This window comes from Cervus elaphus, chromosome 9 (genome assembly GCF_910594005.1).
Source record: "Cervus elaphus chromosome 9, mCerEla1.1, whole genome shotgun sequence".
NCBI classification, from domain to species: Eukaryota; Metazoa; Chordata; class Mammalia; order Artiodactyla; family Cervidae; genus Cervus; species Cervus elaphus.
In genome coordinates, this window is record NC_057823.1 from 31,218,517 (window position 1) to 31,290,605 (window position 72,089).

The 72,089-nt window shown below is 41.1% G+C and overlaps 1 long non-coding RNA gene across 1 annotated transcript; it reads right to left on the minus strand.

Annotated features, from left to right (window-relative positions):
* Nucleotides 1-2,931: 2,931 nt before the first annotated feature.
* LOC122699112 lies at nt 2,932-16,462 on the minus strand. The gene is made up of 2 exons (XR_006342555.1): nt 16,411-16,462; nt 2,932-3,038 (listed from the first exon to the last, which is right to left on the minus strand). It is a non-coding gene; the product is annotated as an uncharacterized LOC122699112 (long non-coding RNA).
* Nucleotides 16,463-72,089: the final 55,627 nt, after the last annotated feature.

Below are 72,089 nucleotides of genomic sequence, written 5' to 3' on the forward strand. Positions count from 1 at the left end.
CTTTTTATTCCAGTAAAAAGGCCATGGCATATGAAAATGCTTAAGTAACTACACATTGCCGCCTGTGATGGCTTTATTTTGATGGATGATGTGGGATTGCGCAGCTCATTGCAAAGTAATGCTTTTAACTTAAATCAAATCAGTTTTAAGTGAATATGTTTTACACATTTATGCTCCAGGGTTAGAAAAAACCTTTTTTTTCCCCCCTAGAAAACAGCTCTTCTTGAGACACTCCCAACGGCTTTCAGTGGTGGGGGGCTGGGACTGCCTCTCTGGCTCAGACAAGGAGAGTGTTTACTTGTATGGACTTCAAACTGCTGCAAGTTTTAGGGCCCACAGGCTGCTGTCTTAATGAAGCAGTTAATGATGTGTGAATTACAGATCCTGACAACCCCTCTAATAAAAACAACAGGACTACATCCGCAGTATTCTGTGGCCGCTAAGTAATGACAGACCGTCTGCTTAACATAATGCAGTGTCTTTAAGTAAAGAACCATTCTTGCATAGCGGCAGAGGAAATTCCTAGCCAACACAGAAAGCAATGAGAGTCATGAACGTGGATGCACAGGACACTTCATTTTTACCCAGCTGGGGTGTGGAGTGGGAAAGCTCAGAGTTTTTAGAGATGTTGCCGGACCCTGAACGGGCGGTTGTTTACACCCGTTGCTTGGACTGCTTTGCATTCCTGGGAGATGCCCGTTGTAGGAAAGGAGGACTGTGTGATGGATGTTTTAACGGGTGAAAAGTTCCCCCACTCCCAGATTCTTTCTCCCCCCACTGGAGGCACAGGAATGCTAGCTTCCAGTGGATTTTCAAAGAGCCGATTGTCTGTTCTGAATGCTGACTGCTGTTTGGAGGGAGAGGGGGTAATACGCCAGGCCTGGCCTGCATTCACCCAGGAGAGCGATGCCGAGCCCAGCTGTGGAGCGAGGCACTCTCTGGTTGCTGACCTGGACGGTCAGAATGCATGAAAACGAGGCTTGTGAGGGCTTGAAAAATAACCCTCAACAAAGCCCTTTTCTCCATGTAATTTGTTGCCCACTTTTAAGGAACAGTGAATTCACTTTCAGTCTCTCAATAGACACTGGATTTGGATTCACAGGCCAAGGTCCAATCTCTTTATCATCAGCCCTCAGGATGAGAAGATCCAGACCTGACTTGTTTGGGCAAGGGTAATTTTCCTTTAACCAGTTGATGGAACTGTTTGTCTAACCCTCCCCATTCGAGGTGACAGATAGCAAAGCAAAGAGAACAGCACGCATTCCCCAGCACTAGTCCCACAGCTAAGGTGAAATCCTGGCGAAGAAAAAGGGCATTGACATGCAAACGAGGCCTGTTTGTGTGCCTTCCCTGCTGGAAAAGGCTGCCTGACGGGGTGAGGTCTAAGTGGGCCAGGGCTACCTTCTCCTGGGAAAACCATCTTCGGAGAAGGGCCAGAATTAGCTGAGGGAAGTTGGGTTTGGCGGGAGAGGAGCCTAGGGTGCATGCTCAGTTGTTCATTCATGTCTGACTCTCTGCGACCCCATGGACTGTAGCCCACCAGGCTGCTCTGTCCATGGGATTCTCCAGACAAGAATAACTGGAGTGGATTGCCATGCCCTTCTCCCACCCAGCGATTGAACTCCATCTCCTGTATTACAGGTGGATTCTTTTACCGCTGAGCCACCGGGGAAGCCTAGGGAGGATCAGGGAAGTTGGCAGAGTTATAGGGTAGCCAGTGGGGGGTGCGAAACCTCAGAGCTTCAGCCAGGATGGGTTGGTCATCCTAATTTAGAAAGATCTGCTTCCCTTAACTTTCTCAGCTAGAAAGCAAACAGAAGCACTGTCAGCGTGGAAACGTTGGAATCTACTAGACGAAAAACTAATCAGTTGACCGAAAAAGAATTGGAAAATTCCATTCAAGCCAAATTTGAGGGTTTATAAATGGGGAAGAGCATTGAAGAAAGAACATCTGAGAACTGTTCCAGCTGTTAGTAGTCAAGACAGTTTATACAGGTTTCTTTTTTAATTGAAGGATAATTGCTTTACAGTATTGTGTTGGTTTCTCCCAAACATCAGCATGAATCAGCCACAGGTTTACCCGTGTCCTCTCCCAGCTGAATCTCCCTCCCCATCCCACCCTTCTAGATTGTTACCGAGCCCTGGTTTGAGTTCCCCGAGTCATACAACAAATTCCCATTGACTATCTATTTACATGTTGTAGTGTATGTTTCCATGTTACTTTCTCCATGCATCCCACCCACCAGCCGAGTCCGTAAGTCTGTTCTCAATGTCTGTGTCTCCATCGCTGCCCCGCAAATCGGTTCATCAGTATCATCTTTCTAGATCCCAAATATATGCTTTAGTATATGACATTTTTTTATCTTTCTGACTTCGCTCTGTAATAGACTCAAGGTTCATCCACCTCATTAGGGCTGACTCACGTGTTCCTCTTTATGGCTGAGTAATGTTTTCCATTGTGTGCATGTACCACAGTTTCTTTATTCAGCTGTGGATGGACATCTAGGTTGCTTCCATGTCCTAGGTATTGTAAATAGAACAGTGAACATTGGGATACATGTGTCCTTTTCAATTCTGGCTTCCTCAGGGTATATGCCTAGTAGTGGGATTGCTGGGTCATAATGGTGGTTTTATTCCTAGTTTTTTAAGCAATCTCCTTACTGTTTTCCTTAGTGACTGTATCAATTTACATTCCCACCAACAGTGCAAGAGGATTCCCTTTTCTCCATATTCTCTCCAGCATTTATAGTTTATAGATTTTTTGATGATGGCCATTCTGACTGGTATCAAGTGATATCTCATTATAGTTTTGATTTACATTTCTCTAATAATGAGCAATGGTGAGCATCTTTTCTTGTTTTATTAGCCATCTGTATGTCTTCTTTGGAGAAATGTCTATTTAGGTCTTTTTCCCACTTTTTGATTGGGTTGTTTTTCTGGTGTTGCGTTGTATGAGCAGCTTGTATATTTAATTAATCCTTTGTCAGTTGTTTCATTTGTTATTATTATTTTTCCCATTCTGAGGGTTGTCTTTTCCCCTTGTTTATAGTTCCCTTTGCTGAAAATTGCATTGAGTTTTATACCATCCAACACAATTTCAAAATCTTTGTTTTCCCCCATCCCAGAAAATACAGTATTAGAAAATGTTCTCATATTGACCAAACTGATAACTTAATAAAATTTCATTGTTTTAATTTGAGCAACAATTTCTTTAATTTCTTCTTGTGAGTATTTGAGTATCTATATTTCTTTATTGGGCAATAAAGTGTGCCTTTATTATTATAATAAAGTGTGTAATAAGTGTGCCTCTGTGACAGGCATGGGGGTAAATGTCAGGAATACAAAGGTGAACCATGCAAGACACCGGTCTTCAAGTACCTCGCAGTCTATCAGGTACATAAACAGAAACTGCAATGAACTATTAGAGGTACCGTGGAAGACGCTCATATAGAATATTGTGTAAGTCCAAAGAGCCATGTGGACAATTCTTCCAGCATGCGTCAGGGCTGTAGGTCAAGGGTGTGGAGGAGCTGATCTTGAATGTGGCCTAGTAGAATAAAAGGAGTTTTGGAGGTAGGCAGACTGGGATCCTGACTCTTTATTTATTTACTTATGGTAAATAAATCTTGGATGATTTCCTCGGCCTCCCTGAGTTTCAGTTTCATCACCTGTATCATGGGTATTTTGCTGCTGCTGTTCTTTCTGCCCCCTCCCTCTCCTCCCCATTACTCTCCTCTTCCCTTCTCCCTTCCTCCTCAGCCACCCTCTCCTCCCCACCCCTTCCTCTTCCTCATCCTTTTCAAGGAAGGGCTACCCTGCAGGGGAAGGAGGAGGAGGAGGTGGAGGAAGCATGGGGCTGTGGGTGAGCATAGCCTTGATCGTCTTGTCACAGATTTATTTCTGGGTGAGGTTGAGATGGGAAGGGTCCACGATGCCGTCTGCAGGTGAAGTGTCAGGTGCAGAGTGGACTCTCTATGGATGTTGTTGTTTTCCAAGAGTTCTGCATTTTCCTACAGTTTGCCCACAGAAATCACGTGCTTCTGGTCAAGAGGGATGCCCTCCTTATTTCGGATTTTGGTTTTCAAATTCTTGATGGCATCCCAGGGCTCAGTCTCAAGGATGATGGTCTCACCTGTCAGGGTATTCACACAGATCTGCATCTCTGTGTCCTTGCTGAGAGAAAAAGAGGAATTATATGGAATCTAGAAAGATGGTACTGAAGAATTTACCTGCAGGACAGCAATGGAGAAACAGATTGGAGAGCAGACTTAGGGATGTGGAGGGAGTGGAGGAGGGAGAGGGTGAGATGGATGGAGAGAGTGACATGGAAATTTACAATGCCATATGTAAAATAGATAGCCAATGACAATTTGCTCTATAACTCAGGGAACTCAAACCAGGGCTCTGTAACAACCTAGAGGAGTGGGATGGGCAGGGAGATGGGAGGCAGGTTCAAAAGGGAGGGGACATATGTATACTGATTATAGCTGATTCATGTTGTTGTTTGACAAAAAACAACAAAATTCTGTAAAGCAATTATCCTTCAATTAAAGAAATAATTTTTTTTGAAAAGACGAATTATGCATCCCTCTTAAATCACATTGTGAGGAGGATTACATGAGGGAATGCTGATGTGCAAGTAACTATTCCATATGAATTTCATGGTTAAGAAAAAAACTTCCTGTTCAATAGTTGGTTTCCCTCGTGTCTGAATTAGAGTACTTCTAAACTCATCCAACTTTGAGTTTTCAAATGTGAAAGTAATGGTGGCTTCAGAGCCTGGCCTTGCTAATTTGTAATAATATCTTCAAATGACTTAATACTTTTATTGTTAAGTGGTATCACTGAGGAACTTTTACACTGTCAAGGACAATAATTTCTGGAAAACCAGTTTATAAAACTCCTGGAAGGAATACTTTCATGCCCGTATGTTGGAAGATACAATAGGACTGAATCACAAATCATGATTTGGAGAGGTGTGTGATTGAAGATAGGTCTGTGCTTTGGCAGCTATGAAATACTACAGCATCTTCAGTGCCCCCAGTGGCCTGGTAGTCTTCACCAGAGATACCAAGTTGACTTCTCAATACCAAGTTAAATGTTCAGATACCCTGAAAACAGACTAAGAATATTCCAAATACCACTACTCTTTGTTTCCATTTAATTTACACACACTTACTGCCCTCTCTGATCAATAGTCACCCCTTGGGGGGACTCCTGGAAGACATCAGGCTGTGAGAATTTTGCTTTTATGACTCTGGAAGGTAATAGATTTAATTCTCACTTGCATAGAAGTTTGTTTATTCTGTTTGCCATGAGAGAGAGCATCTGAACAACTCCCAGTTTGGGTTTTGGTCCTCGGGGAATGTCCACTTGGTCATTTGTTGATATATGTGTTTACAAATGGACTGTTTTCCCACGTGGACTGCTGGAATGATCACGGCTAAGAGCCCATGTCCAGGAGAGTTAGTTCACGTTATACTTCAGGAGGTCAGCTCTGAGGCTGCACATGGGAGGCCAGGGCTACACTTACCACTAGTGTGCCTAAATAAATTGTGTATTCCAGGCACTGGGTGGTTTGCCCTAAATATAGCCAAGTTCTTTTTCATTATGTTTAAGAACAGTTTTAGAAACTGCAGGGAATGTAGGAGCTTTTCTTAGAAGTCAGCTATTCAAAGCTGAGTTCAAAGTAGGCTATAAGTGGCAGAGTAACTTCCCCATAAAGACCAAGACCCAAAGTAATGTCAAGGTTAGAGCATTATACAACTCAACAACTAAAAAACAGACAATGCAATCCATAAATGGGCAGAAGACCTAAAGAGACATTTCTCCAAAGGAGACACAAATGACCAGTGAGCACATGAAAGGATGCTCAACATCACTAGTTGAGAAACGCAAGTCAAAACTACAACGAGGTACCACCTCACACCAGTCAGAATGACCATAATTAAAAAGTCTACAAATAACAAATTCAGGAGAGGGTGTGGAGAAAAGGGAACCCTCCCACACTGTTGGTGGGAATGTAAGTTGGCACAGCCACTATGGAATACCATATGGCAGTTCCTTAAAAAACTAAAAATAGAGTTGCCATATGATCCAGCAGTCCCATTTCTGAAGATACATCTGGACAAAACTCTAATTAACAAAGATATATGCAACTCTCTTTAGTAACTTCTAAAGGTACTCCAGCCTACCTTGAATTATAGGTTGGAAGAATGACTCTCTTTGAGGTCATTTTAATCAAAGTAGAGCCTACATACCATAACCTGCACAAATCTTGAGCATAGATTGATGAATTATTACTTATCTCCCATGTGATTTGCAATAAAAAAATTGAAGGCAAACCTGTCAAACACAGTTCTTACATGCATTCTGAAATTATTAATAAAAGAGCTACTTTTTAGATTTTCTGATTGCTAACTGTGGTGTTGAAGAAGACTCTTGAGAGTCCCTTGGACTGCAAGGAGATCCAACCAGTCCATCCTAAAGGAGATCAGTCCTGGGTTTTCATTGGAAGGACTGATGTTGAAGCTGAAACTCCAGTACTTTGGCCACCTGATGAGAAGGGCTGACTCATTTGAAAAGACCCTGATGCTGGGAAAGATTGAGGGCAGGAGGAGAAGGGGACGACAGAGGATGAGATGTTTGGATGGCATCACCGACTCAATGGACACGAATTTGGGTAAACTCCAGGAGTTGGTGATGGACAGGGAGGCCTGGCGTGCTGCAGTTTATGGGGTCGCAAAGAGTCGGACACAAGCGAGCAACTGAACTGAACTGAACTTTGGATAAAAGAACCAAAACCAAACTTTTCTCTCTGTTTTGCTCTCTCTGTCTTTATGTTTAGTGCTCTTATTTTGCGGTGTTTTGAGCACCTGGTTGGGCAGATTACTGAGAATCCAGCCCTGCCTAACGACGAGAGGGAATATTGTCTTCTGTTAGTGGTGCCAGAGAGTATACTCCGGGACCCAGGGGAGCTCACAGGAGAGAATTGGGCTGAAACATCTCTGAAAATTTCTTCTGTGTGTTGGACATGTTCTTCAGTAGCGCTTACTGGAAGCTACAGAAATTGTGGCTCTGGGCTCTAAAACAATCAATATATCAAAGGTAACAGCTGAGGAAGTTTCAGAGCATTCCCTGGGAAACGGCTTCTTCAGTTCCTCCGCTATCACTTAAAACAGAGCTCTTTGTCTTTGGAGTTGATAAGTAGGTATAAAGGCAATTCCAGAGCCAACTGTCAGATAAAGCAAATACAGCTCATACCCTATCACAACAAGGTCGTGTACCATAGAGAACAGCTTTAAGATGAGCTTTGAGTAAAGTCAGATGAAGAAAAGCTTGTATCCAGAAAAAAAAAAAAAAGACTGAGAGGAAAAAAAACTCCACCTTACCTGAGAATACAGAGGGATCAAAAGGAGTCCACGTCGTGGTCACCAGCAAATCGCCCTGTTTCCATAATGACTTCTTTCTGTGATTGAATACAATGGCAACTTTAAGGGCAACTGCAATAACAGTTTCTCATGAAAAATTAACAAAGAATTTATGGAAATGTAGGAAAGTCCCAATGCAATTAGCTTAGATTTCTCTAGAGTCTGAGAAAAGCCTGGATAATTGCATGCAGAAACTGCATAAAGGAGCTATTTTCATTATCGCTGGATACAGAGAGTCCATTTTCATCACAATGGGATATAATGATGTTAAAGCTAACAGGGAGATATGTTTAAAAAGGTTACAACACAGTTTACCAAATGGTTTGATTTATGTAACTTTGCAGAAATACACTTAAGATTACCATTAAGGGGACTGGAGAGGTTACCCTTGAAATTTCCAGAGGCTCCTATAGGATGAGAAAATATATGACCGTTTCTGAAAGCTAATTGTACGTTACCACTAGGATGCACAAGGATGAATTTAATTTGTCTCAGGATTGAGGGCTGAATTGTCCTACAAGCTGGCACATGAATATCCATTCTGACTTGACTCTGTTGTAAATTGGCTATTATGGATGTTTATAGGTGCACTTAGGGCTGGGTTTCTCTCCCCAGATGTCTTTGAAACTCCAAGGTTCTGGCACCTTATGGCAGCAGAAGCAACATTTGGAAAACCCACAGAGCCCTGACTAGGCCTGCAGAGAGATTACATGTCATTATTTAAATGTCACGATTTTCAGTTAAAATGAAATGAAGAGCATCATCTTTTCTTCTGATAGTCATTCACAAGCAGTTTAATGACTCTTCCCAGTTTCAAGAATGCCATCTTCTCCTTGGCCATCAGTAAAGAAATGGGGAAAGAGATATATAATATAGTGAGTTTTTATCAACCTCCCGTGTCCTCTGCAATGTCACACACATAGCTCTGGATATCCTTTGCTATCTATAAAAAACTGTAGTTAAGGCTGCACCTGGGATTCGAATGATTCCTGAAACCATTAAATAGATTCTTGCTAGGAAACCCTTGGAATATTAATAACTTTCATTAGCCTCAGTGTCAAAAGGATCATACAGTCTCAATCTTATTTGGTAAACATTCTTTGTTTAAAGAAAAGGAAAGAAAAAAAAAAAAGAGGAAAGGAAGAAGAAAGAGATTATTTGTTTCCAACAAAAGCCTCAGCAGAGGTCCTACTCTGAATGGACACTGCTGCCTGGGGACAAATGTCAACACAGTTCAAGCTTTGTTAAAAGGGCTGAAAAGATTGGCGAGCCTGCACATGGGCACGCTTATGGCCAGCATTAAGAAAATCAATCTAAAATAACAAAACTGCATTCACATCACAGCCTGGCCAATACACTCCCAGCCGATGTGACAATCATATTTTGACAGTTGAGATAGCTGATAACGGATGGCAAAAGCAATTTCTCTTCGGCGTGGGACCTGAATTTATGCAATTACAACTCCTCTCTGTCTGGGCCACATTAAAGATGCAAAAAGCAGAGAGAATAAACAGAAGCCAGTATTTTGGTATAATCAATGCAAAATGATGCAAGTCCCTTCAGTATCATTCTAGTCTACTTTTAATTTTTATTCACTCCTGCATTTAATAATAGCCCCAAGAATAAATTAAAATTCCTGCAGTCCTTTTTCCTTCCCCACTTACCATCTTTTGCCAGCCTCTTTGTCATCCCCAACACATTTTTTTTAAATCACATTATTCACCTGGTTAATGAAAGAAAGGAAGCAAGAGTGAATAGAAAGCTTTGTTGAAAATGGAACTGGCGTTTCACTCAAGCATTCTGAGTAGCTCTGACATTCAGCACCCTTGTACCTGAAACTTCTGGACATCTCCCATTCTGGCAGGTCAAATAGAGTGGTTCCTTGAGGGGATAGTTTAAAAGTACTTATAATGTGTTTTGATTTACAGATTATCAATTCTGCTGAGCAACAGAGAGACATATTTGGGAGTCGTAAAAACAAATACATTCAACTGTGCTGTGGATTAACCTAAAGTGACACATTTATTTAAAAATCTGCCTACTACTTGTCCTCATTGATTAAATGCCCTTAAGAAAGTAAGTCTGATGAAATAAAAGCCATTAAGATGCAGCACACCTCCTCCACTCCTTTTGATGGTTGACACATTCCCTAGAGTGGGAGATTGGATGGCTGATAAGCTAACGCTGAATTATAAGCACTTTGTGGAATGTCACTGGCAAATGAAAGATCTACTGTTTTGCTTGCAAAGCAACCATACGCCTTAACAGCACAAAAATGGACACGGTGCAGAATTATTTTGTCCTCTGTGCTCAGCATACAAACGAACATGTACACTACGTGTGCACGTTCATGGCCGAAATCAGCTCAGGGCCAGCAAGGCTTGTCCTGGCCACGGTCCCACTGATCATGAATAGGGGAGGGCTTGCCAAGAACTTTGTCAGCATTGTCATGACTCCAGCAAGCATCGGGGCATTCTGCTGTGGCTCGTTACCTGAGCTCTTGCAGTTTGGGAGGGGAGAGTGTAAGGGGGAGTGGCGGCCATGGTGCCAGGAGATTAAAGAGGTGAAATGGAAAACTCTTTTCTGTCTGGGAATTAGAGGCACAAACAGCATTTGAGGTGAAGTGGGAGAGGTGCCAGATATGGAGTTCAAGTTATGTCTTTCCTTACTTGTCTGATGGCCTTGAGAAAAATCACTTCAATTTGCTGAGCCCCCGGTTTCTTTAGCTGAAAAATGGGGCTAATAACGTTAGCTTTTTATTGGACTGTTGAGAGGATAGTGTGGAATAATGCACAAGAATGTGCTCTGTACACGGGATAACAATACGCCAAGACCGGGGTCACCGCTGGTTGTAGGGAGGGACAGCCAGGTCTTACTTCGTACGCTGCCTCTGCTTCTGCTGTCTGGTTTCTGGCACTATCAGTGTGAACCCTCTTTGAGAACTATTCCAGACTGGAACAGAAAAACCTAGAAAACCTGGAATACGGAAAACTTAGCACTCCATCTAAATGGTGTAATGGATGTTCAAGAAAACTGGTGGCTCAGCTGATAAAAGCTCTGTCAGCAGTGCAGAAGACCTGGGTTCGATCCCTGGGTTGGGAAGGTCCCCTGGAGAAGGGAATGGCTACCCACTCCAGTATTCTGGCCTGAAGAATTTCATGGACTGTACAGTACATGGGGTCACAAAGAGTCAGATACAGCTGAGTGACTTTCACTTTCATGCTGTCTAAAATAAAAACAATGAAGCGTTCCCTAAAGTACAGTGAAATACTAGTACATTTTGGATTTACTTTGATGTCGCATCAGAGAGCGGGCTTGAAAATATGCAAGTTCTCTCTTTTTGTTGCTTCTTTTTATAAGTAACCAAAAAAAATTTTTTTTAAAAAGTCTTCAATGGGGAGTCAGTGTTAGGACTGACATCTAAACAAATATTTTTTCCTTCAAATCTTTGTCTCTGACTCTGCCCACCAGTGGTTGCTCAGTCGTGTCCCACTCTTTGTGACCCCATGGACTATAGCCTGCCAGGCTTCTCTGTCTAGGAATTCTCCAGGCAAAAATACTGGAGTGGGTTGCCATTCCCTTCCGCAGGGGATCTTCCTGACCCAGGAATTGCACCTGGGTCTCCTGCATTGGCAGGCAGATTCTTAACCATCTGAGCCACCAGGGAAGCCCCTGCCCATCAGAAACAGGTATTATTTCTTCCAAGTATTTTTAAATAGCATTATTTTTTCCAAAAGGTCTTTGGGTTGAATTGGGAAGTATTCAGGGCTGGGCAGACCATGTCTACCTCTGTAGAGATCTCACAGAGGTTTCTCTCTGAGGAGGATTCTAGAGTATGCTCTGGATGCCTTGTTCCAATCTGAAACTCTTGAAGGTTGACTGTATGGACAGTCCTGTTTTACTCCTTGCAAAATGGTGGCCACGCAATGAACATGAGTCTGGTTTTGGTTTAGTCAACTGTTATCTGTGTTGCTATATTGTCCAGGATTTATCTCTTAACTTAAAAAAAAAAAACAGTAACAATAATGTTGATAACTTCTAATTACTTCTTCATTTTCATAAGGGTTAATATATTGTATCTGCTATAATTCTCCTGGGAGTTTGACATACTGGGTTTTATTATCATCGTACAGGTTAAACTTCTTGCTCACAATCCACAGTGGATCGATGTGCAAAGGGGGATCATAACCCAAATCTGAGTGACTCTGATTCCTGAGCCACATCTACTCTGCTCACCTCACTGGGTTGTTGAGAAGATTAAGTGTGATCATGCCTATGAAAACATCTTTCCTTTTCTTTAGAAGAATATTTATTTAAAAATTATGGAATTAAATACTTTCTTAGGGAAAATATAGAAAGGACAAAAGGAAGAAAAAAACTACTTTATTACCCTAACACTTTTTATAAAAATGTATAAGGTCCAAGTCCCCCCCTTCCAATTCCTACCCCGTTACTCAGAAGATAAACTCTTGCTAAGCTTTTGTGTGTGCACTTCCAGCCCCCCTTGCTTTTTTGGATGAGAGTTATTTGAAAAGTAGAGAACTCCAAGATGAAAGTCTGATTTTCCTGTTTTTGTGGTATGCAGGCTACAGACTGACCTTGAGCTTTCAGGATGTCCACTCTGGGCTGCCTTTGACTGTGCGACACTTCTGCACAACCGTCTGCCTGTGTGTCAGGAGCCGTTGTGGGATGAGCGGTGGTCCCAGCTGGCCCAAGTGATGGGAAACATGTGTACTGACCTGTCTAGGCTTTTTGTCCTGGATTGTGCTTGTTTGCCTCCTTTCTTCTTTTCTCTCATTCTTCCTTTCCTGTTTTAATTCCTGACCTTCTTCTTGACTATCCTTCATCTTGATTTCAATGAAACACATTCAGAAGTGAAAGTGACTGGTGAGGGACGGGTGGGAGTGTTGAGAGGAGGAAAAAGTACTCCACTGCTGTATTTAGGCAGCTGAGATTTTGTTCCTCTGATTTAGCTAAGTGCTTTGGGATAGAACCGAACAATGCGTTTAGTTGCTCCAGCAGATGTCCTATGACTCCCAAGGGAATAAATCAGCTATGTGGGAACCAGAGGGGGCTTGGGAGGCATCTTGGAATCAGAGGATAGGTGAAAGGAGGGCCCTTTTTTTATTCTCCAGGGTAGTGAAGATGCCCCTAGCCAGGTCAGGTCCCAGGCCTGGGCTTTAGCTGGAGCTGAAGCCCTGCTGACCGAAGAACAAATAGCAGCAAGGCTAGTTTTCAAGAGAATTGAGGTGAATGCTCTTGATCAGATGGGGAGAACCATTCAGGGATATTTCTGCAGTGAGGGCTGTTTTAAAAGGAAGTTTGGAAAGCTGTTGGGTGGAGCTCAGAGCAGCCCCTTTTTGCTTGCCTGGACACCTGAGCAGTACTCCCTAAACTCTTGACTCCTGGGGGGAGGCACTTCCTCTTTCAGAATAAGTGGGGTGCCAAGTCAGTATGTTACCAAATGCAAGTTCTTGTGCCTGACGCACAGTGAGGCTGAACAAACTGAAACACTGCAGTTTGGAGCAGAGGAAGGTTTATTGCAGGACCATGCAAGGAGATGGGTAGCTTGTGCCGTGAAATCCCAGAGGGTTTCAGCAAGGTATTTTTAAAGGCAATGTGAGAGAGGAGTGTGGTTGGTTTTTGCAGATTTCTTGGTGCAGGAATCCTTTGTTTTTACAGCTGTCCACGTAGGTCAGGTTGTGATATTCCTATAAACCTCCAACAAGACATGTTATTCTCTGTTTTGCAACTTGTAAATAAAAAGTGTCATACTCTTAATGGTTGCAGCCTTGAGAATGGCCTATCCTATATATTTCATGCTATAGACAACATTCTTAGCTGAAAGCAAAACCAATAGGATGCAAAGATTAAAGTAAAACAGACAGATCTAATATGGAGCCGGATTTGTCCTTCCCTATTACAAGCATTGAATGGGGAAAATTCCAGCTCTATGACCTGGATGCTTGGCTTCTGACATCTTGAGCTCTTCACTTCTTTTCTACACATGACTGAACATCTAGGTGTCACCCAGAACCCAGAAACCATTCCTGCTCCAACTGCCCCTTCATGTCCCATTTATAAGTATCCTTTCATCTCTTCATAACTGGCTACACGCAATTTTAAGCAAAATTTGGGCTTGTCCAGTTCATTCCATGTGGCTCTCATCGTCTGTTTTTCACACATGCAGAATATAGAACAGCTTGTACAGAATAACAAGGTAGAAATTCCATTGAGAGGTGTTAGTCACTCATGGCATCAGAAGCCATGAGGGGGAGGCTTTGAGTGGTTTATCAATGTCAGAAGAAGCCAGAGATCGAATTCCAACTTAATATGCACAGTTGGACATGTTTTATTATTTATAACACATACTTCATTTTTAACCTTCCTCTGAATGCTGTATCATTCTTCTAATGGGTCTCCCATCCTGCTCATCTCCCTCGCCAAACCTCCATCATTTAAAATGTGGTGAACTGCTGCTGCCAGGCAGGCTGGTGCATACTGAGCAAGCCCATCCCTTTCTCTTTAGCATCCTTCTCAAAAGTCTAAGCCAGGTCTCTCAGCCAGGTATTCCAGAGCTGAGTAAATTGAAAACAAAAAGGAAAAAACAAGCTATTTTGGAATCAATGTGACGAAAATGGAGCTTGGACCCACTGAGGAGTCAGAAAGTAAAAATAGCAGACTCAGTCACCAAATATTTGTTCCTCAGTGGCAGATGCTGTGCAAAGTATTGGGAACACAGAGAGGGTTCCCTGCCCTTGTGGAGCTTATGGTCTTGTTAGGAAGATAGGCAACAGAGAATTCCAGGATAGAACTTACGCTATAAATGATGTGAATAGTAATGTGGTGTGATAGAGAAAAAGGGGTGAGGGAGAGGAGAGAGTCACTGTTCAGTGATGCTCTCTGCAGAAAGGAGCCAATTAAGCAGATTTAAGTAGGTATGTCAATTTCAAGGTCACTGCTATACCATTTTTAAATCTGGTCAGCAAGTCTCCAGCAGCTCATAATTATAATATTGATAATGAGGCAGAATGCATGACATGCATATGGAGAGTTTTCTTGGGAGATGTATTAATTTTCTAGAGCTGCTATAATTAAGTACCACAGTCTGGGTGGCTTATGTTCTTGCAGTTTTAGAAGCAAGAAGTCTAAGACCCAGGTGTTGGCAGGGTTGGTTTTTTTCTGAGCCTCTTTCCTCGGGTTTCCCAGGTGGTACAGTGGTAAAGAATCTGCCTGTCAGTGCCAGAGATGCAAGACACATGGGTTTGATTCCTGGGTTGGGAAGATTCCCTGGAGTAGGAAATGGCAATCCATTCCAGTATTCTTGCCTAGAAAATTCCTTGGAGAGAGAAGCCTAGCAGGCTACAGTCCATGGGGTTGCACAAGAGCTGGGCACCACTGAGGAGAGCACACACACTCCTTGGATTGCATCACGAGATTGCCGTTCTCTCCCTGTCTTCACGTGTCTCCCCCTCTGTGTGCATGTCTGTGTTAACCTCCTCTTCTGATGAGAACACCTGCCATGTCAGATTAGGATCCACTCTAGTGACCTCATTGTAGCTTAATTATCTCTTTAAAGAACTTGTTTCCAGATGTTGTCATACTTTGAGATGCTGGGGGCTGGAAATTCATCACATGAGTTTTGAAGGGACTTAGATCATCCCATAAGGCAAGGAAGAGACCATCTGATTGTAGATCTTCCTATGGATGCAACTTGGGAAATGTCTTATCTTCTGGGTACCTTGTAATGTGCTGTGTCTGGCACCTAGGAAAAGGACACCAGATGACACTTTGAGGGTCATTTTGTCTTCTTCAGATGGACTGGGCTCCAGTGGTGTGAGTCCTGTCCTGAGTGAGTCTCCTGAGAACCTTGGCCTACAGATTCTTTTTTTTTTTTTTTTTTTTATTAGTTGGAGGCCAATTACTTTACAATATTGTAGTGGGTTTTGTCATACATTGACATGAATCAGCCATGGATTTACATGTATTCCCCACCCCGATCCCCCCTCCCACCTCCCTCTCTACCCAATCCCTCTGGGTCTTCCCAATGCACCAGGCCCGAGCACTTGTCTCATGCATCCAACCTGGGCTGGTGATCTGTTTCACTATAGATAATATACATGTTTCGATGCTGCTCTCTCGAAATATCCCACCCTTGCCTTCTCCCACAGAGTCCAAAAGGCTGTTCTGTACATCTGTGTCTCTTTTTCTGTTTTGCATATAGGGTTATCATTACCATCTTTCTAAATTCCATATATATGTGTTAGTATGCTGTAATGTTCTTTATCTTTTGGCTTACTTCACTCTGTATAATGGGCTCCAGTTTCATCCATCTCATTAGAACTGATTCAAATGAATTCTTTTTAACGGCTGAGTAATATTCCATGGTGTATATGTACTACAGCTTCCTTATCCATTCGCCTGCTGATGGGCATCTAGGTTGCTTCCATGTCCTGGCTATTATAAACAGTGCTGTGATGAACATTGGGGTGCACGTGTCTCTTTCAGATCTGGTTTCCTTGGTGTGTATGCCCAGAAGTGGGATTGCTGGGTCATATGGCAGTTCTATTTCCAGTTTTTTAAGAAATCTCCAGACTGTTTTCCATAGCGGCTGTACTAGTTTGCATTCCCACCAACAGTGTAAGAGGGTTCCCTTTTCTCCACACCCTCTCCAACATTTATTGCTTGTAGACTTTTGGATAGCAGCCATCCTGACTGGCGTGTAATGGTACCTCATTGAGGTTTTGATTTGCATTTCTCTGATAATGAGTGATGTTGAGCATCTTTTCATGTGTTTGTTAGCCATCTGTATGTCTTCTTTGGAGAAATGTCTGTTTAGTTCTTTGGCCCATTTTTTGATTGGGTCATTTATTTTTCTGGAATTGAGCTGCAGGAGTTGCTTGTATATTTTTGAGATTAATCCTTTGTCTGTTTCTTCATTTGCTATTATTTTCTCCCATTCTGAAGGCTGTCTTTTCACCTTGCTTATAGTTTCCTTCATTGTGCAAAAGCTTTTAAGTTTCATTAGGTCCCATTTGTTTATTTTTGCTTTTATTTCCAATATTCTGGGAGGTGGGTCATAGAGGATCCTGCTGTGATTTATGTCGGAGAGTGTTTTGCCTATGTTCTCCTCTAGGAGTTTTATAGTTTCTGGTCTTACATCTAGATCTTTAATCCATTTTGAGTTTATTTTTGTGTATGGTGTTAGAAAAGTGTTCTTAAGAAAATCTATTGATACATTCATAATTTTGTACCACAAAAGGAAATCAATTGACACTTTACTGAAATCTGTGTGCTCAGCACTCTGCTAAGGAGAATCTGGAAGCATACTAGTTGATTTATTCTTCCTTATATTCAACATATATTTATTGAATCTTGATCATTGGTTTCATTTACAGTGTTCATTTTTGAAAACAAATCTGCCAAGCATAACTCTAGCATGATCTATACTGTTCTTGTAGACATCACGCTGGTGTTGGCTGGCGGCATGGTAATAATAAAACAGAGATCTGGGTGCCAGAGGACTCAGAGGAGGATTCCTGGAAGATGAGCCCTTGAGCAAGAGGTTGGAGGGATGTGCAGTTAGAATCCCAAAGAGCAAAAGTAATGAGGGGAATGGAGTGCTGGTTGTGAATGTCTGGGTAAGGAACTAGAAGGAAAGGTGGGCTCTTGGGAGGAATGCTGGTTCCCACGCAACTAGTGTAGAACCTGGGAGTCCATGTGTTCTTCTTTGTGGCCCTGATTAATAATATGAGTGTCAGGGGAAAGGGCCTTCCCTGGTGGCTCAGTGGTAAAGAATCCACCTGCCAGTGCAGGAGACACAGGTTCAATCCCTGGGTCAGGAAGATGCCCTGGAAAAGGAAATGGCAACCCAGTACAGTATTCTTGCCTGGGGAATCTCATGGACAGAGGAGCCTGGCAGACTATGGTCCATGGGGTCACAAAAGAGTCAGTCACAACTTAGTGACTAAACAACATCAGAGGAGAGAACAAGATGGCAGAGGAGCAGGTGGACGTGGAGTACATCTCTCTCCACGGATGCATCAGGAGTACACCTTCAGACACAGAAGTGCATGCAGAACACCAGCTGAGAGCGGACAGGAGTACCTGACTAGAGGAAAAGAATATATAGAACCATGCAAAAAAAAAAAAAGAATATATAGAACCACACAAAACTCGGTAGGAGGAAGGAACTAGGGGGAAATACAGAAGTGTCAGTAGGACTGGACCTGCCCTCACTGGGTGGGGGAACTGAAGCAGGGGTCCGATCCCCACACTGGGTCAATTGTTTGAGTCAGAAGGGAAACATTTACAGCTGAGAGTGAAACAGCTGATCTGTGGCAGCCTAAATGGAATGAGAATCAGACAGTCCTTGCTGCAGCCATACATACCCGGGACAGGGACACAGGTCCCCTGGAAGGCGCAGCAGCTGGGAGCTGGAGTTTCGGGATTATGGAGCAATCCCAGGGCGAGGACTACTGTTGACTGCGGAGAGGCAGATTGAGGGGATGTGAGGGAGGAGACTGTGGTGGGAAATGCCTGTGGAGGAAAACCAGGCAGCCGTGGGAGCAAGGTGATACTGCTGAGTTACACATAGGGGTTGGAGCCATCACCATAGCCTGTCTCACCCCACATGCCAGCATCGGGCAGCTGAATAACAGAGAGGCTGGCCCATCAAATGCCTGACGTACTGATCCACAGTGTAGGACCCCAGCCAGGAGGGCCCCTCTATGTGCCTGATGCGCCAAACAACAGAGAAGGACACCAGGCAAGGGAGCCCTCTAAGTGCCTGAACGGGTGGACCTACGGAGAAAGACTGGCCAAAGAGGCCTTCTGATCGCCAGCTACAGGAGGCTTGAAAGAAGACTCTGATAGGGCCACAACTCCTGCGGCAGAGGCAGTCCATGTCCCTGCACAGTTGGTGTTGCCAGGGCCCCCAGAAGCCAAGCAGCTGCACCGCCTTCACGCTCAACTCTCAATGGGGCAGAGTTTCCACAGGCAAAAAAAGTCTTTCATCTACATGTGCAGGGTTGCTTTGGTCGTGTCTGACTCTTTGTGACCCTGTAGACTGTGGCCTGCCAGGCTTCTCTGTCAGGGAAAGGCGTTGTCCAGGCAAGAATACTGGAGCGTATTGGCCAATGCTGGTTGCCATACCCTTCTGGAGCACTATATTTCCTGCTGCCCTGGCCGCCAACTCCCCTGAGAACCTGGTGCTGCCAGAACCTCTGCGACCCAAACGGCTGCACCACCTCCACACCCGGCCCTGAGGGGCAAACCCCAGTCCTCCAGGGCAGCCTCAGGAGCAAACCCCAGTGGATGACCCACAAGTAGAGGTGGAAATAAAACCAAAACTTAAACCCAGGGGCAGTGTGGCTAAAGAAGAAGACCCAAAACCTTCCCACCAGCTGCACAAACTGAAGATTAAATCCACGTGATCAACTAGGCAGACTCTGTGTCTGTGGAATATATAAAGGGTCATTGAGAGCTCCCGCAAAAGAAAACGCACTAGTTCTGATAGCTGTGGACATTGGAGGCAAGAACACATAGGAGGACCAGGTTATAATCTGAGCTGCCCCCACAGCAGGTCCAGAGATCAGCACAGTCTTGGAGGGCATCCCAGGGAGGTGAGGTGGACTGTGACTCCCAGCGAGCGAAAGGACTCTGGCAGCAGAGACTCAAGAAGAATATTTATTGTTCTTATGTTTTGACTTGTTCTGTAGATTCTTTTGGAGTTTTTTTCTTTTCCTCCCCTCCCGCCCCATTGTAGTTGTCGATTTTATTGGTATTATGAAATCTAATTAAGTTTTTGAGCTTTTTTTCTTTTTTCTCAGTCACATTTTTTAAAATTTATTTATTTTTTGTAATGGTTTATTTTAAAAGTAGACATCTTCCAAAGATGTTTTGGCATCAACAGTCTTTCAGAATAATTTTATACAAATTTTTTATATAAATTTTATTTATAAAAAATTTTTATAATTTTTTGTACAGTTCTGTGTATTCTTGCCACCTCTTCTTAATATCTTCTGCTTCTGTTAGGTCCATACCATTTCTGTCCTTTACTGAACTCATCTTTGCATGAAATAGTCCCTTGGTATCTCTAATTTTCTTAAAGAGATCTCTAGTCTTTCCCATTCTGTTGTTTTCCTCTGCTTCTTTGCATTGATCACTGAGGAAGGCTTTCTTATCTCTCCTTGCTATTCTTTGGAACTCTGCATTCAAATGGGAATATCTTTCCCTTTCTCCTTTGCTTTTCACTTCTCTTCTTTTCACAGCTATTTGTAAGGCCTCCTCAGACAACCATTTTGCCTTTTTGCATTTCTTTTCCTTGGGGATGGTCTTGATCCCTGTCTCCTGTACAATGTCATGAACCCCCATCCATAGTTCATCAGGCACTCTGTCTGTCAGATCTAGTCCCTTAAATCTATTTCTCACTTCCACTGTATAGTCATAAGGGATTTGATTTAGGTCATATCTGAATGGTCTTTTCCCTACTTTCCCTACTTTCTTCAATTTGAGTCTGAATTTGGCAATAAGGAGTTCATGATCTGAGCCACAGTCAGCTCCTGGTCTTGTTTTTGCTGACTGTATAGAGCTTCTCCATCTTTGGCTGCAAAGAATATAATCAATCTGATTTCGGTGTTGACCATCTGGTGATGTGATGTTCATGTGTAGAGTCTTCTCTTGTGTTGTTGGAAGAGGGTGTTTGCTATGGCCAGTGCGTTCTCTTGGCAAAACTCTATTAGCCTTTGCCCTGCTTCATTCCATATTCCAAGGCCAAATTTCCTAGTTACTCCAGGTGTTTCTTGACTTCCTACTTTTGCATTCCAGTCCCCTATAATGAAAAGGACACCTTTTTTGGGTGTTCTAAAAGGTCTTATAGGTCTTCATAGAAGTGTTCAACTTCAGCTCTTCAGTGTTACTGGTTTGGGCATAGGCTTGGATTACCGTGATATTGAATGGTTTGCCTTGGAAACGAACAGGGATCGTTCTGTCATTTTTGAAATTACATCCAAGTACTGCATTTCAGACTCTTCTGTTGACCATGATGGCTACTCCATTTCTTCTAAGGGATTCCTGCCCACAGTAGTAGATATAATGGTCATCTGAGTTAAATTCACCCATTCCAGTCCATTTTAGTTCACTGATTCCTAGAATGTCGACATTCACTCTTGCCATCTCCTGTTTGACCACTTCCAATTTGCCTTGATTCATGGACCTAACATTCCAGGTTCCTATGCAATATTGCTCTTTACAGCATGGGACCTTGCTTCTGTCACCAGTCACATCCATAACTGGGTATTGTTTTTGCTTTGGCTCCATCCCTTCATTCTTTCTGGAGTTATTTCTCCAGTGATCTCCAGTAGCCTATTGGGCACCTACTGACCTGGGGAGTTCCTCTTTCAGTATCCTATCATTTTGCCTTTTCATACTGTTCATGGGGTTCTCAAGGCAAGAATACTGAAATGGTTTGCCACTCCTTTCTCCAGTGGACCACATTCTGTCAGACCTCTCCACCGCGACCCGGCAGTCTTGGGTGGCCCCACCCGGCATGGCTTAGTTTCATTGAGTTAGACAAGGCTGTGGTCCTGTGATCAGATTAGCTAGTTGTCTGTGATTATGGTTTTAGTGTGTCTGCCCTCTGATGCCCTCTTGCAATAGGTCTTTGTTAATTGATTCTTGCATTTTCTCCATTTTGTTTTCAAGGTTTTTGATCATCTTTATTATCATTATTCTGAATTCTTTTTCAAGTAATTTGCCTATTTCCTCTTCATTTATTTGAACTTCTGTGTTTCTAGTTTGTTCTTTCATTTGTGTAGTATTTCTCTGCCTTTTCTTTTTTTTTTTAACTTATTGTGTTTGAGGTCTCCTTTACCCAGGCTTCAGGGTTGAATTCTTTCTTCCTTTTGGTTTCTGCCTTCCTATCCTAAAAGATGATGCTGTGGAAGTGCTGCACTCAATATGCCAGCAAATTTGGAACACTCAGCAGTGGCCACAGGACTGGAAAAGGTCAGTTTTCATTCCAATCCTAAAGAATGCTCAAACTACCACACAATTGCACTCATCTCACACACTAGTAAAGTAATGCTCAAAATTCTCCAAGCCAGGCTTCAGCAATACATGAACCATGAACTTCCAGATGTTCAAGCTGCTTTTAGAAAACGCAGAGGAACCAGAGATCAAATTGCCAGCATCCACTGGATCATTGAAAAAGCAAGAGAGTTCCAGATAAACATCTATTCCTGCTTTATTGACTATGCCAAAGCCTTTGAGTGTGTGGATCACAATAAACTGGAAAATTCTGAAAGAGATGGGCATACCAGACCACCTGACTTTCCTCTTGAGAAACCTGTATGCAGGTCAGGAAGCAACAGTTAGAACTGGACATGGACCAACAGACTGGTTCCAAATAGGAAAAGGAGTACATCAAGGCTGTATATTCTCACCCTGCTTATTTAACTTATATGCGGAGTACATCATGAGAAACGCTGGGCTGGAAAATGCACAAGCTGGAATCAAGATTGCCGGGAGAAATATCAATAACCTCAGATATGTAGATGCCACCACCCTTATGGCAGAAAGTGAAGAGGAACTAAACAGCTTCTTGATGAAAGTGAAAGAGGAGAGTGAAAAAGTTGGCTTAAAGCTCAACATTCAGAAAACTAAGATCATAGCATCTGGTCACTTCATGGGAAATAGATGGGGAAACAGTGTCAGACTTCATTTTTCTGGGCTCCAAAATCACTGCAGATGGTGATTGCAGCCGTGAAATTAAAAGACGCTTACTCCTTGGAAGGAAAGTTATGACCAACGTAAACAGCATATTAGAAAGCAGAGACATTACTTTGTCAACAAAGGTCCATCTAGTCAAGGCTATGGTTTTTCCAGTGGTCATGTAAGGATGTGAGAGTTGGATGGTGAAGAAAGCTGAGCACTGAAGAATTGATGCTTTTGAACTGTGGTGTTGGAGAAGACTCTTGAGAGTCCCTTGGACTGCAAGGAGATCCAACCAGTTCATCCTAAAGGAGATCAGTCCTGGGTTTTCATTGGAAGGACTGATGTTGAAGCTGAAACTCCAATACTTTGGCCACCTGATGTGAAGAACTGACTCATTGGAAAAGACCCTGATGCTGGGAGGGATTGGGGCAGGAGGAGAAGGGGACAATAGAGGATGAGATGGCTGGATGGCATCACTGACTCGATGGATGTGAGCTTGAGTAAACTCCAGGAGTTGGTGATGGACAGGGAGGCCTGATGCTGCAATTCATGGGGTTGCAAAGAGTCGGACACGACAGCGTGACTGAACTGAACTGAACTCAGAAGAGTTAAAGAAGAAACATGCAGTAACCAACAACACAATTACCGAAATTAAAAACACTTTGGGAGGAATCAATAGCAGAATGTCTGAAGCAGAAGAATCAATCAGTGAGCTGGAAGATAAAATGGTGGGAATGACTTCTGAACAGCAGAATAAAGTAAAAAGAATGAAAAGAACTGAAGATAGTCTCAGAGACCTCTGGGACAATAATATCAAATGTACCAACATTCGAATTACACGGATCCCAGAGGAAGAATAGGAAAAGAAATGGTATGAGAAAATTTTTGAATAGATTATAGTTGAACATTTTCCCAACATGGAAAAGGAAATAGTCAAGTCCAAGAGGCACAAAGAGTCCCATACAGGATAAACCCAAGGAGGAATTTGCCAAGACACATACTAATCAAACTCACAAAGACTAAATGCAAAGAAAGAATATTAAAAGGAGCAAGGGAGAAGCAACTAGTAACATACAAGGGAAACCCCATACGCTTAACAGCTGATCTTTCAGCAGAAGCTCTGCAGGCCAGAAGTGAGTCAGGATATATTTAAAGTACCAAAAGGGAAAAATCTACAACCAAGATTACCGTACCTGGCAAGGATCTCATTCAAAATTGATGGAGAAATAAAAAGCTTTCAGACAAGCAAAAGTTAAAAGAGTTCAGTACCACCGAACCAGCTTTACAACAAATGTTAAAGGGATTTATATAGTCAAGAAATAAAAGAGAAGAAAAAATATCTACAAAATCAATTCCCAAAATTTAAGAAAGTGGCAATAGGAACATATATATCAATAATTAGTTTAAATGTAAACAGATTAAATGCTCCAACCAAAAGACACAGACCAGCTGAATGGATACAAAAACAAAACCCATATATATGCTGTCTAAAAGAAACCCACTTCAGACCTAAAGACACATATGGACAAAGTGAGAGGATAGAAAAGTATATTCCATACAAATGGTAAGCAAAAGAAAGCTGGCATAGCTATCCTCATATCAGACAAAACAAACCTTAAAATAAAGAAGGTTACAAGAGATAAGGAAGGACACTACACAATGATCAAGGGATCAATCCAAGAGGAGGACATAAGAGTTGTAAATATCTATGCACCCAACATAGGAGCACCTCAATACGTAAGACAAACATTAACAGACGTGAAAGGAGAAATTGACAGTAACATAATAATAGAGATTTTAACACTCCACTCACACCAGTGGACAGATCATCAATACAGAAAATTAATAAGGAAACACAAGTCTTCAATGATACATTAGATGTGATGGATCTCATTGGTATCTTCAGGACATTCCATCCAAATGCAAAAGAATACACCTTCTTCCCAAGTGCACATGGAACATTCTCTAGGATAGACCACCTCTTGGGGTCACAAATCAAACTACAGTAAGTTTAAGAAAATTGAAATCATATCAAGCATCTTTTCCAATCGCAATGCTATTAGACTAGATATCAATTACAAGAGAAAAACTATAAGAAACACAAACACATGGAGATTAAACAACACATTTCTAAATAACCAACAGGTTACTGAAGAAATCAAAAGGGAAATAAAATTTCTAGAAACAAATGACAATGAAAACACGACTACTCAAAACCTATGGGATGCAGCAAAAGCAATTCTAAAAGGGAAGTTTATAGCAATGCAATCCTACCTCAAGAAACAAGAAAAACATCAAATATACAACCTAACTTTACTCCTAAACAACTGGAAAAAGAACAAACCCCCCCAAAATTAGTAAAAGGAAAGAAATCATAAAGATCTGAGCAGAAATAAATGAAAAGGAAATGAAAGAAACAATAGTAAAGATTAATAAAACTAAAAGCTGGTTCTTTGAGAAGATAAACAAAATTGACAAACCTATAGCCAGACTCATCAAGAAAAAAAGAAGAATCAAATCAACAAAATTGGAAATGAAAAAGGAGAGGTTACAACAGGCAGTGAAGAAATACAAAGGATTGTAAGAGAGTATCATGAACAACTACATGGCAATAAAATGGATAGCCTGGAAGAAATGGACAGATTCTTAGAAAAGTTCAACCTTACAAGACTGAACCAGGAAGTAATAGAAATTATGAACAACTCAATTACAAGCACTGAAATTGAAGCTGTGATCAAAAATCCCCAAAAAAACAAAAGCCCAGGACCAGATGGCTTCACAGGAGAATTCTATCAAGCGTTTAGAGAAGAGCTAATGCCTATCCTTCTAAAACTCTTTCCAAACATTGCAAAGGAAGGAACACTTCCAAACTCATTCTATGAAGCCACCATTACCCTGAAACTAAACAACAACGTCAGAGAAAAGAGCTGGTCTTTGTTACAAACACACACACACACACACACACACACACTCATACTCCAGTTGACACTCCTTTAACCCCTGCACTTATGTTATTTAGGTGTTACACTATCTTCATTGTTTATTTAGCTATCTACTTCCCATTTTGAGTCTGCACATTTTGGGGACCCCAGAAATGGAGCACATTGACCGCTCAATTTGTTGAATGAGTGAATTTATCAATCTGGGGATACTTGGAAAGATTTTGTTTGAATAGGTTCTTTTCATAATTTGTAGTAATGATATTTTTGGAAATCAGATAGAAAATGTATCAGTTCATGGTGATAATATCTAGATAAAGTTCTAAAGTCTGTTTGGATGCTGGCATCACAAAATATGATACATGAGAGGGGCTATGGAAGGTATCTTTTGTGCATTGTTTAAGTGGAAAGTTACTAAAAATGCATGAGAGAGTGGATAAGAGAGAAAGAGTGATAAGTTATTCTTCTCATAGAATTGAATTTAGCATTAAAGGAGGAGCACCTGGACCATTCACCAAGAGTACCAAAATAGCGCTTTCAAAACCGCTCTCACCTGCAGCGGTGGTGTCATGGGGTCAGACTAGTCCATTACAGAAGCACAGGCCTGGCAGAGATGGGAGCACAGACCACAGCAGGCTCTAAGCATCCATAGGAGCCAAAGCCTGTTGATGTGCCTCTCCTTTGTGCCTACGGGCTCCCACTGAACTGAGACTCACACAAATCAAAGAAGTTCCGTAAGAGGCAGGCAAACATGCAGGAAGAACTTCTGAGTCTTAGGGGATTTCAGCTGAGTCTCAGAAGATCGGTCCAAAGACTTTGAGATAAATGCCACCTGGATGGGAAAACTAGGAAACAAAAACTCTTCGGAAAAGAAAAATCACTTCTGCCGTGAATTATAACTAGAGATGTAGGAGGACTGTACCAGTGACTGTTTTTACCTGCAAATGAGTAACATCTAGAGACAAAGTAACTGAAGATAAAATCCATAAGTATAAAATTCATCTAAAATATTTAACAATAGGAGTTAATTGAATTACATCCTTATGATTATAGGGTTAGTCACTAAATGTTATATTTTAAAAGAATTTTAAAAGACATGGGAAATGCTTATGACACAATAAATTAAAAAGCACTTTACAAACTATGTAAAAATTAAAAGACAGGATTGAGTAAAAATATGTATAGGAGAAAGACTGAAGTCTCAGCCACCAAAATGTTAATGCTGGTATTTTAATGTGTATTAGATCCCCTGGAGAAGGGATAGGCTACCCACTCCAGTATTCTTGGGCATCCTTTGTGGTTCAGCCGGTAAATAATTTGCTGGCAATGCAGAGACCTGGGTTCGATCCCTGGAGTGGGAAGATCCCATGAAGAAGGGAAAGGCTACCCACTCCAGTATTCTGTCCCAGAAAATTCCATGGACTGTATAGTTCGTGGGGTTGCAAAGAATCTGACATGACTGAATGACTTTCACTTAATATATATGGGCATGTATGTGTTTGGGGGGACTAAAGCCAACTTTTGTATATCTTTTATGCTTTCCTTAAAACATTTGAAATATGAGAATTTCAGAGAATCAGAGAAGTTAAGAAAATCATAGAACTGACACTTATGCACCTATCACAAAGATGAAGCAGATGTTAGAGTGTCATATTTGCTTCAAATCTCTCTTTAAAATGTATAAGAAAATCATCATTACAGATAGCGGCTTCTGCCCCATTCTTACCTCTTCCCCCACCTTCCCTTGCAGAAGTAGATCAGAATTTTTTGTTTGATACCTTTTCGCTTGGAATACATGCTAGGTTGCTTCCGTCGTGTCTGACATTTGCGACACTGGACTGTAGCCCGCCGGACTCCTCTGTCCATGGTATTCTCCAGGCAAAAATATTGAAGTGGGTTGTCATTTCCTTCTCCAGGGGATCTTCCCAACCCAGGGGTCGAACTTGCATCTCTTACATCTACCTTTATTGGCAGGGAGGTTCTTTGCCACTAGCACCACCCACACATATTACATTTTCCAGGTGTTGCCATATGACTAAATTCTGGCCAGTGGAATTAAAGCAGAAGTTATATACACAACTTCCTGGGAGACTCCTTAAAGGAAGGGGATGGGGAGGGTGATCTCCCTCCCCATCCCCTTTTGCTCCAATTGGACTGTGGTTTTCCTGGTAGGAGCTGTCTTGGGCCACCAGGCAGCATCTATGTGTTAAGGAATGTGGAACTATAACGCAGAAAAACACTGGTTGTCATGTTTGCAGGGTTGCCATTTTGGCCCCTGAGTAGTTTACCTGAACTTTACTTTGACAAAGAAATGAAATTGTAATTTATTTGTCACTATTATTTTAGATTTCTTGTTATTAGCATCCTAAGCTAATCCGTTTAGTATGCTATGTACCATTATCATGTATGTCTTATATTTTTGCCACATGTGTATGTATCCTAGCCAATTTCCACATTGTGTTAAGATTATAACTAGATGATATCATATAGTGCATATACTTTTATAACTTACTTTTTAAAATATTTGGCAAGATTTTTTGGATATTTATCCATGTTGATATTATAGATACAGTTCTTTAAATTTTTTGTTTTGTTTTTAGTTTTTTATTTTGACTACTTTATACTAGTCCTCAAGTTATCTCTTTTCCTACTGAGAAACAAAGAGATGATTGTTTTCATTATTTTTCTGTTTCAAAAATACTACAACAAACATCTTTGTACGTGTTTTGTGGTGTAAAACTGAGACTTTCTATAGGGTGGATAGCTAGCGGTAGAGTTTCTGGATTACAAGTATATACATCTTTAGCCTTACTAGGTTTTGTCAAAGTGACTGCAACAAGCAGTATATAAGAGTTTCTATCTCTGTGTGTCCTGAACAATGTTTGGTATTATTGGGCTTTTCGGTTGTTTCCTGTTTGATGGACGAGAAATGATATTTTATTATCAGTTTCAACTTCTCCATTTTCCATGATGAAAATGTTATCACTTTTGTAATGAGGAAAGATAAACGTTCAAATACCTCTCTGCTTGAATCTCGGGATACACATTAAGTGGCTTGGGGAGTCTAGACTTGTATCCAGAATAAGTGGAGAATGTTTCTCATCCATATGGTTCCCTCTCTTAGCTCATAGAGGTGGTTGTTGTTCAGTGACTCAGTCGTGTCTGACTCTGTGACCCTGTGGATTGCAACACTCCAGGATTCCCTGTCCTTCATCATCTCCCAGAGTTTACTCGAACTCAAGTCCATTGAGTCGGTGATGTTTATTATTCTAGAAATACTGTGTACGTTAACAGAGGACAATAAAGAATTTGTTCTGCTTTAACAGTTTTTAAAATGAGAGCTTCAAAATCATGGTACTGAAGTCCAGCTGAATTGGTGACCTGTGACTCTATTTCTGGGTCCCTTGCCAAAAATTGTCTTGTTCTGTTGCCCCTTTGAAAGTGAAAGTGGAAGTCACCCAGTCATATCTGACTCTTTGCAACCCCACGGACTATACAGTCCATGGAATTCTCCAGGCCAGAATACTGGAATGGATAGCCTTTCTCTTCTCCAGGGGGTCTTCCCAACCCAGGGATCGAACCCAGGTCTCCTGCATTGCAGGTGGATTCTTTACCAGCTGAGCCACAAGAGAAGCCCAAGAATACTGGAATAGGTAGCCTGTCCCTTTTCCAGTGGATCTTCCCAACCCAGAAATTGAACTGGGGTCCCCTGCATTGCAGGTGGATTCTTTACCAACTGAACTATGAGGGAAGCCCTCTGCTGCCCCTTTAGGCAAATCTAACTCCTTGGTATCACCTACTCCTCCAAAATATTTAAAGTGGGAGCAGCATGGTTTGCCTTGATCTCTCTTCTCCCCCATGATGTCCTTAGTGACTCTCCTATAAGTGCATTTGTTCCCCCCTTCTTCTATTTCCAGGGACACCCCCAGCCCATCTGTCCTCCCATCCCCTGCCCCCACTGATGCCCTGTAGCTTGAATCAATTTCCCACAGACCATGGACTTGAGCCCAGCTGACAGCTTATCATGCTAAATTGCTATCTCGAGGTGGTCGCTTTCTGAAGGACATTTGTACTTTAATAAGGAACTCTGGAGGACAGAACTGCTTATGAGAAAGGGCTAAATCATTTTGGATGGAACTTAAGACACCTTGATAAATGAAAGAGGTAAAGGTTGGGGGCTCAGAATCTTCTGCAAGTGCTCAAATGACTTTATGAAATTTATTAACATGAATTCACTTCAGAATATTTGGCTGGGCACTTAAAAAAGACACGTGAATGTGGTAGTCAAGTCTTTTGAAGACAGTATTTGACAAAGCCTATGTTTATTTCTAGATCTGCAAGGTAAAATTTTAGCAAGGATGGAAAAAGCCACTTCTGTGAAAAATTTCTGCCTGAGCATCCTTGTACTCAAACAAATGAATGCACTGGAGAAATTTACACAGGTGAAGACAGCTGCTTAGGTGTGCAGACTGCTAGGCACAGCAGGAGCCAAAGTGTTTAGATTGCCTGAAGGCCAGGTGACTAGATCAGGGGAAACGCAATGGTTCTATGGATCGATACATTTGGGGACAGTAAAAGTTTTAAGATCAAATAATGATTAGACCAAATTTCAGCAGTAAGGAAAGGATTCCAGATACATTGAGCCAAATCTGTTAGTTGGTGTGGAGAGATTGAAAATTAGGAATTAGGAGACTTAGTTGCTAGACCCAGTTCTGCAGCAAACTAGCTGTGTTCTTGGGTCCTTCTAGGTCTCAGGACTCTAAAAATGGAAGGTTGGGCCATACAAAACTCTACGAGGTCTCCCAGCTCTAACATTCTCTTATTCAGAACTAGGTCTGGGTCACATTTTTGACAGCTTGAAACAGGAACCAGGTCATCTGTAACTGTTAGCAAGGTATTATTAAAAATAGCATCAATTCTAGAACCTACATAACAAAGACAGTAGCTAACATATTGTATGACAGCATCATTTACATATGGGCTTCCCTGATAGCTCAGCTGGTAAAGAATCTGCCTGCAATGCAGGAGACCCCAGTTCGATTCCTGGATTGGGAAGCTCCCCTGGAGAAGGGGTAGGCTACCCACTCTAGTATTTTTGGGCTTCCCTGGTGGCTCAGACAATAAAGACTCCACCTGTAATGTGGGAGACTTAGGTTTGATCCCTGGTTTGGGAAGATCCCCTGGAGGAGGGCATGGCAATCCACTCCAGTATTCTTGCCTGGAAAATCTCCATGGACAGAGGAGCCTGGCAGGCTGTGGTCCATGGGGTCACATACATTAATGTTCAATTTGCATAATAACCCCGTGAGATAAGTATGATTCTTATACCCAGTTTTTGGATGAGAAAATCAAGGCTCAGAGAGGTTTAATAAAATCTTCCTGCTCTCTAGGTTTTGTTAAATCCCTGAGAGTTAGTTCAAGTCTCTATGACTTAGTGTTGCCTGTGAAATGGAAATAACCAAATCTTCCCTTTATATCTCATAGGGTTCTGGTAGATATTGGGTAGAACCATGCTTGTAAATGATATTTGAAATGGCCTTTGTGTTTTGTTTATATAGATGTGTAACATCATTAATGATTTGCTTTAGAAGACAGATCAGATATGCTTCTTTCTCTTTACTATTGCTGGAGGGGGGGAGGTGTTTACTACATATGCATTCTTTCTCCTACTCCCAGGGTTGGAAAATGTTCAATTTTGTTTATATAACCAGGGCATCCATCCATCTATCTATTGATATATCTGTCATCTATATCTGTCTTTTTTTTTTTTTTAATATCTGTCTTTCTTTCTATGATCCATCTATCTGTTTGGAAGAACTATACCATAGGTACAATTGTTCTTCTAAATGAATGTGATTGAGGCCAGTGGGATCCTCATGTGACATCCTTTAGAAAGATTTCTTATTGTTTCTGGAAGTACAAATCAAAAACACCAAGAGTGACATAATTTAAAACCAATTTTGGTCTAATGCAATTTAGATATAATAATTCTATCACAATTTTATTTTTCCTGTGAAATGATAGGATTTTCTTTTGTGAAAAGAGCAAACATTCTAGAATTTATAGCTGAACTTTAACCAGATTAGCATAGTCCTCTTTTCCATGCCTCAAAGGCCACCTGCAAAAATCTTAAATAAAAGTTATAGGCTTGTACTTAATTTTTCAAGTCTAATGGAAACATTCATATAGAGAGGATTTATATAAATCAGCTTCAACTTAAAATGCTTCCAAGGGCAGAGCAGTGATATGAATGTCCTGTGGTTTGTTGTGTGTTTAGACTTTTTCATTAAAAGGGAAAAACTTATAAACCATAGGCTTTTAGTGTTTACAGTCTATTGCAATTTGTTCGTACAAGTTTAATTATTCCAGAAATCAGAATTCTGGTGTGGGTCACTGCTATATATACAGCTTTTCTCATGTGAATTCCTGAAAGCTTGTTTGTTTTATTCATAGCATTTTTATTTGCATAATATTTGACACATATGAAAAATACACACATATATTACACTTAGAAGTTTAAATAAAACTATAAGAAACATCTGTGAAATTACCTGTTTTTCCCTTATTCTGTTATGAAAGGTAACCACTCTCTTGACTTTTCGTGTTATTCATTCCTTTGCTTTTTTCTTGAAGCACCTTTCAGTTCAGTTCAGTCGCTCAGTCGTGTCCGACTATTTCCAACACCATGAACTGCAGCACTCCAGGCCTCCCTGTCCATCATCAACTCCCAGAGTCCACCCAAACCCATGTCCATTGAGTCAGTGATGCCATCCAACCACCTCATCCTCTGTCATCCCCTTCTTCTTCTGCCCTCAATCTTTCCCAGCATCAGGGTCTTTTCCAATGAGTCAGTTCTTCACATCAGGTGGCCAAAGTATTGGAGTTTCAACTTCAACATCAGTCCTTCCAATGAACACCCAGGACTGATCTCCTTTAGGATGGACTGGTTGGATCTCCTTGCAGTCCAAGGGACTCTCAAGAGTCTTCTCCAACACCACAGTTCAAAAGCATCAATTCTTCGGTGCCCAGCTTTCTTCACCGTCCAACTCTCACATCCATACATGACTACTGGAAAAACCATAGCCTTGACTAGACGGACCTTTGTTGGAAAAGTAATGTCTCTGCTTTTTAATATGCTGTCTAGGTTGGTCATAACTTTCCTTCCAAGGAGTAAGAGTCTTTTAATTTCACGGCTGCAGTCACCATCTGCAGTGATTTTGGAGCCCAGAAAAATAAAGTCAGCCACTGTTTCCACTGTTTCCCCATCTATTTGCCGTGAAGTGATGGGACCAGATGCCATGATCTTACTTAGATATAATTCATATTTAATACCATTCACCCATTTAATGGGTACAATTTAAATTTTTTAAGATATTCACAGTAGTGCAACAATCACCACAGTCTGTATTAGAATATTTTCATCACCCCCAAAAGAAACACGTTACCCATTAGCAGTTATGACCCTTTCATCCCCAACTCCCCACCCTCCCCTTTAAAATACAGTCTTCTGTTGAATTTGCCAGGAATTAGTTTCAGGACCTTCCATGGTTACAAACGTTCATGGAAGCTCAGGTCCTATATGACCCTTGGCATGGGTACCCCTAGTTCCACAGCCACAGATTCAACCAATTGCTGATGGTAACATAGGCAAGATTCCTTAGCTGGTGGAACCCAGAGAGGCACGACCTGCAGACAGGGAAGGCTGACCTTATGTCATTTTATCACAGATGGACTTGCACATATGCTTTTATCATAATATAGATTTAGCTTTGAATTTATGTGAACTTAATATACTTTTTCTTGTACTTGATGTACTCTTTTCTCTTTTTCACTCAGGGTAATATTTCTAAACACCCGTGTTCTTATACAGAGTTACAGTTAACTCATTTTCAAAAGTGTAATTTCTCTACTTAGATAAAATAACAGTTTATTTATATCTTTCATGTAATTTGATTTCCTACTCTCTTTTTGCTACAATCCCTCTGTTCTGAATGATTTTGTCCATGTCACCAAGTGTACACAGGCAAGCAGTTGTCTGGCATCTAGTTGGCACTGTAAACTGCAAGTTTAACTTTACAGAATAATGCAAAACTTTATTGCAAAGTAGTTATAATTCATAATTTCATTAGTTGAGTGATGGGTTCTTTTTCAATGTTCTTGCCAGCATTTAGTGTTGTTAGATCTCTTCTTCACTCATGTAATGGAGGCAAAATGGTATGACGTCTTTCAATGTTTTCCTGAGTGAGAATGAGGTTGAACTTTTCATACGTTTATTTGCAATTCTTTCTCCTCTTCTCTAAAACGCTTGGTCGTATCTTTGTCTGTTTTTTTTTTTCCCCACTTGGCTGCTTGTCTTACTTATTAGCAGCACTTTATACACTTCAAACATCAATCCATTTTGGGGTTATATATTAGGCAAATCCTCCTCCAAGTTTCAAGTTTATGCCTTTGTTTTTCTTCTTGTGCTTGCCTCCCATAAATTATCATTTACTTTTATGTATTCATGAACTTCTATTATAGTTTTTTTGACCTATGATTTATTTCAAAAGGCTTTTTTGTTTCAGTATAAGAAAGTCTAACTTATAATCATTCATTTCTTTCTCACTATAATGGGTAAAATTGGAGATTTGTTGACGCTTATTTTAATGTATCCATGTGGTCACATTTTTGATAAATGTGCTGTGTGTAGTTGGGAGATCTCTAATTGTTGGGTACACGTCCTGTTTATAATCTTTAAGTCAAGTATGTAATTTTTAATTTTGTATATTTACCAGAGTTTTGTCAGTTTGAGCTATCAATAACTGTAATATACATGTTGAAATGTTTGGATATGATGGATTTGTGTTGAAGTGATGGATTTGCTAACTTTTGTCTGTAGTCTTACATTTTGTTATTTTATATATTTTGAGTCTTTATTGGTATAAGTAATTTAAAAATTTTTTATGTTTCTATTGAGGAGAATCTTTTATCATAGTGACATACTTTGTTTAAAAAATATGTATTTCTTAAGCCCATTTTTTTCTGAATTAATGTATTTCTGCTTGCTTTGGTTCATGTTGACTTTGTATATTTTTCTCCTTTTACTTTCAGCTTTATCACCTTTCATCCTTTTACTTCCAACCTTCACATATCCTCATTTTTGTTTAGTGAATAGTGTATAATCTATCTATTAACTATATTCTTAGCCGAAAAATTTAATTCATTTGACATAATGAATGAAAATAATATGAAAATAATGAAAAATAATAATTCATTGACATTTATTTTTATTTCTACCATATTACTTTGTAGTTTTTTTATATCTTGACTTTCATGTTGCTCTTTCTTCAAATTGTTTATTTGTTTTGTTTTCTTATTGTATTTTTTCTTCCACTTGTTGGGAAGATATAGACTATGTTTATATTTTTTAGGGTGACACTTAAAATTCTACTATATTTATGTTAACAAGGTGCAAATGCTTTTCCAAACAATGCAAGAACTTAAAAATATTTGATATCCTGATAACCTGCCTCCAGATTACCTTCTATTTTTGTCCATTATTTTAGACATGAGCATCATTATTATTTATATGGTTTTCTTAGATTTACATTCATGTTTTTCAGTTTCTTCTTTTTTTCCCATTTTCTTTTCACATCTTAGATATCCTGTATTGAACAGTTTCTTTATTTCAGGAAATATGGAAACAAATTTCCTACAAGTAAAAGTCTGCTGCGTAAGCTTTGTTAGTATTTGTTTATTTGCTCCTGCTAAGTAGCTTCAGTTGGATCCTACTGACTCTGTGTGATCCTATGGACTCTAGTCACCAGGGTCCTCTGTCTATGGGATTCTCCAAGCAAGAATACTGGAGTGGATTGCCATTTCCTTCTCCAGGGGATCTTCCCAACCCAGGGATCGAACCCTGGTCTCGTGCATTGCAGGCAGATTCTTTACCATCTGGGCCACCAGGGAGGCCCATTTGTTTACTTAAACATATCTTAATTTTATTCTCATTCTTAAAGGATGACTTGCTAATTTTATCCTCATTCTTAAAGGATGATTTGCTGGATATTTTGTTTTAGGATCATGTTTATATCCCTTAGCATTTGGATGATGTTCTTTCGCTATTTTTTAACATTCATTACTGTTGTTGAGAATTTTGCTGTCCATCTAATTGTTTCTTCACAGGTGATAGACCTTCTTCTTTCTATACTTTATAATCCTTTATTTTGGTATTAGATCATTGGTATTTTGCTACCGTATATCTTCCCTCATGGCTCAGATGGTAAAGAATCTGCCTGCAGGGGAGGAGCCAAGATGGCGGAGGAGTAGGACCGGGAGACCACTTTCTCTCCTACAAATTCATCAAAAGAATAACCGAATGCAGAGCAAACTTCACAAAGAATCTGCCTGCAATGCAGGAGACGTAGGTTTGATCCCCGGGTTGGGAATCCCCTGGAGAAGGAAATGGCAACCCACTCCAGTATTCTTGCCTGGAGAATTCAATGGACAGAGGAGCCTAGCAGTTTACAGTCCATGGGGTTGCAAAGACTGGGACACAGCTGAGCCACTAACACTTTTTTTCATTGGTATTTTGCTGTTTTGCTGCCATGTATCTAGGTGTGAATTCATTTTCATTTATACTATTTGATGAAAGTTTTGCATGCTATATGTGAAGACTTTTGCCTTTCACCAGTTGCAGATATTGTTAGATATTCTCTTCTTAAATATTGCCTCACCATCTATTCTCATTCTCTTCTTCTGAGAATAGTTAGGTGATTTCTTAACCTTCTCATTTTATCCTCCACACTTCATCCTCTCTGTTCTACACTCTAACTTTTAAATATCTGTCGCTCAGTTTCCTAAATTTTTTTATATATAATTTGCTATCCAATATTTCAATTGAATTTTAAGTTTGCATGCTTACATTTTTATTTCTAGAAGTTTGATTTGATTCTTATTGAAATCTTTCTGATAATTTTGCAAATATTCTTATTGCTTGCTATTGTTTAAAAACATTACATATTACAGAAAACATTTCATACATATTTTATCTGCTCTATCTTGTAATTATTTTAAAATTGAAATTATCAGGACACTTTTTTTTTTTTGCTTCTGAGTTTACTTATAGCTACTTATTTACTTGTGTGTTTGTTGACTTTTATTGCTTTTGTTATGAGCGCCTATTTAGTTCAACTTAATCCTTAGGAATCATGGGAGCCTAAATTGGGGATGGTTTGTTTCAGGGACGATTTGCCTTTGTTCTTCCTTAGAGCTGAAAGTAGAGTCCTACCAACCTGAGACACCTTTAGCTTATTTGGAGGATCCACATTAATGCACAATAATTTTCCAGATTTAGCTCTCCCAACTAGAAGCTGTCACAAAACTTTGCTATCCAAATCCTATACTAATACCTGAATTTACCCTTGGGTTGACTCCAGATTTTGTGTTCTTATCATACATTCTTCCAACTTTGGTATCAGCTTGACATTCCTTTTCCATTTCTTTTTGTCTTCCCTTTAAGATTTTCTGTACTTTCCTGTTCTCTGCCTTACTTAAAAAACTTGTTATAGTTAATCTAGGATCAGTGTGTTTTAGTCCTCTGGATTGCCAAAATCTGATATATCCAGGTCCTTTGCACTTACAATAGTAAACATAGCTCTCAGGATCTTTATTTTCACACACACTTTTGAGCATTCACCATGTGCCAGGCTCTGTGCTAAGTGCTGTAGGAGAAATAATTTTGTTCTTAAGAACTTGGAATCTGGTAGGAAAAAAAGGTCATGTGTACCAGAAATTATTCTTCAAGGCAGCAGGAAATATGTGCTAAAATAGGAGCACAACCATGGTGCATAGCAAAGGCTAAGGAGTGGGGGGCTTCACTCCCACTGGGAGAAGCTGTGAATTGTAAGGCTCTCAGGATCAAGCTCATGCATTGAATATAAGCTTCCATTTCATAACAGTCCAAGGGTGTGCAGCTGGGCAGGAGTTAAATCAAGTCTCTTTCATGTTAAGAGTGACTGATGTGAAGGGCACAAGCTTCCTGCAGAAATCTGAGGAAACATTCCAGACAGCCCATGCTGCTCTTCTAGTCACAAACCTCCACTTGTACTGGGAAATTATTTAGAAGGTGCATGGTTGAGAGAAGGTGGAACACTTAGGTATTTCACGTATTTTTCAGGAAAAAAAATAGCCAGTGCTTAACTGCTCTAAAAGGGAACTTCTGACATGACTACTGTTTGTATACTGGTGTTTTCCATTATAATCCCATTTAAGAGGGTTGTAACTTGACTGTAAAAATTTCCTCTAGGTGTAAACTTGGCATACCAGAGTGCTCCCTTTGAATAACGGCTGTTTTAAAACAGAAACAAACTAATTTTGTTTACATTAACCAAGTTTTTTGGAATTCAGCCGACAACAAAGCCCTTAGTATTATAGATATTAGCATTCTTTACTGCATGAAAGCTGGAACAAACAAACAGCAAGAATCAAACTTATTTGTCTTCTTAATGTGCAAAACAAATATCCAGTTTTAGATAAGTGTTCATGTGATATGCTGAAAACTACAATGCCAATGCTATTTAATGCCTACTAAAGGAAAGAGTGTGTTCTATAACTTTTAAGAACAGATGCAGTTGTAAGAAGCCAGATGGCTAAAGTATAACCCAATGTATGGAACTACCAAGAAGCAGGCAGCAGTTTTATTATTTCTGCTGCATTAGGTGAGCTCTACTGAGGCAGAGATTTACATGATAAAAACCCCACTGATGATCAGAAGAATCAATTTATTTAATACTAAGCAATTATGCTTGGCATTAAAGAACTAAAAGGAGACACTGAGGGCTAGAGAAGGATGCTCCACTCGAAGGCAATCACATGCTGTATGAGACACTTGAAACTAAGCTGGAGCTGTTATTTACTTTGTAACCTCAGTCTCCACATGTCTCTTTTTTTGAGGTGCTGAGTATAATTCTAGTGACTAAAGCTACATACTCTTGGGTATGAATAATTGACTTGAGAGAGACATCTGATCTACCCCCAAAACATGCATTGACTCTTTTGTATCCAGAGTGAGTTGGTATGTACATCTACAAAGTAGTGCTTTTCTAAGAATTCTGACAGATACATTTGATTATATGTGGTCAATTTTCAACTTACTGCATAGCTATAGACTGTAACTGTGGAGTGAGACATGACTCTCTGAGCTGTGACAACAGCATCAGGAAGTAGAAGAAAATTTTGTTGTTGTTCAGTCACAAAGTCGTGTCTAACTATTTGTGACCCCATGGACTACGGCATGCCAGGTTTCTCTGTCCTTCACTATCTCCTGGAGTTTTCTCAGATTCATGTCCATTGAGTCAGTGATGCTATCCAACCATCTCATCCTCTGTTGCCCTCTTTTCCTCCTGCCCTCAATCTTTTCCAGCATCAGGGTCTTTTCTGGTGAGTTGGCTCTTTACATCAGGTGGCCAAAGTATTGGAGATTCAGCTTCAGCATCAGTCCTTCCAATGAATATTCAAGGTTAACTGCCTTTAGGATTGAGTGGTTTGGTCTCCTTGAAGTCCAAGGGACTCTCAAGCACCATAATTCAAAAGCATCAATTCTTTGGTGTTCAGCCTTCTTTATGGTCCAACTCTCAAATCTGTACATGACTGCTGGAAAAATAACTATGTCTCTGATTTTTAATATGCTGTCCAGGTTTGTCATAGCTTTCCTTACAAGAAACAAGTGTCTATTAATTTCATGGCTGCAGTCACTGTCTGCCAGGATTTTGGAACCCAAGAAAATAAAATCTTCACTGTTTTCACTTTTCCCCTTCTATCTGCCATGAAATGATGGTATCAGATGACATGATGTTAGTTTTTACAATATTGAGTTTTAAGCCAACTCTTTCACTCTCCTCTTTCACCCTCAACAAGAGGCTTTTTAGTTCCTCTTTGCTTTCTGCCATTAGAATGGTATCATCTGCGTATCTGAGGTTGTTTCTATTTCTCCCAGCAATCTTGATTCCAGCTTGTGAGTCATCCTGCCTGGCATTTTGATAATGTACTCTGCATATTAATTAAATAAGCAGAGTGACAATGTACAGCCTTGACGTACTCCTTTCCCAATTTTGAACCAGTCCGTTGTTTCATGTCTTAACTCTAACTGTTGCTTCTTGACCCACATACAGGTTTTTCAGGAGACCGGTAAAGTGGTATGGTATTCCCATCTTTTTAAGAATTTTCTGCAGTTTGTTGTGATTCACAGTCAAAGGCTTTAATGTAGTCAATGAAGCAGAAGTATATGTTTTTCTGTAATTCCTTTGCTTTTTCTGTGATCCAACAGATGTTGGCAATTTGATTGCCGGTTCCTCTGCCTTTTCTAAATCCATCTTGAACATCTAGAAGTTCTCAGTTCACATACTGTTGAAGCCTAGCTTGAAGGATTTTGAGCATTACCTTGCTAGCAAGTGAAATGAATGCAATTCTATCTGTTTAAAGTTATAGGGTGAAAGAGAAAATTAGAGAAATGGAGAGCTTATTAGTATTTGCCAGGGGTTAAGGAGGAAGCCTAGGGCAGAAAGTGAGTGTGGCTATAAAAGGGCAATGGCAACCCACTCCAGTACTCTTGCCTAGAAAATACCATGGAGGGAAGAACCTGTTAGGCTACAGTCCAGGGGGTCGCAAAGAGTCGGACACGGCTGAGTGACTTCACTTCAAGGGCTTCTGATGGTAATGGAATTATATTTTGATTGTATCAATGTCAATTTTTTGATGATGATATTGTACTCTAGGTTTGTATTTATTTATTTATTGCAGGATAATTGCTTTAAAGAATTTTGTTTTCTGTCAAACATCAACAAGAATCAGCCATAGGTCCACCCATGCCCTCCCTCCTGACCCTCCCTCCCATCTCCCTCCCCATCCCACCCCTCTAGGTTGATACAGAGCCCCTGTTTGAGTTCCCTGAGCCATACAGCAAGTCCCACTGGCTACCTATTTTACAAATGGTAATGTAAGTTTCCATGTTACTCTCTTCATACATCTCACCACCTCCCTCCTCCCCTCTCCCATGTCCATAAGTCTGTTCTCTGTGTCTACTTCTCCATTGCTGCCCTACAAACAAATTCATCAATGCCCCCTTTCTGGATTCCATATATATGCGTTAGTATCCAATATTTATATTTCTCTTTCTGACTTACTTCACTCTGTATAGTAGGCTCTAGGTTCATCCATCTCACTAGAACTGACTCAAATGCATTCCTTTTTATGGCTGAGTAGTATTCCGTTGTGTATATGTACCACAGCTTCTTTATCCATTCATCTGTAGATGAACGTCTAGGTTGCTTCCATGTTCTAGCTATTGTAAATAGTGCTGCAATGAACATCGGGGTATTTGTCTTTCAATTTTGGTTTCCTCAGGGTATATGCCTAGTAGTGAATTTGCTGGGTCACATGGTGGTTTTATTCCTAGTTTTTTAAGAAATCTCCATACTGTCTTCCATAGTGGCTGTATTAATTTGCATTCCCACCAGCAATGTAAGGGAGCTCCCTTTCTCCACACCCTCTCAAGCATTTATTGTTTGTAGACTTTTTGATGCTGGCCATTCTGACTGGTGTGAGGTGGTTTCTCATTGTAGTTTTGATATACATTTCTCTAATAATGAGCAATGGTGAGCATCTTTTCATGTGTTAGCCATCTGTATGTCTTCTTTGGATTAATGTCTATTTAGGTCTTTTTCCCACTTTTTGATTGGATTGTATTTCTGATATTGAGTTGTACAAGCTGCTTGTATATTTTTGAAATTAATTATTTGCCAGTTGTTTTTTGTTTGCTATTATTTTCTCCCATTCTGAGGGTTGTCTTTTCACCTAGTTTATAGTTTCCTTTGATGTGCAAAAGATTTTATATTTAATTACATCCCACTTGTTTATTTTCATTTTTATTTCCATTACTCTAGGAGGTGGGTCATAGAGGATCTTGCTCTGTCTGATTCATGTCATCGAGTGTTCTGCCTGTGTTTTCCTCTAAAAGTTTTATAGTTTCTGGTCTTATATTTAGGTCTTTGATCCATTTTGAGTTTATCTTTGTGTATGGCATTAGAAAGTGTTCTGATTTCATTGTTTTACACATAGCTGTCTGGTTTTCCCAGCACCACTTATTGAAGAGGCTAACTTTGCCCCATTGTATTGCATATTCTTGCCTCCTTTGTCAAAAATAAGGTACTCATAGGTGCATGGGTTTATTTCTGGGTTCTCTATCTTGTTCCATTGATCTATATTTCTGTTTTTGTGCCAGTACCATACTGTCTTGATGACTGTAGCTTTGCAGTATAGTCTGAAGTCAGGAAGGTTGATTCCTCCAGCTCCATTCTTCTTTCTCAAAACTCTTCGGCTAATCAGGGCCTTCTGTGTTTCCATATGAAGTGAATTTTTTTGTTCTAGCTCTGTGAAAATTGCCATTGGTAATTTGATAGGGACCACATTGAATCTGTAAATTGCATTTGGTAGTATAGCCATTTTCATAATATTGATTCCTCCTATCCAGGAACGTGTAATATCTCTGTATCTGTTTTTGTCATCTTTTATTTTTTTTCATCAGTGTCTTGTAATTTTCTGTATAGAGTTCTTTTGTCTCCTTAGATAGGTTTATTCCTAGATATTTTACTCTTTTTGTTGCAATGGTGAATGGGATTGATTTCTTAATTTCTCTTTCTGATTTTGTACTCTAGTTTTTGAAGATGTCACTATTGAGGCGTCTCGGTAAAGTGTGCATAGAATTTCTCTGCATTGTTTCTTTAAAAATTTTTTTCACCTTTTTTGATAATTGACAATTAGCTGTTAATTAAACAAGGAGGCTGTTAGATTGAGGTGGTTCTAATACTTTAGTCATCTGTGTAAGCAAAGCAACACCTAAGCCCATAATGTCTCATGGTGAAGAAATCAAAACCTAAAGACAGCCAGTCACAAACAGCCATTTAGTCTTTCCCAAACAAGACAACCATGTAAGCTGTAGTCAATCACATAATTTGCTTAATTTCTTTCCACCTCTTCTCTATAAAAGTCTGTCCCCAGATCCTGTTGGTGGAGTACTCCTGAGCACTTCCAGTTTCAGTTCAGTTCAGTTCAGTTGCTCAGTCGTGTCTGACTTTTTGTGATCCCATGAATCGTAGCACACCAGGCCGCACTTGCAGTTTACTGGCCCCCAATTTGAATTGTATTTTGACCAAGTAGTTTTGAAAGTTTAATATACCTTTGTTTATCTTTTAATGTAACATTGTGTAAGTTTAAGGGGTATAAAGTGATGGTTTGATATACCTGTATATTGCTAAGTGATTACCATAATAAGATTAGTTAGCACATCTGTCACCTCACATAGTTCATATATACAGTTTGTATGTGCGTGTGTGAAAACTTTTAAGATTTACTCTCTGAACAACTTTCAGATATACAGTACAGTATTGTTAACTGCAGTCACCATGCTGTACATTACCTCCCCAGGACTTATATGTCATTTAACTGGATGTTTTTACCCTTTGACCATCTTCACCTGTTTGCCCTAATTCCTACCCCTTTGTATTATTTCTTACAACTTCATGAAAATCTGTAATTACACCAAAGTTGTGGCTCAGAGGTTAAAGCATCTGCCTGCAATGCAGGAGACCTGGGTTCGATCCCTGGGTTGGAAAGATCCCCTGAGAAGGAAATGGCAACCCACTCCAGCATTCTTGGAGAATCCCATGGATGGAGGAGCCTGGTAGGCTACAGTCCACGGAGTCGCAAAGAGTTGGACATGACTGAGCGACTTCACTTTCACTTTAAAAGTTTAATTGAAAATAATATTAGGTTTACTTGAACAATACATATTATAAAAAGCAAGAGTGGGAATAACATGGCAACTTATAGAACAGAGATCAATAAACTATGACTGGCAGGCCATGTCTGGCCACTGCCTGTTTTCAGAGATAGGCTTTTATTGGAACACAGTCTTACTGATTAACTTTTCTATTGTCTGTGACTGTGTTTTACTGTGGTGGCAAAACTGAGAGTTGCAATGGAAATTATAGGATCCACAAAGCATAAAGTATTTAGTATCTTGCCCTTTACAGAAAAAAATTTGCTGACCCCCTAATCTAGAAAGTAAGCTCGACAGGAACAGGTAAAGCTTGTTTATCACCATGTGCCAGGCACACTGCCTGGCATGCTGTGGGTGAAAAATCATCACTTGCTGAATCAAGGATCAGCAGTATTATGAAATGTAAGTTTGCCATGGAGTGAATAATTGAAAGAATTTAAAACAACCTCTTGGGATCATGACTGTATGTTTTTCAAAGGCCACGAAAATGGAAAACAGTAATGTAATGCTTGCTTTTTGTAGACTGATAAAGAAAGAGAATTTCAGGTATTATGTAAGCCTGAAGTATCTTCATGAGACCAATGAAATGGAAAGTTTTTAAAGGCATGAATCAACTGTGTAAATGGTCTAATGTAATTCTAATTCACCATTGCTTTGTTTGCATGCATGTTAAAGTCATGTCCAACTCTTTGCAACCCCATGGACTGTAGCTTGCCAGGCTCCTTTGTCCATGGGATTCCCCAAGTAAGAATACTGGAGTGGGTTGCCATTTCCTTCTCCAGGGGATCTACCTGACTCAGGGATCAAACCTGTCTCTTGTGTTTCCTCCATTGGCAGGCAGATTCCTTACCACTATGCCACCTGGGAAGCCCTAATTCATCATTAGTCAGGCGTATTGTTTCCTTTTAGGTTCATAACATGTAGCTATAGTTCAGCCTTGAGGTATGCTTGTAGTTAAGTCCCTAAAACCAATTAATTTGTTCAGAAGATATATATAGGGAAGTCACCTCATTATGTCATTATTTTGACATCTCACTTGATCAAGAGAATTATTGAAAACAGAAGTGAGAAAATTCAAACATTTAAGCTGGCTGTGGTTTTGAAATTTTGATGATACCAGTGAAGCTTTCCATTTAAATGGAATCTTCAGCAAATATTCTGCAAGGTGAAACTGTCCTTTTGATAATATAAACTTCTGAATTCTTAGCTAAAATTTGACTTTCTCCAAGGGAGGGATAATTTTATCATATTAGAGTCTCAAGAATAATTTCCAGGGAATATGGTTGCTGTTGGGAAGATGAGAAGAAGTAGTAATGAAAGCAGAGTTTGAAGCCAGACAAAACTGGATTTGAATCTCTGGGCCAGGAACAATTTAATTATTCTTGCTGGGACTCATCTGAAATGAAAAAATGATTCCTGTCTCCAAAGGATGTTCTGAGGATTAAATAAGGATGGAGCATGCTTAGGACATTGTACCTAACTCATAGGCATTCATCAAATTGTAGTGCCCTTTCCTTGGACCAAAAGACAAAGGAAATAGAGGTGAAAAAGGAGGGTCTGCCAGGTGACTGCAGAAGGGAACATGTCCCTTGAGTGACACTATCTCCTAGCTGTTTCCCTGGGGGATAGTAGGACTGTTATTCATATTATGCCTGAAGCGTTGCTGTGCAGTCTAGCTAAATGGTACCTCTGCACTTCATTTCTGACAGAATATTTTATTTATGAAATGTAACATAGATGCCTAAACAAAACAAACACAAAACCCTCTCCTTCGTGTGGAACACTGAATATTTCCAGTGGAACTCCTGTTTGCAGATATTTTCCTAACAGGACGACTGCATGACTGAACAGGCTGGAATTCATTCATTTAAATCCTCGGTGCACCCCGGTCCCTCCATTTTTGTCTCAAGCCATGGCCATATGGTTGCCCAAACTGTTTGATTACAATGTGTGTGTGTTTCAAAAATAACTTTTTGTTACAAAGTCTATATTGTGATGAGAGTTGTTTTCTCTGGTCAGAAATAGTGAGAAACACATTTCTCCAAGAGACAGTGTTTTGTCTTTTCCCACCCTGAGGCTGTGACCTTGAGTGAGTTCCGACAGCAGCGCCGTCATTGCTGCTGGTTTCACAGGCGGCCTGTCAGTGACAGTGGCCATTTTACACATTCAGCATGAGGCGAAATTATGATGAAGCACGTTTACCATGGATAGCAATTTATTATTGTACTAAAACATATTTAAGGAGAAAATGTGACGAGAAGAAAGGTAGACAGGAGGTACGGTGACTGTCTAGGGATTATTACCTTACCTAAGCTAGGGAAAAATAATAAAGCAAATCTCAGGCTGTAGACGCTGACATCGCTGGATAAATAGCTAATGTGAGAACACAGGCTCATCCATTGACAATGCTCACAGCGGCCAGCAGGCATGGCCAGTATGGTGCACACACCAGCTTTACGTGTTTAAGAAATCTTTTAAAATTATTAAATGAAGTCAGAGTTTTTTCTCTTTTTTCCCTTTTTCTTTTGTAATTCTATTTGTCATGTTAGTAATTTCTGAGACCCAAAGCCACATTGCTGGAAAAATAATCCACCAATTTACTCCTGTTTTCTCTTCCCCAAATGGCCATAAGTTTCACTCAGTGGTTTGATTTACTTTACAAATGTTGAATATTATAGGGAGAAATAGAACTGAGGAATGGTGTGCTTCCAGCTGGTATGTTAATTGGACACTGTTTATTCAATGGCAGCATTAAGAATATAAAAACCTCATCCCTAGTCCTCTCTGAAAAGCCTTTGCGAGTAATAGCACTTATATAAAACTTAAGCCCGAATGTTTCTTGTTTTTGAGTAACATATTAAAATCATTAGTAACTGGTACTAGAATATGTGTTCGGAAGCCTGTCAAAGTGCTAATGGTAGTAGTCTTGGAAACTCCACATCTGCTACCAGATTAATTACTCACATAAAACATTATCATTTCCCCACATCTCCTATGAGAAGGAACGGCTGCTAGAGTGATTAATGGCCCTAAGTGATATACAAAAGAATAGATGGGAATGACACCCAGTGGATTGAAAGATCCGCTCTTGATTCATATTAGGACAACTTGAAGGACCTCCGTGGTGTAACATTTATTTCTTGAGGCCCATAGGCAATTTAAAAGAAGTATCTGGCACAGACTCTGGGAAACGAACTATTTAAATGGCTACAACTGCCGTCCCCCAGGGGCCTTTGTGTGGGAGAAGATGAGGGTAGAGATAAAGCCAGGTCACATTGAACCTAGGGGTTGATGAACTGGCTGCTATTTATCTATGCCAGCTTTCCTAGGTCCTCCCACCTGTCATTTTCATTTGTTCACAAACAGCTCAGAGATGATTTCCATGGCCTGCCCTGGCTTCTCTCCCTCTTACTGTCCTACTTTCTGCTTGATGTCCGGCTTACATGGATTCCATTTTCAGAGGATGGAGGTAAAGAAAAGTGAAAGAATTTGAAAGGCATTTGTTGTTTACAATGAAAACTAGGAGATGACAGCTCAAAGGTGAGAATTCAGCCTGCAGTTATGGCTGGTGGGAAGACTTAAGCTATTCTATGACAATTAGCACAAATGGAAACAGGAGGCAATTGGTTGTTTGTGGCTCTGAACCTCCCTAGTGTGGTCCATTATTCGAGTCAAGCACCTTTGCCTGTGTGTGTGCGTGCGTGCTTGTATACATGCTAGGTCACTTCAGTTGAGTCTGATTCTTTGTGACCCCATGGACTGTAGCCTGCCAGGCTCCTCTGTCTATGGGATTATCCAGGTAAGAATACTGGAGTGGGTTGCCAGGCCTTCTTCTTTGTCAATCCCCAAACCCCCTCCATTTTCCAATAAACTGGTCAGCCTGTTTTTGGTTCTTCTGTGTTTCAGATGAGAGTGAAATGGACCTCTGGAATAAAATGAATCCTTGAGTTTAGAAAATTCATCCCATTTCTTTGTTTCTACTTTCCCTTCCCCCCCCCCCCCCCACAAAAGGCCTCTTTTAGGGGGGACAGATTTCCACAATTGGGACTTGGGAGGATATAGCTATGGCATATACTAAAGAAACTGAGACAATTTTCAAAAGTTTTTGAGCCTCATTATAATTAGAGAAGCAATTACAGTGAAGCTAGTGGTCATTTAAATTGATCAGCCGGATATCAGATGATGACTTTTGGGGAACCGTCACATCTAATGAATATCTACTTGGTGAGCAGACTTGACTTTCAGTAAATGAATATAAAACCTGGTTACCTGGTTGGCCAAATTCATGAGCCTGTGAACTTGTGGGAGCACTATTTATGCGGGTGACACAAAGCTTGGCCCTGTGGATTTTTCAGGGAGAATAACAGTGGAGTTCATTCTATTGAGTCTGTGCCCCATCCCAATTAAATGTCTGCTGCATCAATTAAAAATTTAAATATGACTCTTTTCACAGAATATCTTGGGAGAACCTAATAGAAGGTTGTGTTGTGTTCTTAAAGTGGCCACATTTTTATCTCACTTGAGTTTTTGTCCTTTTTCATTAGATAAAATGTAGTCTGGTGTCTTGATTTTCCAAGGACTTACACAGGCCTATGCAGAATCATCTTGACCCTAAGGATGGAAGTAAGAAATGGAGGGTGGGGAGGAATGGAGAGAGAGTGGAGTGGGGAGGGAGAAATATGAATGACTGACTATGTTTTGTTGAGAAATTATGAATTGTTATGAATTGAATCTTGAGGTTTGAGTTGTTTGTTGTTACTGTGATCCTGAGAGTTGTGCTGAAACTTGAATTTTGTGGTTAAACCTTGGCATTTTACAGAATTCAAAAGAAATTCTTGGAACTTATCCATACATCATGACATCACTGACCTTTTAAGGTAGTGGTGCTACTGTTTAAGACATTGAAATTTTGTCTTATTATGTGTCCTTTGATACCAGAAAACTGCATCCTGGGTGATATGGTATTGCTCCTTCTTGGCTTTATGTTTTAGAAAGTAATAGATCTCGTGAACATAGCTTCTCAAGCCTTGAATAAAAACACTGAAAGTTGGCAGGAATTGTGGCTCCCTTTCCTTTTCTCCTTTTTAATTCCAGTTATAGGGCTTATTATAATACATAAAAATCATTTGAAGTTTACACCTTCTATTACATACTCCCAGTACTTCAAAATCCATGTATATATTTTCACCAAAAGTGCTAAACCTTTGCAAGAAGCAGGGTTGACGATTGAGCGTCTGGCTGGAAATCATTTACTATTGATAGTCATTCAGCTCAAGATTGTATCACTGAAATGACTTAGGAAGAGAAATCAATAATACTCACATATTGTGCAGTCCTCTTAGAGCATCATCTGTTTTACCTCACAAAAGTATTCTTGTTCCAGATCATTCTTTTGAAATAAAAGGAGAAGGAAAAAAAAAAGGCAACCTAAATCATAGCTCATTTTCTGTTATGTCCTTAAAGTGTTTTGTTTTTTTTTTTTTTTCCTGAGGGGGAGGGAAAAAAACCAAGACTCACGGAGAAGTAGATAGGAGCAGATGAAATAGATAGAAGTAAGATGAAAGGCAAACACGGGTGTGTAGTTGTGTTTTAATTTCAATTGCTCATGTTCTGAACTGAGGAAAAATTCACCTGGTGAATATTTAATAATATCTGAGTTTCAATATTGTTGGACAAAGTGGGAATGGATTTTATCCCTGTAGAATGGCTTTCATGAATGGAAGACTGACGACCCATACAGACAGATATGGTCAAACATAGGGCTTAGTGGAACATGATCACTCCTGCTTTCTGATGGACAATCAAACTTTCACTGTTCCCTAAATGGAATTCTTACATTGTCCCCTATCCAGGTTCTGGAACAAATTCTGGAACAGGGTTCTGACGAAATCAGGTGGGACTGTTTGATCTGGGAGAGGAACAAAACAACTTACTGGAGTGTGACTCTTCTGATACACACTTTTCTGTTCCAAACAGTGGATAGAAGAGTCAACTGAACCAGATTTCCTTCAGCTGCACAAAAGGAAAAGCCTAGGAAGAATGACCTTATCTTGCAATTGACTTGGAACTCTCCTTGGTGCTGAGATAGCAAGTTAAGGCCATGTTCTGCACGCATTGCTGATCTAAGTGTGTTTGATGGGTTTGGTTAGGTTAGGGCAGTGATTCCCATAGTGATTTGTGTACCGTAGGGTTGTAGGAGCAAGATGTGTTACAAGGAAAAAGGACACAATATTAGATAATTGTGATGAGAATGGTGAGAGCATCATTCCTTTTGAAGGTCCCGTTCTCTCCTCCCTCTTAGTGTTGATGTGACTGTTAGAATCCAAATAATTCCATCTTCTTCCACCTCTTGTCTTCTCCTTGTCTTCTGTTTAGTTTAATGAGATGAAATCTCTGGGTGTGTTTGTCACTTTATCTGAATTTTACTTGTATCTCTGGTTAACTTTGGAGGATTTCAGCTCTGCTTTTCATTTGAGAGACCTAATGCATGCTCTGGTAGAAAGCATCAAAAAATGACTCCATTCTACTCTCCGGGTTTATTTTTGACACCTTCACTGGGCATGGGCTTTACTCGAACCATTCATCTCATTAATAACCAAACTCCTCTCACAGGGAGCCAGGGCTAACTTTGACATTGTTACATGTGCCTTCAGCTATAGCTTACAGTCTATACTTTGTAGTTCTATTTCTGATAACAGAAATGCCAACACATCGGTGAAAGCAGTGCTGTTGTAATAACTTCCTCTGTCCTAGAAATAGAATGATTAAAACACTCCAGCCTCTTCCTTTGCAGTGCATGTTTATTTACTGTAAATTGGCTGAAATACAGTTGGTAAATAGGGAATGGTGTCAGAATAAAGCAGAGTCAGGATTTGCACAGAATTTTCCCAGGCACTTTAATGTTTTGAAGTAACTGGAAGCAAGTTCCCTCACAGTTAAAGAGAAAGCTTTGGCTGTCTATGAAGACTTCAAGAACAAAAGCTGAAAGTCCTGTAGAACTGACCTCCTTTATGCTGGTTATGGCTAGTTTAGCGGCTTCAAGAATGAGTACATTTTTCAATGTGTTAAGCGGGCTGAAGGAAGCCAAGTGTACAGATAAGAAGGCTCAAAGGTTATTTCCTCCTGTATTATTACAAAATATCTGATTTTCAATTTAATGAAACTGGTCTTTATTAGAAGCATGTGCCTTCAAGGACTTGTATCTGAAAAGATGAAGCTGGGGCCTCAGGTTGACTTCAAGTGACCAACTGACTGTGGTGTCACAATGCCATTGGAAAGTTAACTGCATCAGTGTATTTATGAGAGTTATTGTTCTTTAGGGTTTTAGTAACAATGTTCCATAGCTTTTGTCTCAATTTCCCCAATATTATTTTCCCCCAAAGTCCTTTTATTTTTTGCATGCAATTTTATAGAATGCAAGATTTGGGAGGGTATATGTACATGAAGTCATCACAACTTTGTGTGAAATGTCTTAAGTTGTTCACATTCATATCCTTGAGCCTGAATGTAAGTAATGTTTCACCAGCACAGAGACAGAACCTCATAGGCGATGTTGCAGTGAAAGGTGCTTGGCAAAGGAAGGGTCCCCAGCATTCCCTTGGGGTCTACAGATGCGCTGGGCATCTACATTTGTGGTTTTGGCAACCTCTATATTCTCCTTCCTAGCCTGTGGAGGAGAGATGCTGCTGACCGGGTTTTATTTAGATGACTTAGTAAGACAGCGAGTTTGCCTTTGTTCCTCAACACGCTCTCTGCTCTGTCTGAGGTACAAGTCATCTCTCTCCTGAGTGTTGTATCTCTTGAGGGGTCTTTGCTGCCCTGTTTCTTTTTATTTAATTGGAATATAGTTGACTCATAATATTGTGTTAGTTTCTGCTGGACAGCAAAGTGAATCAGTTGGACATAAACATACAGCCACTCATTTTTAGGTTCATTTCCCTTATAGGCCATTATAGAGTACTGAGTTGAGCTCCCTGTGTTATATGCAGCAGGTTCTTATCAGCTACCTATTTTATATATAGTAGTGTATATATGTCAATCCCAATCTCCCAATGTATTCCTGCCCCCACAATTTCCCCTCTGACAACCTTGCTAGTTTTTTATGTCTGTGACTCTATTTCTGTTTTGTAAATAAGTTCACTTGTACCATATTTTTTAGAGTCCACATATAAGTGATATCATATCATATTTGTCTTTCTCTTTCTGACTTGCTTCACTCAGTATGACAATCTCTAGATCCATCCATGTTGCTGCGGATAGCATTATTCCATACTTTTTAGTGACTGAGTAATATTCCATTGTATATATGTACTACATTTTCTTTATCCTTTCAGCAACCCCATTCCTGGGCATATATCCATAGGTCCTCATTCCAACTCAGCTGCTAATGTTGGTGTGACATCAACTAGATGACTTCCCCAGTGAAGTTTGGTTCTCAGAAAATGAAAACGAGGATAGCTTTTCAATCTCCACGTCCTCTCTTGGTCTGGCATGTAAAATACCTGCCAGTTACCCGCCCCTTTTTGAGAGGTTTCAGAATGACTGCTAAACCCACCATCCCTCTCCTTTGTTTGGCATCGCTGGATCTGACCAGTGGTTCAGTGGTAGGCAATTCACAGGCTGGCTTGTGGCCTTGGAGGGATGAGGCCTGAGAGTTCAGCCCAGCCCCTCCACTCAAGGTGACTGATCAGCCCTGTCACTTGTGTATCTTGAACTGCAAACACTCAAAATCAGTTGGTAACATTAGGAGCAGGTGAACCAGAGACCCACCCAGCTACAGGGAGAATATCTGCATCACGCACCACTCCCCCCCCCCGCCTCCAACCACCAGTGCCCTGGAGTGGGAAACAGCAGAAGTCAGCTGAGGGGACAGAATGGCTTGATGCATTGTGTTGAATGATACGCTGGTGTCTATGAGACTGAATTGGGCTGAACTGGGACGATTTCCTGACTGTCTTGCTTTGCTTTCTGGGGAATTCTTGTCTGATGTTGTTTTACCACTTTCTGGTTCAGGGCTGAGGATGGGGAAGGAGTGGGGCTTGGGAAAGCTGGAGCCCAGTTATGTCCACTTACTGGTACAGGGGCTTTTTTCTCCATATCACTCACTCTTCACGAGGAATCTGGACGCCCATCCTTCTTTGAAGGTTCATGAATGCTCAGGGTTATTGAAACTTGGATGAAATTATTGGGACTGAAAAATCTGGGGTCCTGGTTCTTCCAGAGGGTCACCAAGGATGTGCTGTTTGCCGTCCTGTGAAGACCTTTGCCAGGACAATGGGAAGGAGACTTGGGACAGCTCTTTGGAGCAGGGAGGTGTATTGCTCAAGGTGGGGACCACACAGCCTACAGAGGCTGACAGGTTCCCAGGGGCTACAATAAGTAACCTTCCTGCAATCCCCAATGGTGATGCGGGGCATATTCAAGGAGAAGAGGCCAGATAGCTTGGGGATCATGACGTCACTCCTGACTCATGGTCACTTCAAGCTCCCCTCGCTACAGACCTACTTGTATCCCCTACTTTTTGTCCTCTTCTCATCATCCCTCTTTCCTCGAGCTGTGGGAAGCCCAAGAATATTTTGGTGCCTACATAGGGGAAGCATGGTAGCTCTCATTCCTCTTGCTTTTTGTATGTTTTGAGTCCTGCCTATTCTAGCTGTAGGATATGAGAACCTTGAGATCCAACCCTGTCACAGGCTTCCTTTTTCTTTGCATTTTGCTGCAGCAACCCTCCCTGGAGGCAGTGGATGCCATCGGCCTCATTGCTTGAATGGAGGATGAGACAGGGGAGTGATGATAGGGGAGCCTGGATCATAATGAAGAAAGGATAAAAAGAACTCTGGTTAATTAACAAGTGCAACAAATCCCATGACCTTTTGGAAGTAACCTGAGCACATGTCTCTTATGCATCCTGAAAGAGCCTAATACACTTTCTTTGAGTTTCCACAGGGCAAAAAGTTTCCAACCTCAGTGAGTGGGCCTTCTATTTCAGGTAATATGATAAGTTATAGTATATCTAAGTAACTTGGGAGGCTTTTGAAGTTTGTTAAGATATAACCTGTAATACTGAAATGAAGGAAGATAAATGGAGACCATTAAAGCCCTGTGATATTGATCAAATAATACCTTGGCTGTTGAACTTCTGTTTAGGAGAGATTCAAGTCTAACAATGTATTCAAGAACCAAACCAAAGAAAAAAACTTGGAAATGAGCAAAATCAACAGGATAGAATCTCGGATTTGAAGCATGAAAGCAACAGCATGTTGTTTTAAATCACCCACCAGGCTTTCTCTGGAATACACTCAATTATAGGTGAAGTTCCTAATGAAGATGAACAATTGCAATCAAATGGAATGAGCTAGAGAGAACTTAAAGGCCAGAGGCCACATTTGCCAGAGAGGGTTTGAAAAATAACAAAAATCGATAATGATAAAATCTTCCAGATTTTGAGAAGGGCAATTTTGATCATCTAGTAAATATATCGCTCCTTTTGTGAAGTCGCTAGCAAATACACATCTTTGCTATTCTGCAATTTGAGTCAATTAACTGTTTTGCACAAGAAATAGTAATAAGCATTGTGTCAGAACACAATGCACTGTCAGATCCCACTCTCCCTGTGAAGAGCTCAGTCTGTAATAGCTCAGGACATCGAATTGCCCAGAAAGGCAGAATTATTTAAGGAGGCTCTTATGCTGAGGACAGAGGACAAAGAAGGTCACTTATATTCTACAGTTACTCATCAGTTAAAAATGCAAAGAAATAGGCGGTGTTACAAAAATGAAATGTATAGAATGTCTTATTTTTGGTTCAGTTAGCCATCACAGTGAAATCTCACGCCAACCTTCTTGAATAATTATGAAGATATGTTAACTCTCTATTGGTTAGTATTTTGTCTTACATATTTTCTTTAAAGAATGAATGTCCAGAATTATATTTCACCCTGAGCTTACACATCCATTTAGCTGGCACTATAGTTACAGATTAGAGAAAGAAATGGCAACCCACTTCAGTATTCTTGCCTGGGAAATCCCACGACAGAGGAGCCCTGCTGGCTACCCAGGGGGTGTAAAGAGTCAGACAGGACTGAATATGCACAAACACATAGTTATAGGTATATATCATCACATCTATTAGATTGTAACCCATGAAGTATAAGGGCCACAACTGGTTCGTCTTTGAGTTTCCCACAGTGCCTCATCCGTAAGGAATCAGTAAATATGTACTAAACTGAACATGTTTTATTAACCTTCATGCAGTCCCTGCCTAGTCTCCTAAAATTCCGTAATATACATAATTTACTTAGTTTTTGTTTACTTAATAGCTACTATGCTGTGCTGTGGCAAAGACTGCTCAACACACGTGGTGACCAAGCTAGCAAGATGCATTTTCTTTCGGAGCTTAAGTTCGTGTGGAAGGAGGCAGACAGGAAGCACCTCCATGATCCAGATGTGTTGGCCCCTGCAGTAGGCTTTGTGTTATATGGGGCCCTGATCTAGCCATGGACAGGGAGTCCTGGGGCCAATAAAAGAATTTCCACCTAAAGCACACTGCCTTTAGCCCTTCTCCAGGTGTCCAAGATGGGAATTACTGCCTAAACATTTACAGCAGTTTGTTTTTCCAGATCTACTTCTCTGGAGCAGACAAAATTGACCCAATAAGCTCTGCCCGGCCCATGGATTGCCTGGAGGCAGTAGTTTAAGAAAGAGGTTGTGGGTAGAACTTGGGTGTATGAGCCACAGTGTCCAAATGCATGTGTGGCTCCTCCCAGTCATGATAGAACTGTGAATGGGAGCAAAGGAGAAAGCAAAACATAGCCCAAGCATTTCCATTTATAATCTTGTCCCAACCCCACATCTATCAGGAATGGGTCTGCACAAAGATCATTAAATAGCACAGTGAAGGGAGGAAACATTGAGTATTAACTACAATCCGAAAACTAGGTTGTTCAGGGAAAGCTTCCCAGAGTAACTGACCTGTAAAGAGTGTACTGAAGAATAAGGAGGAGGAAGAGTGTTCTAGAGATGGGGAACAGTGAGGTAAGAGGAATGAGTTTGGCCCATTGAAGGTCCTGCATATGCAATATGGCTGAGTCACAGAATACATTATGTATTGCTGAGTGTGTGCTGGGTGGGGAGGGGGGAGATAGAGGGTGGGGAGAGAGAAAGTTCAAAAGACAAGGAGATAAGGTTGGAAATGTTGATAAGAGCTAGACCATGAAGACCTTGCTGGACTAAGTTAGGAGCTTTTCCTAAGGGCAGTCAATGAGAAGTTAGTGATGGGTTTTAATCTGGGAAAGTATAACATCTCAAGATGCATCTCTCTAAGTTTGTGGAGACCAGACTGTAGATGAGAAGACTGTAAATAAGCTATTTACAAGGTGAATTTGATAGGATTTTGTGATAAATTGAATGTGAGATGATAATAACAGGGGGTGGGGGTTAAGGATGACTGGAGTTTTCTGGATTAGACAGCAGGGATGTTGGGGGGGGGGGTTGGTAACTGACTTGTGAGACACAGCGGGAGGGAGAGTTGAAGTGATGCGATCAGTTACTGCCTCAGTCTTTGGTGCCTTTTCCTGGATGGAGCCTTTCACCCAGATTCAGAGGGCGTGAGAGAGTCAATTCCTAGGCAGATTGATAAGAAATCTGGGATCCCCAAAGAGAAGAAAGGGATCTGGGGCTCTCAAGGAGGAGGAAGGGGTCTGGAATTCTCAAGGAGGAGGAAAGGTCAAACTTTTTGTTTTTTCTACGTTTCCTTAGTCTTAGTCACATAAAAGGATTTTTTGTCTTTAAGCCAGAACTGATGATCACACAACAAACAACAGAGTTTAAACCCTGTACTAAGGATTATATAACAACAATGTATTCTGCTTGAAGACAGTTTCTATTTCTTGAAAACATTCTGACTAACTCTGGTATCTTAGAATGTATATTATGGGAGTGGGTCTAGTAGGATCTTTCTATTGTTAAATTCTAATCCTGTTATCCTAAAATATAAATTGTGAGAGTGGATCTGGTAAAATTTTTACAAACTTGAGACAGGTTTGATTTATTGTAATAACTAATTTAAAAAGTATATAATTCCCTTGCTAAGACTTGCGAGGGGGGCACTCTCCAACCCCTTCTGATGTCTATGTCAGAAGCTTTCTCTGTCCCTTTTTCACTTTAATGAAACTCTGCTACACAAAAACTCTTGAGTGATTAAGCCTGGTCCCTGGTTCCAAAGCTAAATCTTCTTCTTTGGAGATCACAAATTCGACATAGTTCAGCATAAAGTATCAGGCATGGGGCCAAAGGACATTAGAGAGAAGCCATTGGATGTCCTTTTCCCAACAAATCACCCTAATATGGTGTGTCATGAGAGCTGAGGAAAGTTCCTTCTTTATGCTTCAGTAATTCAGTTCCCAGGAGAAAACCCCAATTAAAACAACCTTTGGGCTATCATACTGTCTCCAATATGGGATCCCAGATCACTCTCATGAGGATAGTCCAGGGACTGCTCTTCAGCCCTAAGTGTGACCCAGCTGCCACCAATAGCTGTTCTGTGTCTTTGAGATCAAGGTCATGGAGAATCCAGGCTACTGGCTGAACTTGGTGTATTGGCAAAGTTGATTCCATTTTTTCCTCTTTCACCGATGAAATAACTCAGGAATGTCTAATTTAAATTTTTTTCTCTGACTTTGAAAGAGCTGTAAGTTAAAGACTATGGTTAGCTGCTCAGTCATGTCCAACTCTTTGCGACCCCATGTACTGTAGCTCGCCAGGCTCCTCTGTCCATGGGGATTCTCCAGGTAAGAATACCAAAGTGGGTTGCCATGCTCCCCTCCAAGGGATCTTCCTGACCCAGGGATCAAACCCAGGTCTCCCTCATTGCAGGCAGATTCTTTATCACCTGAGCCACCAGAGAAGCCAAGAATACTGGAGTGGGTAGCCTATTCCTTCTCCAGGGGATCTTCCTAATCCAGGAATTGGATTGGGGTCTCTTGCATTGCAGGCAGATTCTTTACCAGCTGAGCTACCACGGAAGCCCAGGTTAAAGGCTGGAACTCTGTAAAAACATCCTCCTGAGTCCCAGATTGATTCAGTCTCTCTCCATCAGCGCCCTTTCCCAGTGCCTTTACTCTCTCAAAGGATGGAAATGTTGGTCTTACTTGTAGACCAGCCATCAAGTAGATGGCTGGGATGTATTGATTCCCCCTTAGTCTGTTGCCTGCACAGTTGGTGGTAAAGCATTATCTGCTCAGTGACTAGTGATGTGAGTTCATGCCTTGGAGAAGTGTGGTGGGGGAAGGGGGATGTAATGGGGAAGAAGAGTTGCATAGGGAAGGAAGCTATGCTGTGTACAGCCCTGCAAGGAGCAGACACAATTTGGTTTGATATGCAAAAGGGCTTGAAAGTAGAAGAGGGAAAGCTAGAGGGTCCACTCAGGAAGAACAGAGGTGAGGAGCAATGAGAACTTTGTACGTCTCAGTGACACACGGGTTGCCTTGGAAGAGATATGCCATAGATAGGAGTTAGATTTTGCTGGAAACTATAGCCTAAAGGGTGTCAGCTGATTCTGTGTTATAGTTCCACTGTTGGTGCAGAGGCTGTAAGGGAGAAAAGGACAACTTCCACATCTACTTGTTGGCTGGTCTACAAGTAAGGACAGTCCCTACCATGAAGGGTAGAATCAAATGGTACTGTTTTGGAACTTAGTGAGAACATGGTCTTTACCACCCCAGACCAACATCTCTTTTCTACGTAGGATCTTGGAGAGTAGGACTGTTGGGAAAATGACGGATAGACATCTGTGGTATGAGCGTCTGACCCCACGTAGTCTCTGGAGCAACAGTCCTGCCAGGTAATGCAGTTATTTCCCACTTCTCAGTGTCATCAATATACCCTTGAATCCCTTAGACAGTCTCTTGGAATTAATTTCTGTTCTTCTCTTTAGCTGAACTTCCACATAATTTGTTTTATATGCTTCTTAGCTGAGCATGAAATTCATATTTATTTTTAGTCTCCCAATTTGTCAATTAAATGCTTTCCTATGTCCAGGTTCCATTCAATAAAAATGTAGAAATGTCTACTGAGGAGATATCTTTGAAATTGTCCCACCAGCAGCTTCTTAGTAACCTTTAGAACCAAATCTCCTTTATCTTCTGAAACCTAGCCTACTGACCTTGTTAATGTATCTTGTCATATATAGCTTGTGGAAAAAAAAGTAAGTTCAGATCCATGCAAACATATTCAGGACATGAAACATTTATCTTAGGAACAACGCATTTATTAAAACAGAGGTGGGAGATTTTGAATGAAAGGCCTTACTCAGCATCGTAAATTTTTCCTAGGTCAGGAATCCCCAGAAGGAACTGGAATGAGAAAGTTACTTTTCATTTTCAAGAGAGAACAGCAGTAGGGTAGATAGAAGGGAGGGTGTAACCAGTGATAATGAAGTTCAACTCTGGAGAGAGCTACTCAGACCAAATTTATTGGGGTTGCTTGCTTCCTGCTGCAAATCCTGGTAAGTCTCAGAAGCCACATGGAATTGCCCATTGGCTAAATCTCTTACCAAAGAGGCTTCTTGACTCACTCACAATTTCTGGTGTGATCCCCAGGACCTCCTTGTTTTTGCTAAGTTATGTCTGACCCTTTGCAACCCCATGGACTCTAGCCCACCAGACTCCTCTGTCCATGGGATTTCCCAGGCAAGAATTCTGGAGTGGATTGTCATCTCCTTCTCCAGGAATACTGGAGAGTGGACTGCCATTTCCTTCTCAAGTGTATCTTCCTGACCCAGGGATCAAACCCGTATCTCCTGCTTTGGCCGGCTGATTCTTTACCACTGAGCTATCAGGGAAGCCCCAGGACTGGCTACCTTAGGCAAATGCCAAAACTAGCTTACATGGTAATGAAGGAATCTTGCTTGGAATGTTTCTTTAGGAAGGGACCACATAGTATCTGATGAGAAAGTACCTGTGGGTTAAAATTATTTCCTCCTTAACAATGTGAAGAAGTAGGATGGCCTAATTGCCTAAGTTGTTTATTTAAGGGGGTTGCAGATTCAAGAGATCCTATCAGACTGAAAGCAAGAGAAATCTACCACCCGAAAACAGAAATTTTTTTTGCTTTACAATGAATGATACAGGTTTGCAAATATAATGTTTAGCATAAAAAATAAGAATAGTGGTTGAATTAATTCTTCATTGAGTCTGTGAGATGCACCAGGGTAAGATGTTAGGGTGGTATATAAAGACTTCTCCCAACTCTCCTTCTATTTCCTTTTTCTTTGGTCCTTAGGTCTTTGCTCATCTTCTCTCATCAAAAACACTGCTTTTCTCCTCATCCTCAGTGTTAACGCTCCTCATCAGATGGAGTGGCGATGTTCACTCACCTGTGAACGGTCTCTGGTTAGGTTTCCTCTGTAGGGAGTCGGCAGCTGTCTTTTTGGCTCTCAGCGTGTCTCTATGTTGCTGCACCCTACATCATGTTGTGACAGTATCTCAAGTGTCAGACTGTACTTTGCATAAGTGGAGACTAGATTTTATGACTACATTCATTTTTTGTAACGGCCCTGCAGACAGCATAGAATCTGGAAACTAGTAGGAGTTTATTGGGTAAGGTAACAAATACTTATTGCCCAACTACTGTGTATGAGGCTGAGAGGGAACGGTATAACTATAGGCACCATTTCAGTCCATTTTGAGCTCATAATCTAGTTAGAATGACAGAACAGAGCATCTGAAAATATGAGCAAGCAATGCACGCAACAAGTGGTAAAAGGTAAGAGGGATGACCCTAGGGCCATAAGTACTAATGAGATAAAGACTGGCATTCCCCCTGGGCTGGTATAACAAGCACATCTTTGAAGCAATTTTTCCAGAGAAAAGTCATCTGTTTCTTTCTCTTGAATTATAGAATTAGTTTATATATGTTTCATGATACTCATCACATTTTACATGGTCATACAGATATTTGTGTCATGTGTCATCTTTTCTTCCTAGCTAGAGTAAATTTTATTCATTTAAAAAAATACCCTGCAATGCGAAGTTTAGCATTGTGTTACGGATGGAGTAGGTGTTCAAGTGCACCCTGTTGAATGAATAAAATACTTGTCTTGGACAGTGAGTGTTACATAAATTCAAGGTAGGAAAGTTCTTAGCCTGCTCTTTTGGCCACTGAATGCTTGCCACAAAAGAAGGAATTGAGCTGTATTTTTAAATAAAGAGTAGGTTTTATTAATAGACTCAGGGAAGGAGTTCTCTATAAAGAGACACTGGTAGGAGCAGAGGTTTGGAAAGAGGGCTTCAAAGACACATGTTGGGGAGTGGGGTGTGGGTAGAAAGCAGATAGAAGGAGGAGTGTGGATAATGTGGGAAAGGTGGAGTCTGCTTTTTTCATGGTTGGAGAAGTCAGCCTCTCTGTCTCCCTTCCCAGATTAGTTCTTTTTTATTTTTTTCCCCAGATTAGTTCTTAATTCCTGTTGGTAACACAGTGGTGTTCATGACTTCTGCCCACTATCATTACTGCATTGTGGCAGATGGAGAAGCTTGGAAAGGAAGAGAGGAAATAGAGGAGAGAATAGAAGGGTATGGAACGGAGGGACTAAAGAGATAAATAAACATGGAAATGTCTGGTGTAAAGAATTAATGGGTCTTGGAGAGTTCTTGAGCTGGTCTGGAAGCAGTAATGGCATGGTACTTCTGAGGTTAATTGAAAGTTGATGGAGTTGCTGAGCTGGATAATTTTCAAAATTATGAGTGTTTTTTGTTATTTGCATAGATATAGGGCAACATCAAATTTATATTTTCCTTTTTTCCTCTGTGATGCTACATCAGCAGAACGACTCATTTATAAAGATCTTGCTATAGTGAGTTGTTTTATAAAATAGTTTCTATTCTTGTGTTTTTCAAAGAATATAAAAGGGATTCAGTGCTTCCCATTCTGATTATCATAACACAAGGGTAGTGTGAGATGGTGGAGTTCAACAAATGACTGTATTAGACACGGGCAGGTGAATTCAGTGGCCATAAAATAATAGTGGGGGTTTCTCTGTAGGTAAAATAGTGGCAATTGTATCCATCACTTGAGGGCAGAAAGTGATTGTATAAGGAGGTCAGGAGAGCAATCTGCTGGCCACAAACCCCATGGCATCACTGGGAGGTGCATTCGTTTTAAGCCTGTTTTCCTTCCTTTGAAGCCGGAAGTTATTGGCTACTGCCGGAGGCCTGTTATGACCATGTGAGGATCAAAAGCCCGACCAGGGGTGGGAAATCCTTTGTTCCTGGCTCTCTCATAATAGCTTTTTCCTTTTCTTTGACTGAGAGAAGCAAGTCAAATAGGATTATCCTAATGGAACAGAAGTGTTTTATATAAAAAGTTCAAAAAAGAAATCCAAACAAAATCCAATGTCTTTCATTTACTGAATACTTTTTTATTACTGAGCCAAGATGGAAAATATACTGGTGGCAAGTGGGCAATTTTCTGAGGCTCTAAAGAAACCATCCTTTCTCAAATTATGACTGATTTACAAGCAAATGTAATGGTCCTTTTAACCACAGTAAATAAGTAAAACAAATGTGTTTTTTTTTCCTTCTTAATTCAAAGCCCTTAAAAGTACAAGCTTCAAAGACTGGCCTCTTCTCAAATTACTTTATTGCAACTCCAACTTGTTTCAATTGTTACAAAACTGCAAACCATATGCCCTAAAATGAGAATAAAAATACACTTAAATGACACCTTCAGGGTATAATAAAGTACCATAGAGGTGCAAAAAGCACAATGCAGTCATTTAAAAATGAGCAGCACAACAGTAAAGTAGTAAAATGATGAGGTTGGAGTTATTTTCTGGGCTCTATTGTTTTCAAGAGGAACTGTTGTCTCCCATTTAAATAACACTAACTTCCTGATCTTTGTTGATGTGGAATCCGAGCAAAAGATGCCTCCCAACCATTCCCGCTTGTCTCCTTGGCTGTGGATCCCATATAGGCGGGGATGGGAAGTTTAAGTGGTTCTGTGAATGTGTGAGGCTCAATTCTGGAAAAAGGAACGGTTCTCTTAGAAGCTTGAAATATTGCACACCAGGGCATTGCACATGAGGGCAAGCAAGGAAGCTGGGAAAAAACCAAATGGTTCCAGGGTGGCATTTTAGCGCTTTGGCATATGGCATCTAGCTTGGATTTTTTTATTTAGAGCACAGATTTGGGCATGCTGAGGGTTACGGATGGGCTTCTTTCAGGATTGGGCTCAGAAGTGTGCTTGGTTTGAAAATCTTGCAGAGGGTCTAGAGTCCTCTTGTATTTCCAGAGCACAGGTTTGCAAGGCAAAGGAGTAATTGCAGCAATTTACCCTTTCAATTAAAATTTGCCTGGGTGGCTGGCTGCTGGTTTCAATCTTTTTTCAGTAATTTAGGAGAAAGTGAAGAATGGATGGATTACAAGATGGAGTGAGTCAATACAGAAGCAGCAAGTGGGGAATTGTAGGGAGGGGTCTGCGATGCGCTCATGGGTAAAATTAATGCAGGGACACATTAGCAAGAGGCTGTGATTCCCTTGCCGCCCTGGAGGGAACACATATATTGGTGGTCCATTGCTGTCTTCTGATTGGGTTGTGCCATGATTTAGAAGTTAAATTAACTGGCAACATGAAATAGCAGACATTTCATGTAAAAACCTGCATTTTGATTCCCTTAAATCACTGGAAGATAAGGCCACATGGGACACTCATTGTTTCTGGGAGACCGATGCTTTTTTTTTATTTTTTATTTTGGCTGTGCTGCGAGGCTTGTGGATTTTAGTTCCCTGACCAGAGACTGAACCCTTGCCCTCATCAGTGAAAGCATAGGGTCCTAACCACTGGACCACCAGGGAAGTCCCAGAACACTCATTGTTTCTGAAACTTAGTACCAATTACTCCTTAGATGAGGCCTGTGTTTTCTCTATACCTTTGGATGGTCCCTGTAAACATCTGAGTTTTGAAGTCCTGTCTTTAGGACTCTGTTTCCTCCACTAGAAATTTAAAAAATAGCTAATATTATTTGATACCAGGCTTTGTCCTCATTACATCACACAGATTCACTTATTTAACCCTTGCAGCAATCTCTTAAGGAATTACTGTCGCCGCCCTCCATTTGGCGATAAAAACATGAAGGTCAAGGGCAATAAAGTAACTTTGCCAAGCTCCCACACTCAGAGCCTGCTCTTTTAGTCATCTCCATGTAAGGAAGCGTCCATGAATTATCTTAGAGGGAAAGCTGAGCTTGGCCAGATGCATTATCAATTCTCTTTTTTAACGCAGTTTTTTACTTTGAACCCTCGATCCTACAATTAGTTGATGGTTTAAGTCATATGAACATAAAATGCTGCAGATACGTCACATGACCTAAACCTGGATCAGGGGGCTCTGAACATCAATCATGTCCATAAAGAATCATTTCTTGGCATGTATGGCATCGGACAAATCTTGATGTTTTTTCCAACATCAGTGCTAATTTAATATGAGAAATAGTAGGTTAAAATGAATGGCTAAAACAGCCTTTAAATGGGAAAGTAAGCATAACAATGATACAACTTATGGCTTACAGGGTAAGTAGGCCTTGGCACCTGAATAGTTGTACCCTGCTTTGACCTTTGTGCTGCGGCTTATAAATGAATTGTATTTATAGACTGTAAAATACATTGTGAAAGAAAGAGGTAGAAAGAAACAATGGAGAGTCTGGCTATTGAAGGATTTGTGCGTGTGTGTGTGTGTGTTATGGACTGTAGGTGCCCCCCCACCCCCAAATCATATGTTGAAGACCTGTCCCCAAATGTGATGGCATTTGAAGGTGGGGCTTGGGAGATAATTAAGTTTAGATGAGATCATGATGGTGGGTGAAAGTGAAAGAGGAGAGTGAAAAAGTTGGCTTAAAGCTCAACATTCAGAAAACTAAGATCATGGCATCTGGTCCCATCACTTCATGGCAAAGAGATGGGGAAACAGTGGAAACAGTGTCAGACTTTATTTTTTAGGGCTCCAAAATCACTGCAGATGGTGACTGTAGCCATGAAATTAAAAGACGCTTACTCCTTGGAAGGAAAGTCATGACCAACCTAGATAGCATATTAAAAAACAGAGACATTACTTTGCCAACAAAGGTCTGTCTAGTCAAGGCTATGGTTTCTCCACTGGTCATGTATGGATGTGAGAGTTGGACTGTGAAAAAGCTGAGCACCGAAGAATTGATGCTTTTGAACTGTGGTGTTGGAGAAGACTCTTGAGAGTCCCTTGGACTGCAAGGAGATCCAACCAGTCCATCCTAAAGGAGATCAGTCCTGGGTATTCATTGGAAGGACTGATGCTGAAGCTGAAACTCCGGTACTTTGGCCACCTGATGTGAAGAGTTGACTCATTGGAAAAGACCCTGATGCTGGGAGGGATTGGGGGCAGGAGGAGAAGGGGACAACAGAGGATGAGATGGCTGGATGGCATCACCGACTCAATGGACGTGAGTTCGAGTAAACTCTGAGAGTTGGTGATGGACAGGGAGGCCTGGCGTGCTGCAATTCATGGGGCCGCAAAGAGTCGGACACGACTGAACAACTGAACTGATGATGGTGGGTCATGGGTGTAATGTCCTTATAAGAAGAAAAGACAGCAAGTGCTTGGCTCTGCCATGCAAAGACAAAGTGAGAAGGCAGCTATCTTGAGCCAGGAGGAGGGTTGGCACCTTGATCTTGGACTTCTCAGTCTTAACATCTATGAGAAATAAATTATGTTTGAGCCACCCAGTCTTCAATATTTTGTTATAACCCGAGCGGACAAAGTCTGTGGGTAGGTGTTTGAGGTGAGCCCCCTCCTCAGGGCAGGAGGCTGGGCCTGAATAGACTAATGGGAGCCTATGAAGGACCGGAGTTGGCTGAAGTTTCCCTGGAAAAAGGCAACTCAGTTTAGGCTCTAAGCCTTTAGACAGGGCGAGGACTCGGGGTGGTAATGGGGGTGAGTGTCACAGGCTGGGAGTGACTAGGAAAGCCCATGTGGGCCTTGCTAACACGCGTCTCCAGTCTCAGGCTGGAATGCCAAGGAGATGCTGGCAATACGGATTTTTATATCAACCATCTGATTTTTAAAACTTGGCAGTTGGTTGAAATTTTTTCTTAAACATCACAAGAGCCAAATAAAGCCATGGTGTGAAATTCTACTTTGTAACTCCCAGTGGGACCTCTGCCTTGGACCTCTGACCTAGTTTTATCCTGTTCAGAGTTGCGTGATACAGCAGCAGGGGAAAAAACACATCTCAGTAGAGACGTCAGCACTGGCTGAGACATGTGGGCATGACGGGAACCCAGAGTACCTAGCGGGCTGTGGGCACAGTGACCAGGGAGGCAGCTGGGGACACCAGTGTGAGAAGTGGGGTGCAGGGGGCATGGGAAGACAGGGGTGTGGGACCCTGACCCAAGGGTATAGGGCCCAAGTCAAGAAAAGCTGGAATCGTGACTTCTGAAATCTGGCACGTTACCTTGTAGGAAAAGCATTATTGCCTGTGTTGGATGTCGGGGATTGAATTGCATCCCCCAAGTGAAAGTGTTAGTCACTCTGTCGTGTCCAACTCTGTGACCCCATGGACTATAGCCTGCCAGGCTCCTCTGTCCATAGAATTCTCCAGGCAAGAATACTTGAGTGGGTTGCTGTTCCCTTCTGCAGGGGGTCTTCCTGACCCAGGGATCAAACCTGGGACTCCTGAATTGCTGGGAGGTTCTTTACCGTCTGAGACTAAATCCTAACCCCTGATACCTATGAATGTGATATTACTTGGTCAGAGGGTCTTTGCGGATGTCATTAAATGAAGGCTCTGGAGAGGGCATAGTCTTGGATTAACTGGGCCGTAAATCCAGTGACTGCTGCCCTTACAAGTAAAGGGAGACGGGGGACACACAGACCCTGAGGGGAACAGGAGAGAAGACAGAGCCTGCCGTGCTGACAGGACCACACGGCGGGCACGTCAGGGTTTGCTGGAGCCTCCGGAAGCCGGGCAAGAGGCAGGGAAGGGTCCGCCCTCAGAGCCTCCACCAGGAACCAGCCCTGCCCACATCTTGATTTCGGATTCTGGCTTTCAGAACTGTGAGGATTTCTGTCGTTTCAAGCCAACAAGTCTGTGGTGTAATTTGTTACCACAGGCCCAGGAAATGCGTTTTCACTGGGCTTTGCTGTAAGCTTTCGTCGGCCAGCCACAGGGGAGGGTGATGCAGGGGCGATCCACAGGCAGCCTCCTCATGGGGGGCGTGAGGAGGTAGAATTTGAGGGGCAATCCTTCCAGCACCTGCCCAAGAGGGAAGCAAGTCCAGGGCCAGAAGAGCCACTTAGAATGACCACGGGACCCCCCATGGTACATGATGAAGTCCCTGATGGTGGGACTAGAGTTACAGCAGAGGGAGCACCGTTGACAAGTGTCCCTCCAGGAGGGAGAATCAGCAGGGCTTGGGGATCCCTGTGTGGCGGGTGGGATGAAGGTGGGAGATGGAAAGAGAGCAGGGGAAGTGGGGGTTAGTGACTTTGAGGTCACCGGAGAAGGGTGAGGGTGGCGGAACCCCTTAAAGTAGAGACTCTGGGAGGACCTACAGGTTCAAGAGGAAGTACAATGAGGTTGGCTTTGGACAAGTTCAGGATGAAGTACCTGTGGGTCACACAGGTGGACATGCCAGGTGAAAGTTAAGCCTTTTCCCGTCTTCCTTGGAGGAAAGGCTCTATTTTGAAATAGCAAGAGCTGTTGAACATTGAGCCCAGAAGATTGGATTTGTTGAGAAAAACAGTATTTAACCTATATTTGCTTTTAGTTTTTGTTCTTTTTTCTTATCTTTGTGTAGGAAACAGATAGGTATCTTGGAGCCAAAAAGTGTGGTTTCATTTTGTCGGTAACGTTTGTTACTTTTGCTGTCTCATCTTTCCTCTCCTTCCTCTGGCCACACACCCTGGTGTTTTGTTGGGGAGCTGTCCTCTTCATCCTTAGCACCTTCTGGTTTCAGGAGCCCCCAGGTGACCACAGCCTGGCAATCAGAGCGTCGGACCTCACTGGCTCCAGTGATAAGTTTGTGATTGTCGAGATCTCAAATGTTCTTAGATCTAAGAACAGAAACAGTTTTGTCTGAGACCTTGTCCTGGTAGGTGGGTGGTTTGACTGAGAGTATGTAAACCTGGAGCTTTAGGTGGGCATCTGTGCTGTGACAAGGAAGGGCCTCTTGGGTGATGCAGAGGGAAGCAGACTTAGATGAACAGGAGGTCCCTGAAGGTTTTGAGCCACTAATGCCCCTTTGGCTTTAAGCCAGCATGAGATGGCATTTGTCTCTCTTGCAGCTAAAAAGGGTGCTGATGAACACATCGGCAATAGCTTTCCACGGGCTGCTGGCTCCCGGAGTAGATGCCTTCAATAGCAACTGTGCTGCCGGCAGCACTCAGGATTTGTACTGCAGAGAGAAGCATCAAGGATTCAGGACCATGGTGTGAGGAAGGCCAGCATCCTTTTCAGAGAAAAGGAAGGCTGTCACAGCAGTGGCAAATAAATGTTATCTGTTTCTACCCCCTCTGCTATGTTTGGCAGTACTTCCCTTGACAGAAAGTTACAAAATGACTCTACAATTGCTAATTGGTCTGCCTGGGATCAAAAGTATATCAAGTGCCTCTACAACTTCATTACTGTCAAGCTCTCCTTCTTACTTGTGGTAAAAACAACTGGTTGGAAATGTGTGAATGAACATCAAAAAAAGTTTGATGCTCACATGCATCTTGTTCCATTCTGCTTCAAGATACATCCTTCAAACCCCGCTAATTAATGTTAATTTCTCTGCTCACCCTCTGCCATTCGACTCTCAATGAGGCTAATATCTAGGATCCCTTTTAGCTTCACCATGTCACCTATTATACAGGATTAAGCATTAAAAACTTGATGTCAATGACAAGTTTTTGTTTTTTTTTTTTTTTAATCAGTAAAATGGGAACTGCAAAATTAAAAAGGTGTCATTGACTTTGGAGTCTTTTGAAATGAATTCTCTCCTTTTGTCAAAATAAGAATTCTTTGGACTGTTTCCAATACTGCTATGTGATTTCTGCTCTGTTCCTGTGTGTATGAATGTGTGTAATTAATGACGTCTTCTCCCCCATTAAATTAATCTACTTTGATGGGGAAAAAAGGCTTTAGAAATAGGCGAGCAGTGCCAAGATTCAAATTTATTAACCAAAGTGAAATATATAAAAAATATTCCATTCATTCATACATTACTCTTTTTTTGGAAGGATTCTATGTTCATTAGCATGGAATGGCCTAAGTAACTTGACATTCTAAGGAAAATAGAGGCCGCAGGTGATGTTCGACTGTGTGTCTACAACTCTAAAAGTCATTCTTGAAGAAAGAAATGTTTGTAGCATTGTAGAATTTAATTTTGAAGCTGCAAAGAAGATTAGAGCCCATCTGACCCATTATTCCCATAATTTTGTTCTTAAAGACTCTGGGCCACAGTGAGGTTGAATTGAATAATGTTGCAATGGTGAGAATAGGAGCCTGGACCCTTGGCTCCTGGTGCAGTGAAAATTTCTGTAGACATTTAAGCCATCCAGTATGTCAGCATTTTGAGGGCCATCATTTTATGCCAGACACTGTACTATGCAGGGTGTATTTGTGGCATCATAGTCTTTGTCTTGAAGGGCATCATGAGGTTGGGGGGAGACAGACATCTCAATGAGTGATTCAGGTGTCTCGACATGAGTGTTCAAAATGAGACACATACAAGGATGTGAAGGGATTCCTTAGGGAAAGGAACAGTTGAAGTGAAATCTTGGAGAATGATTAAAATTCTGCCAGGTGGACAAAGCAGAGAGGGTCTTTTCTGTTGAGAGGGAAGGGTGAGCATACCCATGGGAATGAAAGGTAGGGAGGAATCACAGAACTGAGAGGCAGGCTGGCCATAGGGAACTTAAATGTGGCAGTCATCGGACAATAGATTAGAAAGGTAGGCAAGGGTGGGACTACTTTGATGCGGTGTTTAGAACTTTGCACTGTATTCTAAAGGCAATGGGAAGGCAGGTAAAGATGATAAGCAGAGGCCTGATCAGATTTGTGATTTAGAAAGATCACGGTGGGGTAAATGTGGCCTGTGAATTCAAAGGAGGGGAGATGAAGAGGAGGAAGACTAATTAGGAACTATCCCAGTGTTCTGTTTAACACACAACAAAAGCCTCAATGAGCGTGGCAGCCCCAGGGGTGAGGTAGAGTGGGGTATAATATTGATAACTGGAAAGATATTTAGGCAGGAGAATGAAACAGAGCCTGATCACTAATTGGATGGTGGTGTTATGGAAGAACAGGAGTATGAGGCATGCTGATTTTGTAACTTGAGAAATTGTTACCTGAAAACTCGGTTCATCTCTTATGTTGAGCCAAAAGATACATCAAGCCAAAGATGGGGAGAAAGAAGGCTTTATTACTTGCAGCAAGTAAGGAGGATACCGGGGATCTTTCCCAAAGCAGTGTCTCCCCAATCAGTAAAAGTAGGGAAGTTTTTAAGCTGAGGGTTCATACATGTTCATGAAGGGGCTTGAACAGAGGAGAATTCAGCATAGAATTGGAGCGAAGGTCGACAGAGTCCAAACTTTAGTGGATTGAAATCAGGAGAGTCGATGCCATCATTCCATCTGCCACCTGGGTGGAGTACTGAGTTCCTATAGAACTCAAAGGTGTGTATCAGACTACGTCCATCCCTTGAGGAGGAACTAGGACTCTTTTATTGCAGAACTGTTGTTTCTTGACTGCTTTCCCTTTGTTTCTGCCTTCCTTCAGTTCCCTTAAGATCACTGATGACTGAGACCCGTTCAAGGCGAGCCTTGCAGCAGGCTTGGGCCAAAAATGCCTTGGGCCAAAGTGGTTTCTTCTGTGTCAAAAAAGTCATGCCTGGTTCTCTTTCTCTGAGGACCTCCTCCCCTATCTTCTTTCCAAACGGGGGGTTGATGGAGCCACCTCTCAGGACATAGGATAGATGGGGAAGGAGCCATGCAGTCTGAGAGGGTTCTGAGAAATGTTGCAGGCTGGGGATGATGCCTCCTCATGGTACCTGAGATGATGTGTCCAGGAAAGGGCTTCCACTTTTCAGCACACTTTCCAGGCATGCCTGGTGCTAGAATTTAAATAGCTTATTCTTTTCACTTTGCACTTTTTTTTAAAAATTCTGAGATAATCAGGAAGCTCAGGCTTCTATAAACCAATCTTGTACAACCTCTTTTCTCCTCTTAAGCTTGGATGAAAGCTTTCAGAAGAGCCTAACATTATTGGCAAAAATAAACAAGTACTAGATTTCATGAAGGTGGTTGTATTCTATTAGCAAATTTGTTTCTTGACATATTGAAAGAAGAGTGCAGTGTGGCTAAAACAGAGAGTATTTAACCTCTGTGTAATACAGAAAGTACCTTAGATGTTTCCAATTGCTTGTTCTTATTAAATAAGAATGATGAAAACCAGCATTTCAGTCTTTCCCCTTTAATCTCTGTTTGACAGGGATTCTCCTCTTTTTCAAGCTTATGTTCACGTGAGAGATAAATGTATGTAACACATTCGATTCTCACTAAATTGGTATATGTTCCACGCTCCTGCTGTCAAAGCATCTTCTGGATTTTCAAACAATATTTCATTTTAGATGAAATCCTTATTACCGTTTGACATTTGGGTATGAAATTAGAATGGAAATCTGAATACAAAGACAAGCAAAAATGAACTAAGTTTAGCTGAAGGTGTTAATGCCTTTTGGTGTGAATACACCTGAAACAGCACGCCTCAGATTAGGATTCCAACCCACTAGCACCTCAGATGAAACTCAGACCAGGAGTTGAACCCACAGAATGGGACTTGAGCCCACTGTTGTTTTATTAAAATCACTCAACTGCCATCAGGACTTATACTGAGGCTCATGTTCTTTATATCTCAGCATAGAAGGAATTTAATGAGAGGCAAGGTGATAGGCGAGAAGTAAATTTATTACCTAAGGACTCTTGAGAAGGATACAAGTGTTCAGACAAGAAGACTCTGCCTGGAGAACCAAGTGGGAAAGCAGGTTTATTTAGGGAGATACAGACTCTATAGTCAGTGTGTGGGCCATCTCAGAAAGCAAGAGGCCCTAAGTATGGACGATTAGATTTTATGGGCTGGGTAGTTTCATAATCTAACAAATGGGAGGATTATTCCAACTATTTTGATGAAGGAGCAGCAATTTCTAGGAATTGGGCCACCACCAACTTCTTAGCCTTTTATGCTTGATCTTGGAACTTTCATAGCACCTGTAGGTGGGTCTAATTATAAAGAAACTAATTAGCTAATTATAAAGAAACTCAGTGTCCACTGGAAGTTGAATCGTCTGCAGTCTTGGGCCTAGTTGGTTCCAACCAGTTTATATCATATCCTTAAAGGCTATGTCATTCTTTTAAAGGCTGTGCCCTGCCCCCTTCCCTCCTGTCTCACACCTGCTTGGCAGACTCAGAGGTTCTTATGTAGTTGTTACGTGAAAACTGAGTTCATCTACTGATGGGTGTCAAGCCAATAGACACAACCAAGCCAAAGATCAGGGAAGGAAGGCCTTGTTATTACTTGTAGCAAATAAAGAGAACACTGGGGATCTTTCTCAAGCAGTGCCTCCCCAAACAGCAAAACTGGGGAAATCTTAAGCTGAGGGTACATACATGTTCATGAAGGGGCTTGAGCCGAGGAGAATTCACATAGAATTGGGGGCCCAGGTCAAGAGTCCAAGCTTTAGCTGACTGAAATCAGAAGGGTCAACATCATCGTTCTATTCACCTGCAGAACTCAAAGATATATTACTAGGTATAATTTCTTGAGGAGGAAGGACCAAGGGCTCTGCTTTATCACTGCAGAGTGCCTCATTGGACTGCCTTTTCTCTGTTCCAACATTTCTTTGTTCCCTTGAGATCATTAATTACTGAGACCTGTTCAAGGGCAGGCATTGTGGCCAGGCTTAGATCCCAAAGTGGCTTAGGGCAACATGGGTTTGCATATGTCAAGAAAGTCATGCCTGACTCTCTCTGTGACATCCTGACTTATCTGCTTGCACAGTGACTTGGAATATCATTCTTTGGGCCACTACAAATGAGGGGGTTGGAAAGAAACTTAAAAAATAATAAGTCTATAAAAGTGGTTTATAATACTTTTAGAGCAGCAGAATTTTTCTCCAAATGAAATCACATG